Genomic DNA, 72,089 nt, shown 5'->3' with positions numbered 1-72,089 from the left:
ATCTTTAATTATATCAAGATAATAGTCATATTTATCAAAAAATCGGATTTACATTGATCTAATATGATTAAGGTAAGTTTCCATAAGATAATTATGAAAAAATCCCGAATCTGGCCATTCCTGACGCCTGGACTCGCCGAGTGCACAAGGGGACTCGCCGAGTCAGGCCTACTCGACGAGTCCACCTTGGAACCCGCCGAGTCAGTGACTCTAAACCCAAAAAAACGAATTTTGCAGGTTTGTTTCAGTTATTCAAGCAACAATTTAAAGAAAACCAATCTAGGCTCTGATACCACTGATGGGTTTTAGCCATAAGAACTTTCCTATGTGCGCATGCAAAACCCTAATGCTTGGATCTAGGCTTTCTAATAAACATGCTTTTGAATCCAAGACTTATAATGGCTAATTAGGTTAAATAACAATATTGAAACAGATCTAGAATCATACCTTTGAATTCCTTGTTGATCTTGTTTGTCTTGGAGCTTCTAGAGTCACAATTGTCACTCCTCTAATGGCTTACAAACACCAATAGCAAGCAAGATGATTTAGGAGAGAGGAGAGGGGAGGAATTCGACGAGAGGTTCCTTGCTTAAGGTTGTGTGTCGAATTCCGTCATCCATAGGGTCTATTTATACTATTAGACTCCTTAAGGGTTTCACCCTAAACCCTAATTGGATAATCTTTTCTTAAGGATATCCAAATCCATTCCATAGATAACCCTATGGACGATTTGAGCTATCCTAAAGCTCTTAGAATCCGTCCAAGGTATATCCTAATGGATTTATAGTCTAAAGTCTAACTATCAAACAATTGACAGTTTATACCCTCTTATTTAATTAATCTCTTTAAGTCACCAAATTAATACCAATTAATTTATGACTTATATTAATCAAATAGCCAAATATTATTCCTTATAATATTTGCTCTCTCTTAACAAATCATCCTTCAAGTTGCTATGGTGAAGGCAACCCAAAAGGACCATGCACCACCGAATATAGTTATAGCCTTAGACACTATTCCAACAGGTTTAACCCTATGATTTTGAATATAGCTATAAACGAACCAAACGTTCAATGAATCATTCGTGAACTATTCGGCTGAAAGTTCGCCTATGTTCGTTTATTTAATAAATGAATGAACATGAACACAAATATCGTTCATTTAGTTAAACGAACGAACATGAACAATAGTCTCGTTCATTTATTTATATTCGTGAACATTCGTTTAGGATGTTTGTTTACGTTCATTCTTTTATGTTCATATAAGTTCAACTATTTTGTATTACATTACTATTTGTATGTTGTTATTACTAAAGTGTCTCGAAGCAGGTCTTGTCTCTTCTAACCCGTTAAAATCCAACCTCTTTCTTAAAGGATCATTAGCATCTAGGAATCGATGATGACCGATATATACGACTTTATTTGTTGCATAGTACGAAGGAGTGTCTTCATTGCAAGTAGCACATGCTCTATACCTTTGCTAAAAAATTAAGGTTTCCCAATCTGGCAAGTACGCTCACTATATAATGAGTACGCCTTGCGTACTAGGGTGCGCCCTAGTATGCTCACCGTACACCACGTACGCATTGCATACTCCATATCCCAAAAAATTACAATAATACCATTAGGGTTCCATCGCATACTTTTTTGAACTAAGGGACCAAAGTGCAACCTAAATAAATTAAAGGACTAAAATAAGAAGCCCCTTAACATCGAGATGTTACACACATGGTTTTTCTTTATCATGAGATAAAGAACTTGTTTCGTTTATCTTTTTGAAAAACCTTAACATTATAATTGGATTAAAAAATAATCGTCACAAAGTCATACAATTTCATAAATTCTAAATCTAATTATAATCTAGATAATTAATACAAGTTTACTACTTATCTATTAATTTTAGAGCATCACTGTTAATATCATAAAAGTCAAAATTAAACTATTAATTAAACATATAATACAACTATAATCCATTTAATGATTGTCTAATAAAACAAATTTAATGCCAAAATGATGAACTATTGTATAAAGTAATTTGGTAAAATGGTAAATTTGATTTAGTACATGTAATTTGATAAAAGGTAATGGTAAATAAAATTTCTGCTATTTCAGAATATGTTGTTGTCTATGTCATGCTATTGACAATACTATAAACCACACCAATATATATATATATATATATATATATATATATATATATATATATATATATATATATAGAGAGAGAGAGAGAGAGAGAGAGAGAGAGAGAGCAAGTCTATTAAACAATTAATAGTGTACCAAGTCCATTAAATAACTTCCATTATGTACAACCTTCTTGAGATTTCTAGTTCCAAAGTTTATAAAGTAGAAAAGAAAAAGGGTTGAACATAGACTCATAAAAAATGGAGAGTTTGAGACAGTATGTGGTGATAGGAAGATGAAGTTCAAGCTTTTCATTCAACTGAGAGTGGTAGATGATTGTGTCGCTGCACACCAAACAACGTCGATGGACTTAAGAGCGGTTACGGACGGTGACAATGAGTAAAGATTATGTAACTTTTGTTCTTTTAGGGTTTATGTATTTTCCGTCTTTTTATCTTTTATTCCTCAAAGTTCGTTGTTAATTTCTTGTATTTAACGGGTTTATAAGAATATTTTTTTATTGTATTTAACAAGTTTGAAAAATCAAATATAAATTAAGATATTTATAAATCAAATTGTTTTCCTGGATAAGTATCTTCTAAGATCCAAAACTATTTTTTAACAAGTTTGAAAAATCAAATTTAAATTAAGATATTTTTTAAATCAGATTGTTTTCCTAGATAAATCTGTATATATATATTAGCCATTAAACTAATTTTTAACAAGTGCCATCCAAATTTATTATATAACATACAAAAAAATCCAAAAATAAGGGGTGTCCATGGACACCCTCTGCCTATAGGTGGGATCACCCTTGTTTCTACCTTTATACTTTATGTATTATGAATAAGAAACTAAAACAATCTAATTACCTAAAATACCCATGCCCTAAGAAGATACTATTTATTTTTCTAAATCATCTATAATTTCCATGTTTATGAGTTAGCAGAAAAAATACATTTTTTTTTGCATATAAAGTGTGGTATAAGTAATTGTGTTAAGTAGCATTGTACTAAAGTAAGATGATAAAAAAATGACCATTTTACCCCTAAATACCATTTATTTTGTTTCCCTCTTGTTGTATATTGTGGAATATAGAACAATAGCGTTAGCGGTGGAGTATATATTATCGACGATAAGTTTAGGTTTTCTTTGGCATTACTCATGGAGCAATACCATGTAAGAGATGCTTGACACAATTATCACGTTACCGACATAGACCATTTTTACAAATGTGTCTTGATAAATGTTCTATACTATGTTATTCTGGAAATTAATGATGGGCCATCAATGGATATTTACCAGCAAACTTGATCCTCGAGAATAAATCGTCCATAGGAAGTTTGTGCATGTGTTATGTTTCTTGCATGCTTATCAAAATTCATTCAACTGTCGTTCACATGTTCTAGAAGTCACATTGCGTTGAAACAAAAAAGGAATCCAAAGATACTTTAAATGTAAAGTCGCAATAAATATAACACAATATGCAAACATAAAAACATCGGGTGTGAGTAATCCAATTATCATCCAAATAAACTTTTCGGTGTAACATTCACAAAATCAAATCTTTTTCGTTGAGATTTCTTAAACTTATAGATTATAACTCGAGAGAATGTAAAACGATAACTATGTGTACAATTTTACCTTATGTACATTATTAACATCAGTTTCATCACGTCATTTAATTTTAAAATTAATATAATTGTTAGTATATATGATTGTTTTGATTTCATTAAACACAATTATAATTTTAACTTTTAGTGAAACCAGTAATTATATAGCCACACATTATATTAAGTTTGTGCTAATTACACACTTTGATGTTGAAAGGCTAAACAATCAATATGGTATACTCAACCTGGAATAATCACAATGTTAAATGATAGAAGATATTCTCACTTAAAAAAGAAAGAAAAATGTAACAAGTATTTTTGCTAAGAATATAAATAAAGATACTATGGCCATTTATAAATAGGAGCTGTTAAAAAAATATTTATGTATAGTAAGGACTACTATGGTCATTTACAAATAAGAGCTCTTAAAAAAAACTACAAATAAAAAAGCAAGTGCCACTTTACTCATCAAGCAACAAAACTGTCATTTTGCGTAATGGTTGGGCTGTATGTGAAGAAATGTAAAATTTTAGGGGAGGTGGATGCAAATCACCATCGCTAGAGATCAGGATTAGGGTTGACGCCCACACTTTTCTTACTATATATATATATATATATATATATATATATATATATATATATATATATATATATATATATATATATATATATATATATATATATATATATATATATATATTAGATGTTCAGTTTCAGTTTATACAATTTCACAGCCGCTGTCATAATCGGCCCTGTGAATCTAATAGCATTCACACGATATATTTTTTCTGAAAATCATCCTTTGTTTTGATAAAGTTATCGATCTGCGTCTTTTTCGGTCATCATAATCACCAAGACTTTTATGTGTCGATTACGTAAAAAAATAAAAAAATAAATCTCTATCATGCTTATAGATCCAAAAACTAGCGAAGATCCGCAATATTTTAAAACAAAAAACATGTAAGTTAACTGATACGTTAATTTATACCATTCTGAATCGTGTGTTTCGAAACTGTTTTGTCCTTTTTTTGGTGTTTCGAAGTTTATGTTGTTGGCCTGTCACTCATACTATTTCTTGATCTGTTGTCAGTCTAGTAGAATCAGATCGGTACCAGTTAGGTGTTCATAGCATTTCAAGAGTCCTGTTTGTGGGTTTGTCCAGAGGCCACTGTACATTAGCCTTTCCAAGGTAAGTTTATAAAACGTCTTTTTTGATGCCAATAAATTTTTAATTCTCAACTTTCCAATTTATGCTATATCTTGTAACGCTTCAGCAGTCTAAATCTGACATTTTGTTCCATTCTTACTGAATGATGTTCGGAGATGATGGCGATGTTGACAGAAGTTGTAGATCTGATCACTAGATCTTGACATGCGTATTCCGTAAATATATATCAATAAATTTGGTCCCTGTAGTATAGTGCTTGTTTTAGTTTTGGTCCAAGGTTAAAATGGTCATTCAAAAAAAATCCATTTATGCTGCGTTTTCATTTCTGATTGTTAGATTTATCCTCCTTGCAGTGTGAAAGGGAATATCATATAGGGTGTTTGAGGGCACGTAAGAAGATGGATCTGAAGGTTTGTTAATTTGAATCTCAATTTGCTCAAATTTCCAACGTTTTTCACATGATTTAATATGAGATTGTTGATCTGAAGGTGTGCTTTCATTTCGGAAGAATCAGAATCGGAATCACCAATTCCGATGTGAAGTGGATTGTGTTCCTTGGGAAAGATGTTTCCGACGACGACAAAGTGTCGCTTTCATGTGAGTATAAACTATAAACTATAAAATAGTGTTTTTATTATTATTATGCTACAGATTAATCAATAGATTGCCATTTATTTTATTTCTGCAGGTTTTCACTGATTGTAACAGAAACGCTTCACATCTATTGTTGATTCCATTATTGGAAGTGATTTTATTCCATCAATGGTGACATTCAAAGGAACATCTTTGTTAGAAATGTAGGTGGTGGGTCCTCAAGGTGGAATTACTTTTCAAGATGGTTTTGGTTTTTATCTTTGCATGGAGAAGTAAAGTAAACAATGAATGAATGAGTAATATGGTTTTGGTTTTTGTCTTTGCATTGAGAAGTAAAGTAAACAATGAATGAATGAGTAATGAATACCCATTTGGTGAATTTATATTTGTTGGCTTTAAAATAGAGATTTGATGTATGTTTCAAGATTTTTCATTTGTTGAATATGTAATTATTGTTAATTTCTTCATGAATTTATATATTTTTTTATAATGTAAAAATGCGCTGCCAACCTGTCACATAAAATCTATCGGTAATCTATTAGTGAGTTTTTCCTAAATTTCATCGTTAGTCCGTTAGTCAGTTATTCTGTCAGTAAGTTTTTTGCAAAAAAGTATGTTCGTCGGTGATCGGTTACTAATTACCGATGGAAAAATCTGTTGCTAAAATTTGTCGTAGCTGTTGTGAATCCGTTACATATATGATATGCCTTTTTGGGAATCAGATGTATGATCAAACACCTCTATAACCTTCTTTCCACATCTAATACAAGCATCATAAAACCAAGGATAGAATGTCTAATTCCTTATATTGTTCCGAGTAAAATAAACTTATTTTTCTATAACCATACCAAAAGTAGATTAATTTTTTTTTATGTTAAAAAAATAATAAATAAATTTAAAGGTGAGAATATACCTTCAATGCCTCGATGATATCATATACATTCTTTATTTCATAATCACCTTTAAACTCATCATTATAAGAAAAAGTATGAATCGGAATTACAGTTATACTACTTTTTAGCTCCATGAAAATATGAAGGGGAACAAGATCAAGAGTAATGCATCAAACTAAAAGATTGTAATAATCAAACTAACTTTTTCTTGTATTCGTTAATCCCAAAAAGGTATGAATTAATAAACAAATTAGATGTGTCCACATAAAATGAAACTCCACCATGACTAGGATAGTCATAGGGCCCCATCCAGTATACATATGAACAACTAAACATATATTCATATAAACACATGCAATAATCACAAAGATTAACATACATGATCCTAACATATCAAACCATGGGCCGATATTTGTGTCCGCCCGGTAAACATATAAACACATAACACATGCAAGAGTCACGCAGCCAACTAGCATCCTCACATATCAAACCATGAACCGACATTGGTGCCTTCGGCCCGCAAAACACACTGAGGAAGCTCACAAACAAATCTCGGTGTGCTGGATCTGAAGCTACTGAATCTCTCAAACAAATCTCGATCTGCTGGATCTGAAGATCCCCGCGTTAACATCATCAAATAATATCCAATTAAATTTAGATTTAGAGCCATATTCAAGAATCTAAGCTACTTGACCAATTTCAGTGCTAAAAGACCATTTTACCTTTATCCTTACTTGGCCCAAAACCAAGGCCCAACTTAACTACTGAAAAGGCCCAAATTCTTTAAACGACATTACAAGGCCTTTTAAGGATCAACGTCCAAATTGGGCCCAAAAAGCATTATGGACCTAATCCTAAAAAAGTCCATAGCCTGTCCACGACCCAAAGTCAGAAAACCAAGGGACCTCAATGGAGCTAAGATCTAACATACATGGCTTCTTGAGTACATCAAAAGCTCAACTTTAGCTCAAAAGACCCAAAAATGCATAAACCATGTCCCAAAACTAGATCTAGCATAAGGAACCATCAAGTAGAGAACTTTATACCTCAAATGGCGTGCAAGGATGATGATTAATCTAGATATACAAGCCCCTGCTATTCCTAAGCAACCACTAAGAGTTCTTTTTCTCCTTTAACCAAAACACATCAAAAATCTCTGTATCAAGCTCAAAACTCACAAGAGGCATTTAAGGTATCGTTTTTAAGGGTATAGGGTGATGGATGTTGATAAATAAAATGATTAAAGGTGGTTTAAGTTATTTAAATAGGGTGAAAACCCTAAAAATTAGGTTTTTCCCCATCCTTGTGCAGCATAATCCCACGTACACCCAGCGTAGTGGGTGAAACCGCGATCATTCGGAGAGCTAGTACGCTAATTGTACTCTTATAGTACGCCCTGCGTACTAGCTAGGAACCAACGTGAAATTAATTAAGCATCAAGGGGCTAAAAGGAAACATACGAAATTACGAATCTTACATAAAGAATTCACACTATTTTTCTTAAGGTCAACTTCATGCTGTGGCTTGATGGATTGGGTTTACATGTGTGTAGAGTACGTTGTTATATGATATGTCTGATAACATCCACAAATGTACATAACAATACTATGAATTATATGGATAATTTAAAAAATGAAAAAAAAAGAATTAAAACATAAGTCATAAATCATAAAATCCTAAACATCATATCAATGTATATCAAGATATCATAGTAAAACCATCCTAGGCTAAACATAAATGGTGTGTGCACTATAGTTATCCCATGCTCTTCCCCTTGCTACCAGAAATACTTCAAAGCGAAATTGAAAGTTGTAAGCACAAATCTTAGTGAGCTCCCTAAACTACCACATACCACATAACATGCAACAAGGAGATATGGGTCCCGCCCACACTCTACTATCTCTGAGATACGGGCCTTGCCCACACTTAGCTGCTATGAGATACGGGCCTCGCCCACACTCATGTAATCATAAAACACCTCCAAGTATCAAACAGATAACAAGTATAACTAAGCATATCAAATCTATATCATATCCACTATCTATGAGATACGGGCCTCGCCCACTCTCGACTATCTAGGAGATACGTGCCTCGCCCACACCCAACTACTAATCATAATATCAATCTATACAATATCAGCTTTCTATGACATATGGGCCTCCCCCACACTCAAGTACTAATCAGATTACATACACGGGGGGACCTTGGTGTCGTAGACCCGTTCCTACTATAGGAAACTCACCCCAAGCTCGTGTGGATAGCTGAATTGTCCCTGCTCCACAACAAACTCTACTTACAACCTATATAGAACAACCTCTTAGATACCTTCCACACTCAAAACCCCTTCACAGGTGAACCTTGGTCAAAGTCAAGGTCAAGGTCAAAGTCAACATCCAGTCAAAGTCAAAGTGAACCCCGAGTTGACTCAAGTCGTCGAGTCACCCCTAACCCGCCGAGTTTCCATGCTATTCTTAGTCATGATACAACGATCAACTCGTCGAGTCACTCCTCAGACTCATTGCGTTTTACCCTTTACAAAATCGGGATAAATCAACACAAACTCGTCGAGTTCCTCTATGAACTTGTCGAGTTCTTCAGTCTATTTCTTCATCTTAATGGATTATGCCCCTATTCTTTAGATCTAAGCTCCATGCCTCACATATACACTAAAATTGTGCTTTTAAGGGTAATGTTTCCAACTTTGCCCGTTAATACCCTTAATTAATGGCTTTAGCTCAAAGCCTAACTCTTTAGTACCTAGATCTTGGTCCACAGGCCATCAATACTCCAAACTGAGGCATATACACTAAGATTTGGACCCTACATACATTGCAAATACGTAAAGCTTCTAACTTTCCTTCCGTTCATGGCCTTTTGGAGCTTAAAAGGCCAAAATGTCATCCTAAAGCTTGTATAGGGCTTCAATGGCCATAAAGTTTCCACCTTTATATCATGAAATCCCTTCAAGGCCCTAGATCCGAAGGTATCCTCACTTGGGACATGCATCTCTTGATGATCATGCATCTTGGATCAAAAACCCATTAAAAGATGTAATAAGGAGATCTAAGTAGTTATTGAGCAAGGTTGAAACTTGCTTGCAAGTAAATAATGATGATGGAAAGATGTTTCTATATCTAATTGCTTCTTCTTGAATCCCTATTTTCTCCTTCCACAAGCTTCAATACACACAATATTAACTCAAAAATGACTCACCAGCTCACTCAATGCATTAGGTCTTCGTGATTTAGGGTTTGCGATTTTGAGGCTGGAAATGAGGCTAGCATGTAGGGATTAAGATGCTTAAATAAGGTGCAAAAACCCTAAAATTAGGGTTTCATCCCTCCCAGCCTACTCGTCGAGTTGAGGGCTCTCAACTCGTCGAGTAGGTTACTTAAAACCTGTGTCCCTTCTGATATCTACTCGGTGAGTTTGGGGCTTCCAACTCGTCGAGTTGCCCTATTAAAATGAAAAATTTATAATTTAAATATATACAAGTAACTCAGTGTTACAATTATCCCCCACTTGTCTCAAACTTCATCCTCGAAGTCTACTGCCTCAAACAACTCTGGGTAGTGCTCTCTCATCTCCTCCTCTGGCTCCCAAGTCTACTTTGAGCCCTTGCAGTGCTGCCATTGCACCTTCACTAACTGCACACCCATGTTCCTCAAGGTTTTCGTCTTTCGGTCTAGAATTTCAACGGGTTTCTTAATATAATTTGGACGGTTCTCCAACTGAATATCCTCCAAAGGCACAGCAGCGAAATCCTGCACTAAACACTTCCACAGCTGAGAGACATGAAACGTGTTGTGGATTTGACTAAGCTCAGCTTGAAGATCCAGTCTGTATGCAAACCGTCCCACTAAAGCCAAAACCTTAAACAAATCGATGTACCTAGGGCCCAGTACGCCTCGCTTTCTGAACCAGAGTAATAAAGTCTCCATAAGTAGAAATATATTGCAAAAATGAGTAATAACTTTAACTAAACAATGTCCGTTGTCATCATGAGAGATAAAGTATGTTTCCCAAATGAGATGCAATTTTCATATTCTCATGGGAAATAAAGTTCATTGTTATAATATTAGAAAGTAGAAGAAAAATAGCATACTGAATAGAAAAACCATCCAAATTTTTATTTACAGTTCTAATATATTATAGAAAATTTTTCTGTTTTTAGTCCATTATAAATACAAAAATCCGGGAAAAATAGGAATGCATTATGAAAAACTTTGAAAATATTTGTCGGAGCCTTACAGATAGTGTAGGAGCTGTGAAAATTATTATCTACTATAGTGGTCATCCAAGAATTTACCTAGGATCTATTGACCTCAGAAAGTATTTATATGATTTATTGCCCTATTTTATTGCAATAACTATAATAATTCGAGAAAAATGAGTTATTTTCTAAAACTTTATAGATCATCTTATTTTATTAGTGGGATTCTTGAAAAACTTGGGCTTGATCAAAAAGGAGTTTTAGGTATTTATCTGAGAATAAATCCTTTATGAACATATTTGAAAGCTTTTAACAAGAAACTTTGAGCATCAATCATCTAAGCTTGAAGATCATCACATGCATGTTGTTTTGAAGACCATTCACGAGGTTGAAATGTTTCAAAATCATTTTTGACATACAACTTAGGGTGCATGTGGTGATTTTTACCCATAACTTGTAGAAAAGTGTGTTATGTTGATTTTGACTTAGGTTTTGGTCCTTGGACTTCACCATTTACAACATGCATGTTGTTTTTGGGTGAAATCCTACCACCATCATCATCATAACTGCGAGTTTGTGTGTATGTGTGTATGTTTACGTGTTCACGATCTTTCACTAGAATGGAGTAGAAGATGGAGAAATTGCAAGAAATCATGTAAAACATTGAAAGAAAGTGAAGTGGAATGAAAGAAAATTCAGGATTACCTTCACAGATACTTTAAGATGATGAAGATTTCCTGATTATAGGTTTTATTTGATCTTATTTTTCCAAAAATTTTGTGGGGTTGTGAGAGGTAAAAAGGAGAAATGGAGTGGTGGTGATGAAGAGTGTAAAAGAGAATGCGAGGTAGAGTGAATGTTTGCGTGTTTTGGCTGGATACTGATGGCTACAATTTAAATAACTATCTATGATTATAGTACAACCAATAGTCACACTCAACAATGTTCGCGTGTCTAAATGATAAAATAGGTTATACTAATAACCAATTTTTTGGTAATAAATTGAATATTGGTCACAATTACAAACACTATTGTGTCTATAAATCAACTACGTTTATTTTTTAATTGATTTTCTTTGTTTAAATGATGTAAAATAGTCATAGTTACAAATTTTTATATACCTAAATGATAGCATCGGTCATGATAATTAATACAAATATGGTCGTAAGCCAATATTAAATCCAGAATTTTAATAAAATGTGTGTCTTTATAATACTTATCATTATGTTGCACTTAATTGTGTGTCTCTCTAAGCGAGACTAATTATTAACAGATCGTCATTTATGTAATTAATTACATGTGTTCATTTAGTGAACATGGTCATGTTCACCATAATCGTATGTCTACAAATGATACCCAATAGTTTTAGTAAAATATGAATTGTATGAAAATTTCTTTACATAATGCCACACTGAAGCAACATGTGTGTTGTCTGTTGGTGATACACAATCACTATAATTAATAAAAAACTGTGTCTATTGACGGTTTAACGCCACAATATTGTATAAAATGATTGATTATAGTAACAAAATTTCCTACCCAATAGCCACACTTGTATGATACGACCATATTTTTTTTTTCATACTATACAGACACTAAATTTTAAAGGGACTATAGGACTCATACAATGGCATCACCTTCTTTCACACTTTCAGTGAAAAAAAGAAAATCTTACTATAAGCAGATGGTTAAACTTTTATGGTGTGTTCGTTGATCATTTTTGATATAGTGCTTGCTGACTTGCGATTGTAGGAGTTGAATGGTTGTTGTGTAGCTTAATTTTTGTAATATACATGTCCACTGCCTAGAAAACATGCATATTGCTATTGTCTTGGATGTTGACTTCGTTCACAATGGTTCTTAGTAGATGACTAGTTACCCCCTTACAACACCCTTACCATTCTTTGAATTTTTTGACCAGTTGTTATGTTTCCCCTTTGTTGTTTTTTGAGGAATATAGAGCTTTATCGGAGGAGTATACAGTATCAGACTAGTAGTCTAGGGTTTCTCGGTGTTACTCATGGAGTAATACCATGTAAGAGATGCTTGATAGAATTATCACATTAACCATAGTTAGTTTTGGTAAGTTCATTAAATACAACATTAGTTTTGAAACATAGACCAATTTTATAAATATATGTGGATAAATATTCAATACTATATCAGTCTAGAAATTAATGATTGACCGACAATAGATGTTTACCGACGAACTTGATCTGCAAAAATCAATCTTCCGTTGAAAGTTTGTGCATGTCTTATGTTTTTGGCATGCTTATCAAAACTCATTCAATTGTCCCTCACATGTTGTAAAACTCACACTTTTGCGAAACAAAGAAGGAATCCAAATACACTTTAAATGCAAAGCTGCAATAAATAAAGCACAATGTGCCAATATCAAAACATCGGGTGCGAGTAATCCATTTATCATCCAAATAAACTTTCTAATAGAATTTTTATAAATTCGAATCTTTTTTCGTCGAGCTTTCTTATACTTACGGATTTAACTTGAGGAGATGTAAAATGATAAATATATGCACGACTTTACTTCGTGTACCTTATTAATATATGTTTGTTTAGGAAATTTAAGTTTAAAATAAATATAATTACCAATATACTTGTTTATTACAATTTCATTTAACACATTATTAATTTCATTGTTAGTCAAACCATTAATTTCATAATCAAATGTTATAAGAAGTTTATGCTAATTATACGCTTTGATGTTGAAAGGCTAAACAATGAATATGTAAACTCAACCTAGAATAATCACAATATCAAATGATGGTAAATATTCTCACTTAAACAAGAAAAAAATATATAATGTGTTTTGGCAAAGTAAATAAATGAAAATACTGTTGATAATTAGAAATAAGAGCTGTTAAAGAAAATATTTATGCATATATATGGCCATTTACACATAAGAGCCGTTAAAAGAGACTATATTGATCCGAAAAGTAGCAAAGATCCGCATGATTTTAAATCAAAAAACATGTAAGTTAACTGATACGTTAATTTATACCATTATGAATCATGTCTTTTCAAGCTGTTTTGTCTCGGTTTTTTGGTGTTTCGAAGTTTATGTTGTTCGCCTGTCACTCACATGATTTTATCTGTTGTCAGTCTATTAGAATCAGATCGGTACCAGTTAGGTGTTCATAGCATTTCAAGAGTCGGTTTTGTGGCTTTGTCCAGAGGCCACTCCACCTTTCCCTTTCAGAGGTAAGTTTATAAAACGTTTTCTTATGTAATTGTTTTGATGTCAATAACTTTTTAATGCTCAACTTTCCAATTTATGCTATTTCGAGTAACCCTTAAGTAGGGCCTAAATCTGACATCTTTTTCCATTCTTACTGAATGATGTTTGGAGATGATGACGATGTTGACGGAAGTTGCAGATCTGATCACTAGATCTTCTCATGCTTATTCCTTAAACATATATCAATAAATTTGGTCCCTGTAGTATAGTGCTTGTTTTAGTTTTGGTCCAAGGTTGAAATGGTCATTCAAAAAAGATCCATTTATGAGGTGTTTTCATTTCTGATTGCTAGATTTATCCTCCTTGCAGTGTGAAAGAGAATATCATACAGGGTGTTTGAGGGAACACAAGAAGATTCATCTGAAGGTGTGTTAATTTGAATCTGTATTTGCTAAAGTTTCCATCCTTTTTCACTTGATTTAATATAAGATTGTTGATCTGAAGGTGTGTTTTCATTTCGGAGGGATCGGAATCGGAATCACATATTCCGATGTGAAGTGGATTGTTTTCCTTGCGAAAGATGTTTCTGATGACAATAATAGAATTCCAAAGAATCTTTGTTAGAACATCTTTGTTAGAAAAATAGGAAGTGGTGCTTCAAGGTGGAGTTACTTTTCAAGATCGTTTTTTTTCAAGGTGAAGTTACTTTCGAAGATGGTTTTGTTTTAATCTTTTGATTGAGTTGTAAAGTATTCAATGAATGAATAATAAATGCCAAAAATTAATATTAATGGTGGCATTTTAAAGAACATCTTTGTTAGAAAAGGAGGTGGTGGGCCTCAAGGTGGAGATACTTTTCAAGATGTTTTTGTTTTAGTCTTTTGATTATGTATTAAAGTAAGCGACGAATGAATGTAATGAATACCATTTTTGTGGATTTATATTTGTTGGTTTTAGAACTTAGATTTGATGTACTATGTTTTAAGATTTTTTTTTTCAATGTGTAATTGTATTTAATTTTTTCATGAGTTTGTTATTTTTTATAATGCCAAAATCATCTCTATTATTTCATATAAAATCTATTAGTATTTTTAGTGAGTTATTTCTAGATTATGGTGGTAATCTGTTAGTTATATCTAGTCGGTATTTCAGTTCAAACTCATTTCATTTGTAATCTGTTGCAAAAAATATTTCGTCGGTGATTGGTTACTAATTACTTTGACAACTGTCAAATTTAAGTTATTCTCAGAGTCATGCATTTTTTCATAGTCCATATATATTTGACTCTTACGATTCTAGTAAGTTGTCTAGCTATTGTAGGAAATGCTGATATCCGAATTATAACAAACTCCAAACGTTTGTTACAATTGAAAAAGTGTATAAAACCCTAAAAATAAAATAAAATTCTCTAATTTCACTACTATACGTTGTTAAATATCAAACAAAATCACAAAACCCTAAAAAGCCCAAAAACCTAAAGTTATAAACTCTCACCAAAAAAATTCTATAAAAATAATTATGAATCTTACAATATCAGTTTAAAGCATTTAAAATTAGGAAAGTATAACCAATTAAATAAATTTTGAGTCATTAACAATTACCCTTAACTCACAATCAAGGTTTTATTAATAAAAACTATAGAGAAAAGTGCACAAATGGTCCTTGTGGTTTGTTGAAAATTTCCTCACTGTTCCAAAAAGGTTTGGATTTGTACCACAGGTCCAAACCTTTTTCATTTTGTTGCGAGTTTTGTCCAATTTGCTATGAATATTTTTATAATGATGATTTTGCCCTTACTTTTTTCTTTTTCTATTTTATATTTATAATTTTTATAACAACAAAAATAGAAAATGAAAATGAAACTCGCTCTCTGTCTCACTCCCCCCCTCTCTCACTATCTCATCCCCAAAAAAATTTCACATCGATCTTATCTTCTTCCTCCCATTCTTACTTTCGATACGATTCCATACTACCAAACGCCCACCGTTGGTACACGTTTGACATAAAGCTCCGACCAATAATCTTGATTCTTGTTTTAGCCAACCCATCGCCTTCTCTTTCATTGTTGTTAACCACCATTGACGAAACCATAGTCGTCATTCATTCGTTCAGAACAGAGAGGAATGAGGAGGGAGGCTAAGAGGAGATGAAATTGATTTTTGAAATCACTTTGAATGGTGCACCACATCTAGAATGTTACCGTAGGCATCATCTCCAATGCATCTGAGCTTAAAGGATTCAACTTTGATGATCTTCTTCCTCAACCTAAACCTAAGTGTGTGTGTGTGTGTGTGTCCGTTTCTATATCTAACTTTGTCACTGTTAACTTACAGAAGATCTGAAGTCGTCGATCATCCGATCAACTTCATTAATTTTGTTTGTGTCTCTTTCCTCAAACTCGATTGTAGGTCCGACCTTTATTCTTTTTTTTTTGTTTGCTCACAGGTGACACTTCTCCATTCAATCACAGTTCCCCGTTCTTCAACCTTCTTTCTTAATATTTTGTTGAGATGCAATTTGTGCTTCAGTTAACAACTGGAGAGTACAGCCTAACCATATGGCGATTTTTGCTGTCGGAAATTGATATGCGTATACAATCATACGAGTCTTTATTTGGAGATAGCGCCCACTTTAAAGGTAGATATCATTCTTATGCAGCTATTTTTTTATGTAGAGCAGATAGTAACTAAACTGATAATGTTTTGATGATAAATAACTCATATTTTGATTTTCTGCAATCAATTTCAAAACTTTAATCTATTTTTTTCATTAGATGAGCAACGATACTTCAGAGCTCTCTCTCAAAGGAAGTCTGACGTACTGGAGGATGGCTAATATACCAAAAACCAATAGTGACAAGCTTATTTCTGGTATGTTTTCACATAAATAAATATCCTTCTAGGTGGTAGTTTCTAAGTTTTATCACTCAATGGACTTACACTTGTAGCTCAGCCAACCTTTGCTCATCTCTATTGCTTTGCCATTCTAATCAAGTCCTTTTTTTGTAATGTTTTCTAATGGAAATGAAGGTGCTTATTTTGGTGTTTTGTTTTCCCAAATTAAGAATTGTATCTTCCAAAGGTTCATGTCCAAAAATTTATCAATAGTGGGTTGGATGTCTTTTTTTTATATGTGTTTATCTCCTCTGCCAGAAAACACAACATATTACACAACAAAGTTGATCATATAACATAGTTTTTTTTTATTGGGAAAATAAACTGATGCTATGCTCAAGATTTTACTAATGTATATTTGTTTCCTTGGAAGGAAAGAACAAGTTACATATACACCTCTTGTATAAGTTATCATCAAACACCACATATGCCTCTTATATTTTGCTCTATCCTACTATAACTTAATTGTAAAAAAAAAAAAACTCTATCAACCCCTTGTAGGTTGGATGTCTGCAAATGATCCTTTTAAGCTTCCCTGTGTCTCGATATGCTCGTCATGCTTTAACTACTAACTAAAACTTTAAAAGTGAGAAGGAAAAAAGGGGATTTGAGAGCTAATTAGAGTAACTCGACAGTTGGATGCTACCTTTTATGAGTTAATTTATCAAACATAAACAAAAACTATCAAAGTACATTGCTATTTTTAAATCAACACAAAAAGCCAAAGTACATTGTTATTTCATGCACTTGGGACGAAAACCCAATTACCAAAGTTTTTAGAAAATAATCAACATCAAACGAATATTACGAAATCAACATGCATATTATGATGCCAAAGTAGATTGCTATTTTAAAACTAAGACAAAAACCCAAAGTAAATTGCTATTTCTTACACATGGGACAAAAACCCAATTACCAAATTTTTTAGAAAATAATCACCATAAAACGAAAATTACCAAATCACATGCATTTTACGATGCCAATGTAGATTGTTATTTTTAAACTAAGACAACAATCCAAAGTAAATTAATATTTCTTGTACTTGGGATAAAAACCCAATTACCAAAGTTTTTAACAAATAATCACCACAAAACAAAAAAATATAAAATCAACATGCATTTTATAATTCCAAAGTAGATTGCTATTTTTAAACTAAGATAAAAAGCCAAAGTACATTGCTATTTTCTTGCACTTGGGACAAAAATCCAATTAACAATGCTTTTAGAAAATAATCACCACAAAACCAAAATTACCAAATCAACATGAATTTTATGATACCAAAGTAGATTGCTATTTTTAAACTAAGGCAAAAAAAAAAAGAGTAGATTGCACTTGGGACAAAAAATCCAATTATCAATGCTTTTAGCTAATAATCACCACAAAAAACCAAAGTAGATTGTTTTACGTATGATGGTTGTGATGATTATGGTGATGGTTGCGATGGCTGTGAAATCGGTGGGAGAGCAGAAGGTTTACGACCGATGCCTCTAATATAGCCACATCGCTCCCCTAATACTTTCCCAAAAGCAGCTCTTTCTTGAGCGGGTGTTAAGCCACTTTCACCTTGGGTTTATTTTAAGAGCTCTTTGACTAACTGATTCTGTAATTCCCAAAAGTGAGTAACAACTAAGTATAAATAAACACTTAATTATTATAAAATTATAATTAAATACTTCGATATTGTTGTTCCGCCTCGGTAGTAACAAATACACCGTCCCTATTGGTATGCGCCTAGACATTTCCACCCTCTTAAGGTTTTGCTTAACATTAAAAATTAGATTATATTTTAAATAAATAATTACACGTATCGTACGTTACCTTCTAATAGCAAGTGCTTCTATACGAGCTCGAACCCCCACGATTCACGTTCGTTTGCATTTGACGAACTTCTTTGTTCTTGTCTGGACCAATTCTGTGTTCGTTCGTTTGGAAATACTCAACTACGTTCTTCCAGTTATCACCATCCATACCCTCTGGAGGGTTTCTAATGCTCCCGGGATATCATCATACCCTCCGACTGCCAAAAATATTCTTTTGCGTCAGGTTTACGGTCTCGATATAACCTTTAACAAAGTTTCTTGAAAACTCTTTGTCAACATATTAGCTTGTACATCCTGGTAAATCTGATCCAAATCAAACTTTGTCTACAAAAAAAAAAAAAAAAAAAAGTTAACCAAGTAAAAACCAGTCATAATTAACCATATAAAATATTTTTAAATAAATAACTACCCCTAAATGTTGTATTTTAGTGTCCTTTATTGCAGGGGAAACTCTTTTCCATGTCCATTTATAGAAAGGGACCATATGCCACACTGTTTTTCCAACTTCTCGTGAAAACATGTCTTTTGTCTCTCCTACGGGATCATATGTTATCTCCCTATCATAATCCATGGTAATTGGTTTGCCCTTCTTCTATAAGATCGCTCTTTTAAACTTTATATTTTTGGCTTTGCCTTAGACTTTCCTACGTGCATGTTGCTCAACTACAAATATAATTAAAAATTATTAGAAATGGTATTTAATTTATAATAATTGAATAAAAATAGTAAATAAAAATCCATAAAAAACTTATGGTCATGCTCATGATGACCGACACCTCTACCACTTGGGAAAGGTGGGTCCTCAACCTTATCACCCCCATGTCCACGACCCATAACAGCAGCCATGGTATACACAAACAAAATCCATATTAACAACATTTCCTGAAAAATTATAAGATGTACAAATACAATTTTTATTACAAATAAACATTACATAAAATAAACATTTACATAGGAATAAACATTTCTATTTAAACCCGGAATCCAAATAAAGTTCATATTACAAACACGTATTTCCTTAAAGATCTTCTAATCAAAATCTGCCTTATAGAGTAATATGTATTATGTATTCTTTAGATCAATGAAACATATTTATATATTAATTTATGTTACCTTTTTAGGAAACCAATTACAAAATTCTCTCATGAAAGAGTATTTTTCATGGGATCTATGAAAATTCTCACCATTTTTTTTTGCAACCATTCATTTCTCCGAATGCTTAGAATTCTTAAGTCCTCTCATGCATTTGATGTGTCTTTACTTTTACCATTCATTAGAAGACTACCTACCAAACTCTTGTTCAAATTTTTTCTGGATAGCATGAGATCTATGTTGTTCTTCAACTGTAGAGAAGACCAATACTCGAGTTCGAAGAAAAGGCTTCGTTTCGACCAGTTCAACTCATCATCTTGCCTCTTTGGCTCCCTACCTCCATGCTCACGATGTTTACCTGGTTTACAATTTCATAGACAACCTAGTTACTCTAGTATGTCCTCATTACTAAGGTGTCTCGAAGCAGGTCTTGTCTCTTCCAACCTGTTAAACTCCAACCTCTTTCTTAACGGATCTTAGTATCTAGGAAATGATATGACCGATATATACGACTTTATTTGTTGCATAGTACGAAGGAGTGTCTTCATTGCAAGTAGCACATGCTCTATACCCTTTCCAAACCCAAAAATTTAAGGTTTTCCAAACTGGCAAGTACGCTCACTATACAATGAGTATGCCCTGCGTACTAGCGTGCGCCCTAGCATGTTCAACGTACACCACGTACGCATTGAGTATTCCAAATCCGCAAAAATTACAATAATACCATTAGGGTTCCATCGCATACTTTCTTGAACTAAGGGACCAAAATGCAACCTAAATAAATCAAAGGACTAAAATAAGAAGCCCCTTAACATCGGGATGTTACACACATGGTTTTTCTTTATCATGAGATAAAGAACTTGTTTCGTTTATCTTTTTGAAAAACCTTAACATTATAATTGGATTAAAAAAAATAATCGTCACAAAGTCATACAATTTTAGAAATTCTAAATCTAATTATAATCTAAACAATTAATATAAGTTTACTACTCATCTATTAATTTTAGAGCATCACTATTAATATCATAAAAGTGAAAATCAAGTTATTAATTAAACATATAATACAACTATACTCCATTTATTGATTGTCTAATAAATCAAATTTAAAGCCATAAATGATGAAACATTGTATAGCGTAATTTGGTAAAATGGTAAATTTCATTTAGTACATGTAATTTGATAAAAACTCATGGTAAATATGATTTATGCTATTTCGAAATATGTGGTTGTCTATGTCATGCTATTGACAGTACTATAAACCACACCATATATATATATATATATATATATATATATATATATATATATATATATATATATATATATAGAGAGAGAGAGAGAGAGAGAGAGAGCAAGTCTATTAAACAATTAATAATGTACCAAGTCCATTAAACAACTTCCAATATGTACAACCTTCTTTAGATTTCTTGTTCCAAAGTTTATAATGTAGAAAAGAAAGAGTGTTGAACATAGACTCATAAAAAATGGAGAGTTTAAGACAGTATGTGGTGATAAGAAGATGAAGTTCAAGCTTTTCATTCAACTGAGAGTGGTAGATGATTGTGTCGCTGCACACCAAACAACGTCGATGGGCTTAAGAGCGGTTACGGGCGGCAACAAAGAGTAAAGATTATGTAACTTTTGTTTTTTTAGGGTGTGTGTATTTTCCGTCTTTTTATCTTTTATTCCTCAAAGTTCGTTGTTAATTTCTTGTATTTAACGGGTTTATAAAAATAATTTTTTTTTCTTATATTTAACAAGTTTGAAAAATCAAATATAAATTAAGATATGTATAAATCAGACTGGTTTCCGGATAAGTATCTTCTAAGATCCAAAACTATTTTTTAACGAGTTTGAAAAATCAAATGTAAATTAAGATATTTATAAATCAGATTGTTTTCCTGGATAAATCTATATATATATATATATATATATATATATATATAGATATATATATATATATATATATATATATATATATATATATATATATATATATATTAGCCATTAAACTAATTTTTAACAGGTGCCAGATGATTGTGTCGCTGCACACAAAACAACGTCGATGGGCTTAAGAGCAGTTACGGACGACAACAATGAGTAAAGATTATGCAACTTTTGTTTTTTTAGGGTTTATGTATTTTCCGTCTTTTTATATTTTATTCCTCAAGGTTTGTTGTTAATTTCTTGTATTTAACGGGTTTATAAGAATATTTTTTTTCTTGTATTTAACAAGTTTGAAAAATCAAATGTAAATTATGATATTTATAAATAAGACTGGTTTCTGGATAAGTATCTTCTAAGATCCAAAAATATTTTTTAACGAGTTTGAAAAATCAAATGTAAATTAAGATATTTATAAATCAGATTGTTTTCCTGGATAAATCTATATATATATATATATATATATATATATATATATATATATATATATATATATATATATATTAGCCATTAAACTAATTTTTAACAGGTGCCAGATGATTGTGTCTCTTCACACCAAACAACGTCGATGGGCTTAAGAGCGGTTACGGACGACAACAATGAGTAAAGATTATGTAACTTTTGTTTTTTTCGGGTTTATGTAATTTCCGTCTTTTTATCTTTTATTCCTCAAAGTTCGTTGTTAATTTCTTGTATTTAACGGGTTTATAAGAATATTTTTTTTTCTTGTATTTAACAAATTTGAAAAATCAAATGTATATTAAGATATTTATAAATCAGACTCGTTTCTGGATAAGTATCTTCTAAGATCCAAAACTATTTTTTAACGAGTTTGAAAAATCAAATGTAAATTAAGATATTTATAAATCAGATTGTTTTCCTATATATATATATATATATATATATATATATATATATATATATATATATATATATTAGCCATTAAACTAATTTTTAACAGGTGCCATCTAAATTTATTATATAACATACAGAAAAATCCAAAAATAAGGGGTGCCCATGGACACCCTCTGCGTATAGGCAGGATCACCCTTGTTTCTACATTTATACTTTATTTACTATGAATAAGAAACTAAAACAATCTAATTACCTAAAATACACATGCCCTAAGAAGATATTGTTTATTTTTCTAAATCATCCATAATTTCCATGTTTATGAGATAGCAGAAAAAATACATTGCTTTTTTTTTTTGCATATAAAGTGTGGTATAAGTAATTGGGTTAAGTAGCATTGTACTAAATTAAGATGATAAAAAATGACCATTTTACCCCTAAATACCACTTATTTTGTTTCCCTCTTGTTGTATATTGTGGAATATAGAACGTTAGCGTTAGCGGTGGAGTATTTAGTATCGACGATGAGTCTAGGTTTTCTTTGTTGTTACTCATGGAGCAATACCATGTAAGAGATGCTTGACCCAATTATCACGTTACCGATTGTTAATTCTGGTAAGTTCCTTAAATCGAGAATTAGTTTTCAAACATAGACCATTTTTACAAATGTGTTTTGATAAATGTTCTATACTATGTTATTCTGGAAATTAATGATGGACCATCAATAGATATTTACCAACAAACTTGATCCTCGAGAATAAATCGTCCATAGGAAGTTTGTGCATGTGTTATGTTTCTTGCATGCTTATCAAAATTCATTCAACTGTCGTTCACATATTCTAGAAGTCAAATTGCATTGAAAAAAAAAGGAATCCAAAGATACTTTAAATGTAAAGTCGCAATAAATATAACACAATATGCAAACATAAAAACACCGGGTGTGAGTAATCCAATTATCATCCAAATAAAATTTTCAATGTAACATTCACAAAATCAAATCTTTTTCGTTGAGTTTTTTTCAACTTATAGATTACAACTGAGGGAATGTAAAACGATAAATATGTGTACAATTTTACCTTATGTACATTATTAACATCAACTTATTCACGTCATTTAATTTTAAACTTAATATAATTGTTAGTATATATGATTATTATGATTTCATTAAGCACAATTATAATTTTAACTTTTAGTGAAACCATTAATTTTATAGCCACACATTATATTAATTTTGTGCTAATTACACACTTTGATGTTGAAAGGCTAAACAATCAATATGGTATACTCAACCTGGAATATCACAATGTCAAATGATAGAAGATATTCTCACTTAAAAAAGAAAGAAAAATGTAACAAGTATTTTTGCTAAAAATATAAATAAAAATACTATGGACATTTGCAAATAAGAGCTGTTAAAAAAATATTTATGTATAGTAAGGACTACTATGGTCTTTTACAAATAAGAGCTCTTAATGAAAAACTACAAATGAAAAAGCAAGTGCCACTTTATTCATCAAGCAACAAAACTGTCATCTTGCGTAATGGTTGGGCTGTATGTGAAGAAATGTAAAATTTTAGGGGAGGTAAATGAAAATCACCATCGCCAGAGATCAGGATTAGGGTTGACGCCCACACTTTTGTTACTATATATTAGATGTGTAGGATCCACAGCCGCTGTAATAATCAACTAAATCTAGATCCAGCATCCACACATCAAAATATTCAACTACTGGCTTAGGAGGATAATGAATATCTGAAAATTATGCATTGTTTTGCTAAAGGTATTGATCTGCGTCTTTTTGGGTCATGCAAATCAGCAAGACTTTTATGCACACTTTTCTCTATCATGCACACAGATCCAAAAACTAGCAAAGATCCGCAATATTTTGTAAGAAAAAACATGTAAGTTATCATTCTGAATCATGTGTTTTGAAGCTGTTTTGTCCTTTTTTTTTGTTGTTTCGAAGTTTATATATGTTGTTCTCCTGTGACTCAAACTTTCTTGATCTGTTGTCAGTTTAGTAGAATCAGATCGGTACCAGTTAGGTGTTCATAGCATTTCAAGGGTTGGTTTTGTGGGTTTCTCCAGGCCACTGTACCTTACCCTTTCCCATGTCAAGTGGATTGTGTTCCTTGGCAAAGATGTTTCTGATGATAACAAAATGTTCATAAGCTTTTGATATTTTTCATGTGAATGTTTCATGTGAGTGTAAACTATAAACTATAAAGTAGTGTTTTTATTATTATTTTACACAGCTGCTACAGATTAATCAATAGATTACCATTTATATTATTTCTGCAGGTTTTCATTGATTGTACCAGAAATGCTTCACATCTGTTGTTGATTCCATTACTGGAAGTGATTTTATTGCATCAATGGTGACATTCTAAGGAACATCTTTGTTAGAAATGTAGGTGGTGGGTCCTCAAGGTGGAATTACTTTTCAAGATGGTTTTCGTTTTTGTCTTTGCATGGAGAAGTAAAGTAAACAATGAATGAATGAGTAATATGGTTTTGGTTTTTGTCTTTGCATTGAGAAGTAAAGTAAACAATGAATGAATGAGTAATGAATACCCATTTGGTGAATTTATATTTGTTGGCTTTAAAATATAGATTTGACGTATGTTTCAAGATTTTTCCTTTGTTGAATATGTAATTTTTGTTAATTTTTTCATGAATTTATATTTTTTTTATAATGTAAAAATGCGCCGCCAACCTGTCACATAAAATCTATCGGTAATCTATTAGTGAGTTTTTCCTAAATTTCATCGTTAGTCCGTTAGTCAGTTATTCTGTCGGTAAGTTTTTTGCAAAAAAGTATGTTCGTCGGTGATCGGTTACTAATTACCGATGGAAAAATCCGTTGCTAAAATTTGTCGTAGCTGTCGTGAATCCGTTACATATATGATATGCCGTTTTGGGAATCAGATGTATGATCAAACACCTCTATAACCTTCTTTCCACGTCTAATACAAGCATCATAAAACCAAGGATAGAATGTCTAATTCCTTAGATTGTTCCGAGTAAAATAAACTTATTTCTCTATAACCTTACCAAAAGTAGATTAAAATTTTTTTTTTATGTAAAAAAAATAAGAAATAAATTTAAAGGTGAGAATACACCTTCAATGGGTCGATGATATCATAAACATTCTTTATTTCATAATCACCTTTAAACTCATCATTATAAGAAAAAGTATGAATCGGAATTACAGTTATACTATTTTTTAGCTCCATGAAAATATGAAGGGGAACAAGATCAAGAGTAATGCATCAAACTAAAAGATTGTAATAATCAAACTAACTTTTTCTTGTATTCGTTAATCCCAAAAAGGTATGAATTAATAACCAGATTAGATGTGTCCACATAAAATGTAACTCCACCATGACCAGGATAGTCATGGGGCCCCATCCGGTATACATTTAAACAACTAAACATATATTCATATAAACACATACAATAATCACAAAGATTAACATACATGATCCTAACATATGAAACCATGGGCCGATATTAGTGTCCACCCGGTAAACATATAAACACATAACAAATGCAGGAGTCACGCAGCCAACTAGCATCCTCACATATCAAATCATGCACCGACATTGGTGCCTTCGGCCCACAAAACACACCGAGGAAACTCACATGTAGCTACTGAATCTCTCAAACAAATCTCGTTCTGTTGGATCTGAAGATCCCCGCGCTAACATCAACAAATAATATCCAATTAAAATTTGGATCTAGACCCATATTCAAGAATCTAAGCTACTTGACCAATTTCCAGGCTAAAAGACCATTTTAACTTTATCCTTACTTGGCCCAAAACCAAGGCCCAACTTAACTACTCAAAATGCCCAAATTTTTTAAACGGCATTACAAGGCCTTCTAAGGATCAACGTCCAAATTGGGCCCAAAAAGCATTATGGACCTAATCCTAAGAAAGTCCATAGCCTGTCCACGACCCAAAGTCAGAAAACCAAAGGACCTCAATGGAGCTAAGATCTAACATCCATGGCTTCTTGAGTACATCAAAAGCTCAACTTTAGCTCAAAAGACCCAAAAATGCATAAACGAGGTCCCAAAACCAGATCTAGCATAAGGAACCATCAAGTATAGAACTTTATACCTCAAATGGCGTGCAAGATGATGATGAATCTAGATATACAAGCCCCTGTTACTCTTAAGCAACCACCAAGAGTTGTTTTTCTCCTTTAACCAAAACACAGCAAAAATCTCAGTATCAAGCTCAAAACTCACAAGAGGCATTTAGGGTATCGTTTTAAGGGTATAGGGTGATGGAGGTTGATAAATAAAATGCTTAAAGGTGGTTTAAGTTGTTTAAATAGGGTGAAAACCCTAAAAAATAGGTTTTTCCCCATCCTTGTGTATGCCCAACATACTCCCATGTATGCCCAGCGCAGTGGGTGAAACCGTGATCATTTGGAGAGCTAGTACGCTAATTGTACTCTTATTGTACGCCCTGCATACTAGGTAGGAACCAACGTGAAATTAATTAAGTATTAAGGGGCTAAAAGGAAACATACCAAATTATGAATCTTACATAAAGAATTCAAACTATGCTTCTTAAGGTCAACTTCATGTTGTGGCTTGATGGATTGGGTTTACATGTGTGTAGAGTACGTTGTGATATGATATGTCTGATAACATCCACAAATGTACGTAACAATACTATGAATTATGTGGATAATTTAAAGAATGAAAAAAAAAAAGAATTAAAACATAAGTCATAAATCATAAAATCCTAAACATCATATCAATGTATATCAAGATATTAGAGTAAAACCATCCCAGACTAAACATAAATGGTGTGTGCACTATAGTTATCCCAAGCTCTTGCCCTTGCTACCAGAATTACATCAAAGAAGAATTGAAAGCTGTAAGCACAAAGCTTAGTGAGCTCCCCAAACTACCATATACCACATAACATGGAACAAGGAGATATGAGCCCCGCCCACACTGTGCTATCTCTGAGATATGAGCCTTGCCGACACTCATGTAATCATAAAACACATCCAAGTATCACAGGGACAACAAGTATAACTAAGCATATCAAATCTATATCATATCCACTATTTATGAGATACGGGCCTCGCCCACACTCGACTATCTAGGATATACGAGCCTCGCCCACACCTGGCTACTAATCATAATATCAATCTATACAATATCAGCTTTCTATGACATATGGGCCTCCCCCAAACTCAAGTACTAATAAAATTACATACACGGGGGGACCTTGGTGTCGTAGACCCGTTCCTACTAGAGGAAAGTCACCCCAATCTCGTGTGAATGTTTGAATTGTCCCTGCTCCACAAGAAACTCTACTTACACCCTATATAGAACAACCTCTTACATACCATTCCACACTCAAAACCCCTTCACAGGTGTACCTTGGTCAAAGTCAAGGTCAAGGTCAAAGTTAACGTCCAGTGAAAGACAAAGTGAACCCCGAGTTGACTCAAGTCGGCGAGTCACCCCTTGACCCGCCGAGTTTCCATGCTACTCTTAGTTGTGATACAATGATCAACTTGTCGAGTCCCTCCTCAGACTCTTTGAGTTTTACCCTTTACAAAATCGGGACAAATCAAGACAAACTCGTTGAGTTCCTCTATGAACTTGCCGAGTTCTTCAGTCTATTGCTTCATCTTAATGGATTATGCCCCTATTCTTTAGATCTAAGCTCCATGCTTCACATATACACTAAAATTGTGCTTTTAAGGGTAATATTTCAAACTTTACCCGTTAATACTCTTAATTAATGGCTTTAGCTCAAACCCTAACTCTTTAGTACCTAGATCTTGGTCCATAGGCCATCAATACTCCAAACTGAGGCATATACACTAAGATTTGGACCCTACATACATTACAAATACGTGAAGCTTCTAACTTTCTTTTTGTTCATTGCCTTTTGGAGCTTAAAAGGCCAAAATGTCATCCTAAAGCTTGTATAGGGATTCAATGGCCATAAAGTTTGCACCTTTATATCATGAAATCCCTTCAAGGACCTAGATCTGAAGGTATACTCACTTAAGACGTGCATTTCTCGATGATCATGCATCTTGGATCAAAAACCCATTAAAAGATGTAATAAGGAGATCTAAGTAGTTATTGAGCGTGGTTGAAACTTGCTTGTAAGTAAATGATGATGATGGAAAGATGTTTCTAGATCTAATTGCTTCTTCTTGAATCCCTAATCTTCTCCTTCCACAAGCTTCAATACACACAATATTCACTCAAAAATTACTCACAAGCTCACTCAATGCATTAGGTCTTCGTAATTTAGGGTTTGCGATTTTGAGGCTGAAAATGAGGCTAGCATGTAGGGATTAAGATGCTTAAATAAGGTGCAAAAACCCTAAAATTAGGGTTTCACCCCTCCCAGCCTACTCGTTGAGTTGAGGGCTCTCAACTCGTCGAGTAGGTTACTTAAAACCCGTGTCCCTTCTGATATATACTCGATGAGTTTGGGGCTTCCAACTCATTGAGTTGCCCTATTAAAATGAAAATTTTATAATTTAAATATATATACAAGGAACTCAGTGTTACAATTCTCCCCCACTTGTCTCAAACTTCGTCCTCGAAGTATACTACCTCAAACAACTCTGGATAGTTCTCCCTCATCTCCTCCTTTGGCTCCTAAGTCCACTTTGAGCTCTTGCAGTGCTGCCACTGCACCTTCACTAACTGCACAACCATGTTCCTCAAGGTTTTCTCCTTTCGGTCTAGAATTTCAACGGGTTTCTTAATATAATTTGGACGGTTGTCCACCTGAATATCCTCCAAAGGCACAATGGCAAAATCATGCGCTAAACACTTTCACAGCTGAGAGACATGAAAAGTGTTGTAGATTTGACTAAGCTCAGCTTGAAGATCCAGTCTGTATGCAAATCGTCCCACTAAAGCCAAAACCTTAAACAGCCCGATGTACCTAAGGCCCAACATGCCTCGCTTCCTGAACCAGAGTAAAAAGTCTCCATACGTAGAAATATATTGCAAAATGAGTAATAAGTTTAACTAAACAATGTCCATTGTCATCATGAGAGACAAAGTATGTATCCCAAATGAGATGCAATGTTCATATTCTCATGGGAAATAAAGTTCATTGCTATAATTAATAAACAAGTGTGTTGCTATAACAAGTAACAAGTTTGTATGTATATGAGCAAACAATGAGTTCACAACCAAGCCTATGATTGATGACCTATCAAGATCTATGCTTATCATTCCATAGATTATATGGTATCATGCACTCCAACAATCGGGCGATTGAGGAGTTGTCAATTCCTAATAGCTTTATCCATAATGACCATTGGCCCAAAGAGTTAATGGTTGGATTAAAGTGTAAGAGAAGGGACTTAAGACGATAAAACCTCATGTTTCGTGTTGCATAGATATACATAGATAAATATAGCAAAATATAGCAATCAAGTTTGAAAAAAATCAATTTAAATACACGAAGAAATAATAGTTTTTCGGACATGCTTTTCCACCCCAAAACATAAAAACCGAAAATAGGGGAGTCATGAATACTCACAACACATTGAGATGAGACAAATGGTGCCTTGAACTATGTTACACTTGTATAACTACCGATTCCTACAATAATGGTATTCGCTAGTGAGTCTCTAATCGAAATCTAACACTAGTATACTTACTACTACATTAGAATTATGCAAATATTGTGTCAAAATTTAATATTGATAAGTTACAAACATTTTTCTAAAACGATGAAATTTTAAAACTCATGTGATTAAGACAATATTGGATATTAATTTCAAGATTTTTGTAATATTAATTGAGGGTATTTCAACACATTTAAAGGTGTTTTAATCTCCTAAAATCCAAAATATTATCAAACAGTTTCTAAAAATTCTGAAACTTTGCATTTTCATTTTAAACACAATAGAGGTCTTCTAGAAATTTTGCCTTGAATTTTTGTTATTAACTATTTTTCTAAATTTTTATGCCTTCATAAAAATATAAATTTGTGAAAAATAGAATCCAAAAGATAAAAATTCCCAAACTTTTTATAATACTAGCACTAGACATACGTAAGCTGGGAAAAATATAAAAATGAATTTCGAATCTGTTTAACCTATTTTTATGATTCTTGTGCATTTATTCTAATAAAAATTAAAATAAATAGAAAACAGTTTCCAAAATTGCCCAAACTTTTTTTTATTATTGTTATTAAACATTCTTAAGCTTGGAAAAATATTAAAATAGATTTCTAAACTATTTAACCCAATCTCAGAAAATTACCAAAGGTGGTTTTTACATTCTGGAATCCGATTTTGTGGATTTAAGTGTATTTAATATTAGAAAATAGAAGTAAAATAGCATACTGAATAGAAAAACCATCCAAATTTTTCTTTAGAGTTCTAATATATTATAGAATATTTTCTGTTTTTAGTCCATTATAAATACAAAAATCCGGGAAAAATAGGAATGCATTATGACAAACTTTGAAAATATTTGTCGGAGTCTTACAGATAGTGTAGGAGCTGTAAAAATTATTATATACTATAGTGGTCATCCAAGAATTTACCTAGGATTTATAGACCACAGAAAGTATTTTATATGATTTATTGCCCTATTTTATTACAATAACTATAATAATTCAAGAAAAATGAGTTATTTTCTAAAACTTTAGAGATCATCTTATTTTATTAGTGGGATTCTTGAAAAAGTTGGGTTTGATCAAAAAGGAGTTTTAGGTATTTATCTAAGAATAAATACGTTATGAACATATTTGAAAGCTTTTAACAAGAAACTTTGATCATCAATCATCTAAGCTTGAAGATCATCACATGCATGTTGTTTTGAAGACCATTCACGAGTTTGAAATGTTCGAAAATCATTTTTGACAGAAAACATAGGGTGCATGTGGTGATTTTTACCCATAACTTGAAGAAAAGTGTGTTATGTTGATTTTGACTTAGGTTTTGGTCCTTGGATTTCACCATTTACAACAACCATGTTGATTTTGGGTGAAATCCTACCATCATCATTATCATAACTGCGAGTTTGTGTGTGTATGTTTATGTGTTCACGATCTTTCACTAGAATGGAGTAGAAGATGGAGAAATCGCAAGAAAGCATGTAAAACTCTGAAAGAAAGTGAAGGGGAATGAAAGAAAATTCAGGATTACCTTCATGAATACTTTAAGATGATGAAGATTTCTTGATTATAGGTTTTATTTGATCTTATTTTTCCAGAAATTTTGTGGGTTTGTGAGAGGTAAAAAGGAGAAATGGAGTGGTGGTGATGAAGAGTGTGAAAGAGAATGAGAGGTAGAGTGAATGTTTGCGTGTTTTGAATGGATACTGATGGCTACAATTTAAATAACTATCTATGATTATAGTACAACCAATAGTCAACTGAACAATGTTTGTGTGTTTAAATGATAAAGTAGGTTATACTAATAACCAATTTTTTGGTAATAAATTGAATATTGGTCACAATTACAAACACTATTGTGTCTATAAATCAACTACATTTATTTTTCTAATTGATTTTCTTTGTTTAAATGATGTAAAATAATCATAGTTACAAATTTTTATATACCTAAATAATAGCATCGGTCATGATAATTAATACAAATATGGTCGTAAGCTAATATTGAATCTAGAATTTTAATAAAATGTGTGTCTTTATAATAATTATGATTATGTTGCACTTAAATGTGTGTCTCTTTAAGCTAGACAATAGTCACAGTAAAAGATTGTTTTGTGACTAATTATTAACAAATCGTCATTTATGAAATTAATTACATGTGTTCATTTAGTGAACATGGTCATGTTCACCATAATTGTATGTCTACAAATGATACCCAATAGTTTTAGTAAACTATGAATTGTATGAAAATTTCTTTACATAATGCCACACTGAAACAACATGTGTGTTGCATGTTGGTGATACACAATCACTATAATTAATAAAAAACTATGTCTATTGACGGTTTAACGCCACAATATTGGATAAAATGATTGATTATAGTAACAAAATTTCCTACCCAATAGCCACACTTTTATGATACGGCCATGTTTTTTCATACTATACAGACACTAAATTTTAAAGGGACCATAAGACTCATACAATGGCATCACCTTCTTTCACACTTTCAGTGAAAAAAAAGAAAATCTCACTATAAGCAGATGGTCACACTTTTATGGTGTATTCGTTGATCATTTTTGAAATAGTTCTTGCTGACTTGCGATTGTAGGAGTTGAATGGTTGTTGTGTTGCTTAATTTTTGTAATATACATGTCCAATGCCTATAAAACATGCATATTGCTATTGTCTTGCATGTTGACTTCGCTCACAATGGTTCTTAGTAGATGACTAGTTACCCCTTTACAACACCCTTACCATTCTTTGAAATTTTTGACTAGTTGTTATGTTTCCCCTTTGTTGTTTTTTGAGGAATATAGAGCTTTATTGTAGGAGTATACAGTATCAGACTAGTAGTCTAGGGTTTCTTCGTGTTACTCATGGAGTAATACCATGTCAGAGATGCTTGATAGAATTATCACATTAACCATAGTTAATTTTGGTAAGTTCATTAAATACAACATTAGTTTTGAAACATAGACAAATTTTATAAATATATCTGGATAAATATTCAATACTATATCAATCTAGAAATTAATGATTAACCGACAATAGATGTTTACCGACGAACTTGATCTGCAAAAATCAATCTTCCGTTGAAAGTTTGTGCATGTGTTATGTTTTTGGCATGCTTATCAAAACTCATTCAATTGTCCCTCACATGTTGTAAAACTCACCCTTTTGCGAAACAAAGAAGGAATCCAAATACACTTTAAATGCAAAGTTGCAATAAATAAAGCACAATGTGCCAATATCAAAACATCGGGTGTGAGTAATCCAATAATCATCCAAATAAACTTTCTAATAGAATTTTTATAAATTCAAATCTTTTTTCATCGAGCTTTCTTATACTTACGGATTTAACTTGAGGAGATGTAAAATGATAATTATATGCACGACTTTACTTCATGTACATTATTAACATATGTTTGTTTAGAAAATTTAACTTTAAAATAAATATAATTACCAATATACTTGTTTATTACAATTTCATTTAACACATTATTAATTTCACTGTTAGTCAAACCATTAATTTCATAATCAAATGTTATAAGAAGTTTATGCTAATTATACGCTTTCATGTTGAAAGGCTAAACAATGAATATGGTAAACTCAACCTAGAATAATCACAATATCAAATGATGGTAAATATTCTCACTTAAACAAAAAAATATATATATAATATGTTTTTGCAAAGTAAATAAATGAAGATACTGTTGATAATTAGAGATAAGAGCTGTTAAATAAAATAGTTATGCGTATATATGGCCATTTACACATAAGAGCCGTTAAAGGAAACTACAAATAAAAAATCATGTACCACTTTATTCATCAAGTAACAAAAGTGTCATTTTCCGTAAGAGTTAGGTTGTATGTGAAGATTGTAGTAGTAATTTAAAATTATTAGCACGTTTAATTTTCTGCATTTGAATAAGTGAGACTTGGTCACTGTTAGTCCGAGTCTTAAGAGTAGTGGAATTAGTTTCCTGTTTTCCCGTTAAGTTTTCCTTTATAATCTCAGGCATTGTATCGTTATTTTGAAATCTCCTTTTCACTTTCAATTCAGTGAATAAAAGTCTTCCAGCTTTGAAGCATTGTGGAGTGTTTCTTTTTCTTCTTTGCCCCTGTTACTGTTCTATACCCAATCACAGATTATAGGCTTGTAAGAAGCCAACATTTGGTATCAGAGCTAACCTGGTACATGCCCAAATATCAGCCTAGAAAAGAAGAAATGGCAGGCAGTGGCAGCAATGGGAATGGTGACAAGGATGGGCAAATCACTCTACACTATCCGATGTTGACAAGAAACAATTACAGTGCATGGGCAATTAAGATGAGGGTCTTCATGTTGGCTCAAGGAGTTTGGGATGCTGTAGAACCCGGAACAGCCAACACTCTCGTTGAAACAAAGAAAGATAACATGGCATTGGTTGCCATTTATCAGGGAATACCGGAGGACCTGCTCATGACATTGGCGGAGAAGAAGACTGCCAAGGATGCATGGGATGCTCTCAAAGTTATGTTTGTAGGAGCCGATAGAGTGAAAGTGGCCAGAATTCAGACGTTGAAGGCTGAATTTGAAGCGTTAAGCATGAAAGAGACGAAATGCGTTGATGATTTCACTGGGAAAGTGATCAACACTGTGAGTACTCTACGCACCCTGGGAGATAAGATTGAAGAAGCTCAGGTAGTGAAGAAATTACTTAGAGCTGTATCATCCAAATTCGTCCAGATTGCCTCAACACTTGAGCAACTTGGAGATTTGGAATCTATGTCCGTCGAGGAAGTAGTTGGTAGGCTTAAGGCATATGAAGAAAGAATGAAAGGTCGCGGGGATGGTGACGATCGAAAGTTGTTGTTAACCCACAAAGAGTGGACTGAAAAATACAAGAAAAATGCCGAGGGAGACTCAAAACAACAAAAGTGGAATCGAGGTGGCTCGAATGGGTCGCGTGGAGGTCGCGGTAGAGGCAGAGGAAGAAACGGCGGTGGCCGGGGTAGTCGAGGCAAAAGTGGCTCAGATCAACAGAAGGAAGGTAATTCAAATGCCTCAAGCAGTCGCGACAAGAGTAACATACAATGTTACAATTGTCAGGAGTACGGCCATTACGCAGCAGAGTGCAAGAATCCTCGAAAGGAACGGAATCATGAAATCAACCTGATTCAAGAACAACACGATGATGAACCAGCCCTGTTATTAATGGAGTTCGGAGAAGAAAAAAGGGTATTTCTGAATGAAGAAAATCTGAGCCCGCAACTGCAATCAAATGGTAACACTCGAAGACCCTCTCGTATCTGGTATTTAGATACAGGTGCTAGCAATCACATGACAGGCGATAAGTCAAAATTTAAGAATTTAGATGAATCAATTCGTGGTTATGTGAAGTTTGGTAATGAATCACGAGTCAAAATTGAGGGTAAAGGCTCAATTGTGTTCAAATGTAAGGATGGAAGTCAAGGTAAACTTGATGAGGTCTACTACATTCCAGATTTATGTAGTAACATCATCAGTTTAGGGCAATTAACAGAAGGTGGAGATGAAATCAAAATGAAGGGCTCGTTTTTATGGGTCTATGATTCATTTGAGAAACTGTTAATGAAGGTTCAACGATCAGCAAATAGACTCTATAAAATCAAGCTTGAAGAGCTTGCTGGTGTGTGTCTCTCTGTAGAAGTTGATGACTTGTTATGGCTATGGCACAAGCGGTTGGGCCACATCAACTTCAATTCAATGAAGCAAATGGCAGAGAAGAATCTGATCGTTGGGCTCCCAAAAATCAATATTCCCTCCCAACCATGCGAAGGTTGTTTGCTGGGAAAGCAGACAAGGAACCCGTTTCCACTGCATGCGTCATTTAGAGCAAAGAAAAGGCTTGAACTCATTCATGGAGATCTATGTGGGCCAGTGTCTCCACCCACACCATCAGGAAATAGATATTTCATGCTAATTGTAGATGATTTCAGCAGGGTGATGTGGGTCTATCTCATGAAGACGAAGGACGAGGCCCTAGAGACGTTCAAGGTGTTTAGAAACATGGTGGAAACGGAAACAGGGGATAAAATAAAAGTTTTCAGAACAGATCGGGGTGGTGAGTTCCTATCAAATGAATTTACTAGGTATTGCAAAGCAACTGGTTTAACAAGGCACTACACGTCTCCGTACTCACCACAGCAAAACGGGGTGGTAGAAAGAAGAAATCGAACTGTTCTTGAAATGGTTAGATGCAACTTGAAGACATTGAAGATGCCAGATGAGCTATGGGGTGAAGCAGTTTCACACTCTGTTTACGTATTAAACAGAGCACACACCAAGGCATTAAAGGATTCAACTCCATTCGAAATGTGGACAGGAAGAAAACCAAACATTGATCATCTCAGAGTGTTTGGTTGTTTAGCTCATATGAAGATTGCAAAGAGCCATTTAAAGAAGTTGGAAGACAGAAGTATGCGACTTGTCCATCTTGGAGTTGAGAAAGGATCAAAGGCGTACAGATTATTGAACCCGGAAACTGGGAAAATCTATATAAGTCGTGATGTGGTGTTCGAAGAGGATCGTGGATGGAATTGGAATGAAGATGGAAGAGAAAGATCACATTCTGGTATCAGCTTCACAGTTGATGGATTTGATCTCACTGAAGAATTTCAAGAGGATGAAGAAGAGTGGGATCCGAATTTGGATGAATTTGAATACGGGTCACCACAAAACGGGCCCAATAGTGAAGAAACAAGTTCAGTGGGTCACCCAACCTTAAGCCCGATAAATTTGACAAACACTTCACAAAATTCACCGATCGGGAGTACAACCTCAACTTCTACCGGTGGTGGCGCTCCTAAAAGATATAGATTGTTGTCCGATCTATATGAGAACACAGAAGAAATACACATCCCATTCGAAGAACTCCTCATGACGCAAAGTAATGAGGAACCCACTTCCTACAATGAAGCTAGCAAGAAATTGGAGTGGCGAGAAGCTATGAACGCTGAGCTAAGCTCGATTGAGAAAAACAATACGTGGAAGTTAGTTGATTTACCGAAAAATCAAAAGGAGATTGACCTAAAGTGGGTGTTCAAGCTCAAACGGGATCCAGAAGGAAATGTAGTCAAACACAAAGCTAGAATTGTAGCGAAAGGATATGTTCAACAACATGGAATCGATTTCAGCGAAGTCTACGCACCCGTGGCGAGAATCGATACAATTCGATTAATCCTAGCACTTGCCGGCTCCAATGGTTGGAAGGTACACCATCTAGATGTAAAATCGGCATTTCCGAATGGAGAGTTAAAAGAGGAAGTATACGTTTCTCAACCTGAGGGCTATCAGAAAAAGGGTGAACCTCAAAAGGTTTACAGACTCTCCAAAGCCCTTTACGGACTCAAGCAAGCTCCTAGGGCATGGAACTCGTGCTTGGATCATCACTTGAAGAAACTAGGTTTTACCAGGTGTGCCCATGAATACTCTGTCTACACAAAAAGGATGAATGGTGACACTCTGATTATAGGAGTGTATGTAGATGATCTGCTAGTAACAGGGAGCAATCATGAAGATATTCAGAGATTCAAAAAGGATATGAGCGACAAATTTGAGATGAGTGATTTGGGACTTTTGACCTACTATCTGGGAATAGAGGTGAACCAGAAGGGTGAAGGGATCACATTGAAGCAAGAGTCTTATGCCAAGTCTTTGTTAGCCAATACAGGTATGCAAGACTGCAATCCTGCAAAAACACCAATGGAGCACAAGCTAAAATTGCTCAAAGAAGAAGATGGAATTGAACTGGTAAATCCCACAGAGTACAAAAGTCTTGTTGGTGGTCTAAGGTACTTAACCCACACTCGTCCTGACATTACATATGCTGTGGGTATTGTAAGTAGATTCATGGAAAAGCCGAATATCAAACATCTCCAAGCTGTAAAGAGTATACTGAGGTATGTGAAGGGTACTCTAAGCCATGGTCTGAAGTACACAAGAGGAGACAAAAGGGTCAGTTTAACTGGTTACACAGATAGTGATTTGGCAAAAGATGTTAATGATAGGAAGAGTACAGGTGGTATGGCATACTACATCAATGGGAATTTGATAACTTGGGCGTCTCAAAAGCAAAGGTGCGTGGCACTCTCTTCCTGTGAAGCAGAGTTTATGGCAGCTACCATGGCAGCTTGCCAAGGGATTTGGCTAAGAAGACTGGTGAGTGAAATCACGGGACAACAAGTACCTCCAGTAGAGATGAAGGTTGATAACAGGTCTTCACTCGAATTGATGAAGAACCCTGTTTTTCATGGGAGAAGCAAGCATATAGACATCCGTTTTCATTTCATTCGTGAGTGCATTGAAAATGGAGAGATCACGGTCACACATGTATGCAGCAGGGCACAGAAAGCTGACATTTTGACAAAAGCATTAGGAAGACTGATGTTTGAAGAGATGAGAAGTTCAATTGGCGTGGAGAAGGTATGAAAATTCTAAATTACAGGGGAGAATGTAGTAGTAATTTAGAATTATTAGCACGTTTAATTTTCTGCATTTGAATAAGTGAGACTTGGTCACTGTTAGTCCGAGTCTTAAGAGTAGTGGAATTAGTTTCCTGTTTTCCCGTTAAGTTTTCCTTTATAATCTCAGGCATTGTATCGTTATTTTGAAATCTCCTTTTCACTTTCAATTCAGTGAATAAAAGTCTTCCAGCTTTGAAGCATTGTGGAGTGTTTCTTTTCCTTCTTTGCCCCTGTTACTGTTCTATACCCAATCACAGATTATAGGCTTGTAAGAAGCCAACAAAGATATGAACAATTTTAGGGGAGGTTGATGCAAATCACCATGGCTAGAGATTAGGGTTAGGTTTGACGCCCACACTTTTCTTACTATATATATTAGATGTTCAGTTCATTTGCATTCGATTTCACAGCCGCTGCCCGCTGTCATAATCAACCCTGTGAATCTATATCTTCAAACTATTCAACTACTGTCATAATCAGCCCATTGAATTTTAATCCAGCTTTGACACATGATGCTGTTTTGATAAAGTTATCGATGTGCATCTTTTTCGGTCACGATAATCACCAGGACTTCTATGTGTCGATTTGAAAATAAAAAATTCTCTATCATGCACATAGATCCGAAAAGTAGCAAAGATCCGCATGGTTTTAAATCAAAAAACATGTAAGTTAACTGATACGTTAATTTATACCATTATGAATCATGTGTTTTCAAGCTGTCTTGTCTCGGTTTTTTTGGTGTTTCGAAGTTTATTTTGTTCGCCTGTCACTCACATTATTTCTTGATCTGTTGTCAGTCTAGTAGAATCAGATCGGTACCAGTTAGGTGTTCATAGCATTTCAAGAGTCAGTTTTGTGGGTTTGTCCAGAGGCCACTCCTCCTTTCCCTTTCAGAGGTAAGTTTATAAAACGTTTTCTTATGTAATTGTTTTGATGCCAATATCTTTTTAATGCTCAACTTTCCAATTTATGCTATTTCGAGTAACCCTTAAGTAGGGTCTAAATCTGACATCTTGTTCCATTCTTACTGAATGATGTTTGGAGATGATGACGATGTTGACGGAAGTTGCAGATCTGATCACTAGATCTTCTCATGCTTATTCCTTAAATATATATATATCAATAAATTTGGTCCCTGTAGTATAGTGCTTGTTTTAGTTTTGGTCCAAGGTTAAAATGGTCATTAAAAAAAAATCCATTTATGCGGTGTTTTCATTTCTGATTGTTAGATTTATCCTCCTTGCACTGTGAAAGGGAATATCATACAGGGTGTTTGAGGGAACACAAGAAGATTCATCTGAAGGTGTGTTAATTTTAATCTGTATTTGCTAAAATTTCCATCCTTTTTCACTCGATTTAATATGAGATTGTTGATCTGAAGGTGTGTTTTCATTTCGGAGGGATCTGAATCGGAATCACATATTCCGATGTGAAGTGGATTGTTTTCCTTGGGAAAGATGTTTCTGATCACAATAGTAGAATTCCAAAGAACATCTTTGTTAGAAAAAGAGGAAGTGGTACTCCAAGGTGGAGTTACTTTTCAAGATGGTTTTTTTTTTCAAGGTGGAGTTACTTTTCAAGATGGTTTTTTTTTAATCTTTTGATTGAGTTGTAAAGTAAGTAATGAATGAATAATAAATGCCAAAAATTGATATCAATGTTGGCATTTTAAAGAACATCTTTGTTAGAAAAGGAGGTCTGTCAATTCGTGCAGTCGTTTCGTGTATTTGCGTAACACGACACGACACGAATTGTTTTTGCATAACCCGAAAACGACACGACAGGACGTCGTGTTTTTTTTTTCTAACACGAACACGAATTTATTAAAAACCCGACAAACACGACTTACACGACAACACGACAAAAGTAGCATAAAATTTTCTTTTTTTAATTAATTCATGTTTAAAAAACGACAAACACGACAACACGATAAAATAACAAAAAAAATACCAATATCCTCAAATTAATACATGCTTAAATGAGAAACACGCCAAAAAAAACATAAAATGGTACTAAACGTCCTCAACTTTTGTATCCTTGTTATCCATTTGCATGACATCATCGATAAGTTCTTCTAAAGATAACTCTTCATCACCTACAAAATAAAAAACATAACATAAAATTAATAAAAAAAAAGTTAATTATTACAAGAAATTCAAATTTTCAGAAAGTAACAAAAAGAAATACCTTTAGTTGCAAGCAACCAATCTTTGGTACAAATTATAGCCTCAACAATGTCATGCTTCAAAGAACTTCGATATTGATTAAGAACACGACCACCATTACTAAATGCAGAGTCGGATGCTACAGTGGAGACCGAGATGCTTAAAATATCCCGATGGAGACCGGGATGCTTAAAATATCCCGAGCCATACAAGTAAGCTCTGGATAACGATATTGATGTGCTTTCCAAAAAGATAGAATATCTAAATCCTCATCTATGTCACTTCTTGGCTCATCTAAGTACATCTCCAACTGTGACTTCTGAGACAAAAACAAATTCTGTACTCTCATAAGTTGTGAACTCCTGTGAAAAAAAAATTATTAAAAGGAATAAAATTATACATTAAGTTAAGATCACAAAATATTTAATAAGTAGTTTTTTTTTTACCTTTAACATCTCTCTCGTGCTTTTACTAAACACCGTGTCACTTTTCTTCACATGCACAACCTTTGTTGAATCACCCCTTGATATTGTTGAACTTTTACAAGATACGTGTGAATCAAGAACGTACTCTTTAAAGAGATCAAATAATCTCTCCCTTACACGATCAATGTGTTCAAAAGATTTGCCTCCGTATAGTTTTTTTATAAATAAACTCAACGTACTGTATTTTATAACGCGGATCCAAAACTGCAGCCATTGCCAAAATCACACTATACTCGGACCAATACTTTGAAAACTTCTCATACATTTTCGAAGCCATTTCCTTCATAAACTTATCTGAACTTACCATTTCTTCTTTTAAAGTTTTTTCAACCATAGAAACAGAAGGAAAATATAAGTTTGCTGTGGAGTATTTGTTTCCAGAAAAGATGCACGTAACTTCATAAAAAACCTCCAAGAATCTAAAAATCTTTTCTAATTTACCCCAAACATCATGAGTTGGGCAATCCAAATAATTAGAATCGCCAAGTGCTAAATGAAAGAAAGCACGTCGATAAAATAAAGCACTTTCAATCATAAGATAAGTGGCATTCCATCGGGTTGGAACATCTTGACGCAAACTTGTTTTTGGATTCAAATTGACATATTTAACACAATCAATAAATTTCTTTCTCCTTGCTTGAGAACCCTTCACATACTTGATAGACTATCGTATTTTAACGATCCCTTCATCAATAGCTTTCAAATCATCTTGCACAACCAAATTTAGCACATGAGCACAACACCGAATATGAAAATAATCACCATTACTACGAAGAGCACCTTCATTGCACAATTGACCTTTTAGTAGATTGACAAAAGTATCATTACTTGATGCATTGTCTAATGTGATAGTAAACAATTTTTTATCAATCCCCCAATCGATCAATAACGTGGAAATCGTTTCTGTTAAGCATACACCACTATGTGGGGGTGGCATATATTGAAAGCTTAAAATTCTTTTTTGCAATTTCCACTCCTCATCAATGAAGTGACAAGTCACACACAAAAAAACCATCCGTATTAATTGAAGACCACATATCAAAAGTTAAAGAAATTCTACCCTGGTTTAACTCCAGTAATTTCTTAAGTCTGATTTTTTCCCTGTTAAACAGGCTCACAACATCTGAATTAGCTGTGTTTCTAGTATAAGTGACAACATTTTCATTTAAGTACCGAAATACTTCTCTAATCCCCTCATACTCCACAAATTTAAAAGGTAAATCATGCTTGACAATAGCTTCACTCACAAGCTCACGGAATTTTTCGGGTTTAAAAACTGTGGAATTCATAGACATTGAACCACCAGATTTTGAAATAAGTAGTTGTGCTATGTCACCGTTATCTCTCCTGGTACACTTTCTTATGTGACCTCGCAAGCTTCCTGTTCCAGTTTTTTGTTTCACAGATGTATCTTTTTGAGCATCTCTTACATTTTGCCCTTTCCCTTCCATCATTACCAATTGGAAGTCTTTCAAAAAACTTCCATACCTTCGACCATCGTTCTCTTTCTGATTTGACATGAACTTCTTCACCTTCTATTTTAACATCTACATCAACCACATCGATGTCATCTTCTTCAAGGTCAACATCCTTCAAAAAAAAGTATAATATTTAGGTATGTAATGAATTGAAAGAGTAGTAAACTTGATGAAATTCAATAAGTTAAATTGGTAGTAAAAATACCCGTGGAGCCACAACTACAGCTGGTTCTATTGTTGAATCAAGCTTTGCCTTCTTCATAACTACAACAGGTTCTGCTGGTTCTATATTATCTGGACAGAAACAAATAACAGGTTCTATATTATCTGGACAAAAAGAAATAACAGAAAGAAATAACAGATTCAAAGCTTAAATAACAGTTAATGAAATAACTGGTTCTGCTGCACAATGCACATATACATATAATTATCTATACGAAAAACATAATCATTACTGAAATATCAGAAAGAAGTAACATATTCAAAGCTTAAATAACAGATGCAAAGCATGAATAACAGTTAATAAAATAACATGTTCTGTTGCATCCATGTTCTTGAGAAAAAAACACAACCACATGTTCTTGAGAAAAAAACACAACCACATAATTTGTAGATAGAAGGTAATATGTTAAGCTTGAGTTTGGAAAGAAGGTTTAAGGTATTTTGGGGATAATCAGTGTAAAAGCAATAATGGCGGTAAAAGTCAAGCTTGGTTATGTTCCTTCCCGTGTGTTGTGAGTTATTGCAAATCACACAACAAGAAATTTTGACCGATAATTAGGGTTTGATCGATAACAAGGAATCACAAAATGGTTTGATCGATAATAATGGCAGTAAAAATCAAACAGAAAATCAGAAAATATAGCTATATGATCGATAACCTAAACTAAAAAAGAACACAAAGTAAGGAATTTTGATGGATGAAAAACATTACCATGATGATTGTCGATTGATGAAGAAAAAAAGAAATCGGCCGGTCACTATGATCGATACCGTGAACTTGTGATGAAGGAATCGGCCAATCGCTATGTTATGACTTCTGATTTCTGAAGAGCTAAGTCGGTCGATGTGCTCTACAGTGTTTGTGCTCGAATTAGGGTTTGATCAATAACAAGGAACAACAATCTGCGCTTGAAATTTATAATCGTAGATGGAGATTGAAGAGTCGATGGAATATGAATCGGAAGTCGGAAGAGTGAAGATGAACCGAGGGAACTTTTATTGGAACTTTATAAAGTCATTAAACCAAAAGACGCTTCACTTAAACGTATGTGTGTGTGTCTATATATATATATATATATATATATATATATATATATATATATATATATATATATATATATATATATATTCAAATATATTATTTAATAAAAGCGTAAGTCGGTTGTATCTCGTGTCAAACTCGTTTTTATTGTCGTGTTATATGTGGGCTTTTAATCGTGTTTGAGTCGTGTTACTTTCGTGCCAATTTCGTGCTAATTTCGTGCCGTTTTTTTAACACGAACACGACATGACACGACGTCGTGATTTTTTTTCCTAACACGAACACGACACGAACACGAATTCGAATTTCAATTTCGTCCCAATTTCGTTTCGTGTTGTTTTTTCTTGTCGTGTCGTGGCATGTTTTGACAGGCCTAAGGAGGTGGTGGGCCTCAAGGTGGAGATACTTTTCAAGATGTTTTTGTTTTAGTCTTTTGATTATGTATTAAAGTAAGAGAAGAAAGAATGAATAATGAATACCATTTTCGTGCATTTATATTTGTTGGTTTTACAACTTAGATTTGATGTACTATGTTTTAAGATTTTTTTTTTCAATGTGTAATTGTATTTAATTTTTTCATGAGTTTGTTATTTTTTATAATGCCAAAATCATCTGTTTTCTTTCATATAAAACCTATTAGTAATTTTTTAGTGAGTTATTCCTAGATTATGGCGGTAATCTGTTAGTTATATCTAGTCGGTATTTCAGTTCAAACTCATTTCAATTGTAATTTGTTGCAAAAAATATTTCATCAGTGATTGGTTACTAATTACTTTGACAACTGTCAAATTTAGGTCATTCTCAGACTCATGCATCTTTTCATAATCCATATATATTTGACTCTTACGATACTAGTAAGTTGTCTAGCTATTGTAGGAAATGCCGATATCCGAATTAGAACAAACTCCAAACATTTGTTACAATTGAAAAAGTGTATAAAACCCTAAAAATAAAATAAAATTCTCTAATTTCACTACTATATGTTGTTAAATATGAAAGAAAATCACAAAACCCTAAAAAGCCCAAAAACATAAAGTTATAAACTTTCACCAAAAAAATTCTATAAAAATAATTATGAACCTTACAATATCAATTTAAAACATTTAAAATTAGGAAAGTATAACCAAAGAAATAAATTTTGAGTCATTCACAATTACCCTTAATTTATAAGTCAAAAATCAAGGTTTTATTAATAAAAACTATAGAGAAAAGTGCACAAATGGTCCTTGTGGTTTGTTGAAAATTTCCTCACTGTTCCAAAAAGGTTTGGATTAGCACCAGAGGTCCAAACTTTTATTTTGTTGCGACTTTTGTCCAATTTGCTATGAATATTTTCATAATGACGATTTTGCCCTTGCTTTTTTCTTTTTCTATTTTATATTTATAATTTTTATAACAAAAAAAATAGAAAATGAAAATGCAAAGTCTCTCTCTCTCTCTCTCTCTCTCTCACTCTCCCTCTCTCATTATCTCATCCCTGAAATTTTTTCCCATCGATCTTATCTTCTTCCTCCCAATCTTACTTTCGATACGATTCCATACTACCAAACAACCACCGTTGCCACACGTTTGACGTAAAACTCCGACCAATAATCTTCATTGTCGTTTTAGCCAACCCATCGCCTTCTCTTTCATTGTTGTGAACCACCATTGACGAAACCATAGTTATCGTTTATTCGTTTCGAACAGAGATGAGTGAGGAGGGAGGCTGAGAGGAGATGAAATTGATTGTTGAGATCACTTTGAATGGTGCACCAGATCTAGAATGTTACCGTAGGCATTGTCTCCAATGCATCTGAGCTTAAAGGATTCAACTTTGATGATCTTCTTCCTCAACCTAAACCTAAGTGTGTGTGTGTGTATCCGTTTCTATATCTAACTTTGTCACTATTAACTTACATAAGATCTGAAGTCGTCGATCATCCGATCAACTCCATTAATTTCGTTTGTGTCTCCTTCTTCAAACTTGATTGTAGGTCTGACCCTTATTCTTTTTATTTATTTTGTTTGCTCACTGGTGACACTTCTCCATTCAATCACAGTTCCTCGTTCTTCAGCCTTCTTACTTAATATTTTGTTGAGATGCAATTCGGCAAAAGATGAATGGAAGAACAAGGTAGATGGGGATGATGGGTGCTTAATGGTGGTGATTTTTCATGGTGGATTAAAGATGAATATGATGATGTTCATCAGAAGGCTCGATTTTTCTTGGGAAAATTAGTGATTGTTGGTGGTTTAGCAGTGTTTATTATGGTGACCGAAAGATCTGCTTCACTAGAAAAGGGTAGGGAGTACTGAACTTTCTTCATGTTCTTAAAGGTGGAACTGTATTTATGCGTTTGCGATAGAGAGAGAGAGAGAGAGTGAGAAAGACAAAAAGAGGGACAAAGGGAGAGAAAGAGAGAGAGAGAGAGAGAGAGAGAGAGAGAGAGATTTTTCATTTTTATTTTTTTATTTTTTTATAAAAAGTTGTAAAAATAAAATAGAAAATGCAAATTTTCTTTTGTATATTTTCTATATACATACATACATACATACATACATACATACATATATATATATATATATATATATATATATATATATATAATAAAAAACTTGAAAAGAAAAAAAAATAAGGGCAACATCGTCATTTTGAAAAAGTTCGTAGTAAATTAGACCAAACTCGCAACAAAATGAAAAGTTTGTATCTCTGGTGTTAGTTTAAACCTTTTTGAAGCAAAGCGACAATCTTCAGCAAACCACAAGGTCTATTTGTGCAGTTTTATTGTCAAAAGTAGATTGACGTGCACATTTAATAAAAATTTGATATTTTTATAAGGAATTTCAATTTTATAAAAATGGAAGAGAGGGAAACCCTCTCTACTCCTTCATATTTTTGGCCTCCACCTCCCAAGAAAGCCTCTTCCTCGAAAATGTCAATCAGTTTCTGATTCTCTCTTCTCCTACATTCCATCTTCCTATTTTGCTTTGTCTGACACTCCAACACCTCTACCACACCTTTTCTCTCAAATCTCTCTCTAAACTCTTGAAATTCTTCAGCTATGAACACTTCTCAAGCATAAAATCTTCTTCCTTAAGTGTCGTTCTTAGAGGTAATCACGAAAATCCTTCATTCTCCTAGACTTTTGTTTCAAGTTTTACAAGTTTTCTTACACTTTCTTCTTCTCCTACACAATTCCTTATAAATTTTCTTGTGCATAACCATGAAAGTCGATTTTAATGATGATGGTGGTAGGATTCCACCATGAACAACACGCATGTTGTTTGATGGTGAAATCCAATGACCAAAATCTATGTCAAACCCTAAAATAAAGATTTTTACTAGTTTTAAATGTTCATCGACCACATGCATCCAAGTTTTTCCTTTGAAAACATCATAATGAACAAAATATGTCCATGCATGTTCTTTAAACCGTGATGTATGAGAGATAAAATATGTTTCCCAAATGAGATGCAATGTTCATATTCTCATGGGAAATAAAGTTCATTGGTATAATTAATAAACAAGTGTGTTGCTATAATAAGTAGAAGTTTGTATGTATATGAGCAAACAATGAGTTCACAACCAAGCTTATGATTGATGCCCTATCAAGATCTATGCTTATCATTCCATAGATTATATGTTATCATGCACTCTAACAATCGGGCGAGTGAGGAGTTGTCAATTCCTAATAGCTTTATCCATAATGACCATTGGCCCAAAGAGTTAATGGTTGGATTAAAGTGTAAGAGAAGGGACTTAAGACGATAAAACCTCATGTTTCGTGTTGCATAGATATACATAGATAAATATAGCAAAGTATAGCAATCAAGTTTGAAAAAAATCAATTTAAATACACAAAGAAATAATAGTTTTTCGGACATGCTTTTCCACCCCAAAACATAAAAACCGAAAATAGGGGAGTCATGAATACTCACAACACATTGAGATGAGACAAATGGTGCCTTGGACTATGTTACACTTGTATAACTTCCGATTCCTACAATAATGGTATTCGCTAGTGAGTCTCTAATCGAAATCTAACACTAGTATACTTACTACTACATTAGAATTATGCCAATATTGTGTCAAAATTTAATATTGATAAGTTACAACCATTTTTCTAAAACGATGAAATTTTAAAACTCATGTCATTAAGACAATATTGGATATTAATTTCAAGATTTTTGTAATATTAATTGAGGGTATTTCAACACATTTAAAGGTGTTTTAATCTCCTAAAAATCCAAAATATTATCAAACAGTTTCTAACAATTCTCAAACTTTTCATTTTCATTTTAAACACAATAGAGGTCTTCTAGAAATTTTGCCTTGAATTTTTTTTATTAACTATTTTTCTAAATTTTTATGCCTTCATAAAAATATAAATTTGTGAAAAATAGAATCCAAAAGATAAAAATTCCCAAACTTTTTATAATACTAGCACTAGACATACGTAAGCTGGGAAAAATATAAAAATGAATTTCGAATCTGTTTAACCTAGTTTTATGATTCTTGTGCATTTATTCTAACAAAAATTGAAATAAATAGAAAACAGTTTCCAAAATTGCCAAAACTTTTTTATTATTATTGCTATTAAACATTCCTATGCTGGGAAAAATATTAAAATGGATTTCTAAACTGTTTAACCCAACCTGGAAAAATTACCAAAGGTAGTTTTTATCTTCTAGAATCCGATTTTGTGGATTTAAGTGTATTTAATAATAGAAAATAGAAGAAAAATAGCATATTGAATAGAAAAACCATCCAAATTTTTATTTAGAGTTCTAATATATTATAGAAATTTTTCCTGTTTTTAGTCCATTATAAATACAAAACTCTGGGAAAAAATAGGAATGCATTATGAAAAACATTGAAAATATTTGTCGGAGTCTTACAGATAGTGTAGGAGCTGTGAAAATTATTATCTACTATAGTGATCATCCAAGAATATACCTAGGATTTATAGACCCTAGAAAGTATTTTATATGATTTATTGCCCTATTTTATTGCAATAATTATAGTAATTCGAGAAAAATGAGTTATTTTATGAAACTTTAGAGATCATCTTATTTTATTAGTGGGATTCTTGAAAACGTTGGGTTTGATCAAAAAGGAGTTTTAGGTATTTATCTGAGAATAAATCCTTTATGAACATATTTGAAAGCTTTTAACAAGAAACGTTGATCATCAATCATCTAAGCTCGAAGATCATCACATGCATGTTGTTTTGAAGACCATTCATGAGTTTGAAATGTTCCAAAATTATTTTTGATAGAAAACTTAGGGTGCATGTGGTGATTTTTACCCGTAACTTGTAAAAAAGTGTGTTATGTTGATTTTGACTTAGGCTTTGGTCCTTGGATTTCACTATTTACAACATGCATGTTGTTTTTGGGTGAAATCGTACCACCATCATCATCAAAACTGCAAGTTTGTGTGTGTGTGTATGTTTATGTGTTCACGATCTTTCACTAGAATGGAGTAGAAGATGGAGAAATTGCAAGAAATCATGTAAAACTTTGAAAGAAAGTGAAGGGGAATGAAAGAAAATTTAGGATTACCTTCACGGATACTTTAAGATGATGAAGATTTCCTGATTATAGGTTTTATTTGATCTTACTTTTCCAGAAATTTTGTGGGTTTGTGAGAGGTAAAAAGGAGAAATGGAGTGGTGGTGATGAAGAGTGTGAAAGAGAACGAAAGGTAGAGTGAATGTTTGCATGTTTTGACTGGATACTGATGGCTACAATTTAAATAACTATCTATGATTATAGTACAACCAATAGTCACACTAAACAATGTTTGCGTGTCTAAATGATAAAATAGGTTATACTAATAACCAATTTTAGTAATAAATTAAATATTGATCACAATTACAAATTCTATTGTGTCTATAAATCAACTATGTTTATTTTTTTAATTGATTTTCTTTGTTTAAATGATGTAAAATAGTCATAGTTACAAATTTTTATATACCTAAATGATAGCATCGATCATGATAATTAATACAAATATGGTCGTAAGCTAATATTAAATCCAAAATTTTAATAAAATGTGTGTCTTTATAATACTTATCATTATGTTGCACTTAATTGTGTGTCTCTCTAAGCCAGACAATAGTCACAGTAAAATATTGTTTTGTGAATAATTGTGAACAAATCGTCATTTATGAAATTAATTACATGTGTTCATTTAGTGAACATGGTCATGTTCACCATAATTGTATGTCTACAAATGATACCCAATAGTTTTAGTAAACTATGAATTGTATGAAGATTTCTTTACATAATGCCACACTGAAACAACATGTGTGTTGCCCGTTGGTGATACACAATCACTATAATTAATAAAATAATTGTGTCTATTGATGGTTTAACGCCACAATATTGTATAAAATGATTGATTATAGTAACAAAATTTCTTACCCAATAGCCAAACTTTTATGATAGGACCATATTTTTTCATACTATATAGACACCAAATTTTAAAGGGACTATAAGACTCAAACAATGGCATCACCTTCTTTCACACTTTCAGTGAAAAACAGAAAATCTTACTATAAGCAGATGGTCACTTTTATGGTGTGTTCGTTGATCATTTTTGAAATAGTGCTTGCTGACTTGCGATTGTAGGAGTTGAATGGTTGTTGTGTTGCTTAATTTTTTTAATATACATGTCCAATGCCTAGAAAACATGCATATTGCTATTGTCTTGGATGTTGATTTCGTTCACAACAGTTCTTAGTAGATGACTAGTTACCCCCTTACAACACCCTTACCATTCTTTGAATTTTTTGACTAGTTGTTATGTTTCCCCTTTGTTGTTTTTTGATGAATATAGAGCTTTATCGGAGGAGTATACAGTATCAGACTCCTAGTCTAGCGTTTATTGGCGTTACTCATGGAGTAATACCATGTAAGAGATACTTGATAGAATTATCACATTAACCATAGTTAATTTTGGTAAGTTCATTAAATACAACATTAGTTTTGAAACATAGACCAATTTTATAAATATATCTGGATAAATATTCAATACTATATCAATCTGGAAATTAATGATCGACCGACAATAGACGTTTATTGACGAACTTGATCTGCAAAAATCAATCTTCCGTTGGAAGTTTGTGCATATGTTATGTTTTTGGCATGCTTATCAAAACTCATTCAATTGTCCCTCACATGTTGTAAAAATCACACTTTTGTGAAACAAAGAAGGAATCCAAATACACTTTAAATACAAAGTTGCAATAAATAAAACACAATGTGCCAATATCAAAACATTGGGTGCGAGTAATCCAATAATCATCGAAATAAACTTTCTATTAGAATTTTTATAAATTCGAATCTTTTTTCGTCAAGCTTTCTTATACTTACGGATTTAACTTGAGGAGATGTAAAATGATAAATATATGCACGACTTTACTTCATGTACATTATTAACATATGTTTGTTTAGGAAATTTAAGTTTAAAATAAATACAATTACCAATATACTTGTTTATTACAATTTCATTTAACACATTATTAATTTCACTGTTAGTCAAACCATTAATTTCATAATCAAATGTGATAAGAAGTTTATGCTAATTATAAGCTTTCATGTTGAAAGGCTAAACAATGAATATGTAAACTCAACCTAGAATAATCACAATATCAAATGATGGTAAATATTCTCACTTAAACAAGAAAAACATATATAATGTGTTTTTGCAAAGTAAATAAATGAAAATACTGTTGATAAATAGAGATAAGAGCTGTTAAAGAAAATAGTTATGCATATATATGGCCATTTACACATAAGAGCCGTTAAAGGAAACTACATGATCAAGTAACAAAAGTGTCATTTTCCGTAAGAGTTGGGTTGTAGGTGAAGATATGAACAATTTTAGGGAGGTTGATGCAAATCACCATGGCTGGAGATTAGGGTTAGGGTTGACGCCCACACTTTTCTTACTATATATTAGAGATGTTCAGTTCATTTGCATTCGATTTCACAGCCGCTGCCCGCTGTCATAATCAACCCTGTGAATCTATATCTTCAAACTATTCAACTACTGTCATAATCAGCCCTGTGAATCTTAATCCAGCATTAACACATGATGCTGTTTTGATAAAGTTATCGATGTGCGTCTTTTTCGGTCACGATAATCACCAGGACTTCTATGTGTCGATTTCAAAAAAAAAATTCACTATCATGCACATAGATCCGAAAAGTAGCAAAGATCTGCATGATTTCAAATCAAAAAACATGTAAGTTAACTGATACGTTAATTTATACCATTATGAATCATGTGTTTTCAAGATGTTTTGTCTCGGTTTTTTGGTGTTTCGAAGTTTATGTTGTTCGCCTGTCACTCACATTATTTTATCTGTTGTCAGTCTAGTAGAATCAGATCGGTACCAGTTAGGTGTTCATAGCATTTCAAGAGTCGGTTTTGTGGGTTTGTCCAGAGGCCACTCCACCTTTCCCTTTCAGAGGTAAGGTTATAAAACGTTTTGTTATGTAATTGTTTTGATGCCAATAAATTTTTAATGCTCAACTTTCCAATTTATGCTATTTCGAGTAACCCTTAAGTAGGGTCTAAATCTGACATCTTGTTCCATTCTTACTGAATGATGTTTGGAGATGATGACGATGTTGACGGAAGTAGCAGATCTGATCACTAGATCTTCTCATGCTTATTCCTTAAATATATATATCAATAAATTTGGTCCCTGTAGTATAGTGCTTGTTTTAGTTTTGGTCCAAGGTTAAAATGGTCATTAAAAAAAATCCATTGGTCCAAGGTTAAAATGGTGATTCAAAAAAAATCCATTTATGCGGTGTTTTCATTTCTGATTGTTAGATTTATCCTCCTTGCAGTGTGAAAGGGAATATCATACAGGGTGTTTGAGGGAATACAAGAAGATTTATCTGAAGGTGTGGTAATTTGAATCTGAATTTGCTAAAATTTCCATCCTTTTTCACTCGATTTAATATGAGATTGTTGATCTGAAGGTCTGTTTTCATTTTGGAGGGATTGGAATCGGAATCACATATTCCGATGTGAAGTGGATTGTTTTCCTTGGGAAAGATGTTTCTGATGACAATAATAGAATTCCAAAGAATATCTTTGTTAGAAAAAGAGGAAGTGGTGCTCCAAGGTGGAGTTACTTTTCAAGATGGTTTTGTTTCAAGGTGGAGTTACTTTTCAAGATGGTTTTGTTTTCGTCTTTTGATTGAGTTGTAAAGTAAGCAATGAATGAATAATAAATGCCAAAAATTGATATCAATTGTGGCATTTTAAAGAACATCTTTGTTAGAAAAGGAGGTGGTGGGCCTCAAAGTGAAGATACTTTTCAAGATGTTTTTGTTTTAGTCTTTTGATTATGTATTAAAGTAAGCGAAGAAAGAATGAATAATGAATACCATTTTCGTTCATTTATATTTGATGGTTTTAAAACTTAGATTTGATGTACTATGTTTTAAGATTTTTTTTTTCAATGTGTAATTGTATTTAATTTTTTCATGAGTTTGTTATTTTTTATAATGCCAAAATCATCTGTATTATTTCATATAAAACCTATTAGTAATTTTTTAGTGAGCTATTCCTAGATTATGGCGGTAATCTGTTAGTTATATCTAGTCGGTATTTCAGTTCAAACTCATTTCATTGGTAATCTGTTGCAAAAAATATTTCATCGGTGATTGGTTACTAATTACTTTGACAACTGTCAAATTTAGGTCATTCTCAGACTCATGCATCTTTTCATAATCCATATATATTTGACTCTTACGATACTAGTAAGTTGTCTAGCTATTGTAGGAAATGCCGATATCTGAATTAGAACAAACTCCAAACATTTTTTACAATTGAAAAAGTGTATAAACCCTAAAAATAAAATAAAGATCTCTAATTTCACTACTATATGTTGTTAAATATGAAAGAAAATCACAAAACCCTAAAAAGCCCAAAAACATAAAGTTATAAACTTTCACCAAAAAAATTTTATAAAAATAATTATGAACCTTACAATATCAATTTAAAACATTTAAAATTAGGAAAGTATAACCAATGAAATAAATTTTGAGTCATTCACAATTACCCTTAATTTATAAGTCAAAAATCAAGATTTTATTAATAAAAACTATAGAGAAAAGTGCACAAATGGTCCTTGTGGTTTGTTGAAAATTTCCTCACTGTTCCAAAAAGGTTTGGATTAGCATTAGAGGTCCAAACTTTTCATTTTGTTGCGAGTTTTGTCTAATTTTCTATGAATATTTTCATAATGATGATTTTGCCCTTACTTTTTTCTGTTTCTATTTTCTATTTATAATTTTTATAACAAAAAAAATAGAAAATGAAAATGCAAAGTCTCTCTCTCTCTCTCTCTCTCTCTCTCTCTCTCTCTCACTCTCCCTCTCTCATTATCTCATCCCTGAAATTTTTTCCCATCGATCTTATCTTCTTCCTCCCAATCATACTTTCGATACGATTCCATACTACCAAACGCCCACCGTTGCTACACGTTTGACGTAAAACTACGACCAATAATCTTCATTCTCATTTTAGCCAACCCATCGCCTTCTCTTTCATTGTTGTGAACCACCATTGACGAAACCATAGTCATTGTTTATTCGTTTCGAACAGAGATGAGTGAGGAGGGAGGCTGAGAGGAGATGAAATTGATTTTTGAAATCACTCCTTCTCTTTCATTGTTGTGAACCACCATTGACGAAACCATAGTCATCGTTTATTCGTTTCGAACAGAGATGAGTGAGGAGGGAGGCTGAGAGGAGATGAAATTGATTTTTGAAATCACTCTGAATGGTGCACCAGATCTAGAATGTTACCGTAGGCATTGTCTCCAATGCATCTGAGCTTAAAGGATTCAACTTTGATGATCTTCTTCCTCAACCTAAACCTAAGTGTGTGTGTGTGGGTGTCCGTTTCTATATCTAACTTTGTCACTGTTAACTTACATAAGATCTGAAGTCGTCGATCATCCGATCAACTCCATTAATTTCTTTTGTGTTTCCTTCTTCAAACTTGATTGTAGGTCCGACCCTTATTCTTTTTATTTATTTTGTTTGCTCACTAGTGACAATTCTCCATTCAATCACAGTTCCTCGTTCTTCAACCTTATTTCTTAATATTTTGTTGAGATGCAATTGGGCAAAAGATGAATGGAAGAACAAGGTAGATGGGGATAATGGGTGCTCAATGGTGGTGATTTTTCATGGTGGATTAAAGATGAATATGATGATGATTGTCTGAAGGCTCGATTTTTCTTTGCAAAATTAGTGATTGTTGGTGGTTTAGCAGTGTTTATGGTGGTGACCGAAAGATCTACTTCACTAGAAAAGGGTTGGGAGTACTGAACTTTCTTCATGTTCTTAAAGGTGGAACTATGTTTATGCGTTTGCGAGAGAGAGAGAGAGAGAGAGAGAGAGAGAGAGAGAGAGAGAGAGAGAGAGAGAGAGAGAGAGAGAGAGAGAGAGAGAGAAAGAAGGACAAAGAGAGAGAGAGAGAGATGTTTCATTTTTATTTTTTTATTTTTTTATAAAAACTTGTAAAAATAAAATAGAAAATGCAAATTTTCTTTTTTATATTTTCTATATACATACATATATATATATATATATATATATATATATATATATATATATATAACTTGAAAAGAAAAAAATAAGGGCAAAATCATCATTTTGAAAAAGTTCGTAGCAAATAACACCAAACTCGCAACAAAATGAAAAGTTTGGACCTGTGGTGTTAGTCTAAACATTTTTGAAGCAAAGCGGCAATTTTCAGCAAACCACAAGGTCCATTTTGCAGTTTTGTCAAAACTAGATTAACGTGCACATTTTATAAAAAATTTATATTTTTATAAAGAATTTGAATTTTATAAAAATGGAAGAGATGGAAACCCTCTCTACTCCTTCATATTTTTGGCCTCCACCTCCCAAGAAAGTCTCCTCCCTGAAAATCTCAATCAGTTTCTGATTCTGTGTTCTCCTACATTCTATCTTCCTATTTTGCTTTCTCTCACACTCCAACACCTCTACCACACCTTTTCTCTCAAATCTCTCTCTAAACTCTTGAAATTCTTCAGCTATGAACACTTCTCAAGCATAAAATCTTCTTCCTTAAGTGTCGTTCTTAGAGGTAATCACGAAAATCCTTCGTTCTCCTAGACTTTTGTTTCAAGTTTTACAAGTTTTCTTACACTTTCTTCTTCTCCTACACAATTCCTTATGAACATTCATGTGCATAACCATGAAAGTCGATTTTAATGATGATGGTGGTAGGATTCTACCCATGAACAACACGCATGTTGTTTGATGGTGAAATCCAATGACCAAAATCTATGTCAAACCCTAAAATAAAGATTTTTACTAGTTTTAAATGTTCATCCACCACATGCATCCAAGTTTTTCCTTTGAAAACATCATAATGAACAAAATATGTCCATGCATGTTCTTTAAACCGTGATGTATGTGATGAACATTAAACTTAAAGGCTTGATGATCAAAGTACATTGTTAATAGTGCATGTACAAGATTTTATTCAAAAACAAAAATCTAAACTCCTTTTCTATTCAAAGAAATTTTATTTTAGAATCCCAGTAAAAGTATAAGATGATCTGGAAAATCCTAAGAATTGTTTTCATTTCTTCAATTTATTGTAATTGTTACAAGGAAACAAGGCCATGAATCATATAAAATACTTTATGAGGTCCATAAATCCTAGATAAATTTGTGGATGCCCCTAAAGTAAATAAAGGACTCTCATTAAGTTTCATCGATTTTTGTTACTGTTTGGTATGACTTTTAATTTTCTTTTTATTTAGCTCCAATAAATCATAAACCCGTGTTAGGGAATACAAAATGATTAGCTATGATTTTTTCCAGCTCCTACACCATGTGGAGTAGTTGAAAAAATAATTTTGAAATTTTTCATAATGTATATATATATATATATATTTCCACAATTTGTGTGCATATAGTGGACTAAAATCGAGAAAACTAGTTTTACTCACCCATAATTCATGAAAATTTTCCATGACTTCTTATATTACATTAGGCTGCCACATAAAAAGTGGGATGATTTATCTGTTCTGTATGCTATATTTTTCTATTTTCCTAATATTAAATAAACATAAATCTAAACATCAACTCCTTTTTTTGAAAATCACCTTTGTTATTTTTCCAAGACTTTGTACACTATATATGAATATAAGAAAAAGTTTGGTAATTTCCTGAACTATTTAACAATTATTCACAAATTAATGCTTATTTAAGTGAATAAAACAAAGAAAAATATCTAAACCTTTTGGAAACCACCTTTTATATTTTTACCATATTTTATATGTTTAATAACACTCGTACAAAACGTTTGGGGAATTTTTGAAACTGTTTTCTATTTATCTCCATTTTGTTAGTATAAGTGCACTAAAACCAGAACAATCAGGTTAATTGTTTGAAAATCAGCTTTTATATTTTTTCCAACTTATATTTGTTTCATAAAAGTGGTGCAAAAAGTTTGGGAAATTTTCTTAACGGATTGATATTTTTCATGAATTTGTAATGATTTAGAGAATTAAATATAAGAAAAATAGCTAAACGTATAAAAAATTCAAGGAAAATTTTATGGAAGCCCTTAACTGTAATTGGAATGAAATTGTAAAGTTTGAAATTTTGTGGAAACTGTTTGGTAATATTTTTTTTTATTTGAAGAGTTTAACACACATTTAAATGTGTTGAAATATCCTCAATTAGTATCACAAAAGTCTAGAAAACAACACCTAAAATTGGCTTAACCACATGAGTTATGAATTTCACCATATCAAAAAACTTGTTACCAAATAATTGAAAACCAATACTTACAACAAAATTTGGCATTTCTCTATATGTACAATTTGGTATATTAACATTACATTTCTACATAGAAACTCACAAGCGCGTGTTTGATGTCATAGGATCCATTTAGTAAGGTGTTGGTGTATTCCAAGGCACTACTTGTACCAATTTGAAACTTTGTGAGTATTCATGCATCCCCTTATTTTCGGTTTTTAAATGTTTTGGGGAGGAAAAACATGTCCTAACTATTTATGTTCGGAGTATCTATATTGAATTGTATCAAACTTGATTGCTGTATTTTTCGATATTTTGCTATGTATTTGTATGCAACTTGAAACATGAGGCATTATAGTCTTAAGTCTCATACACTTTACTCCAACCATTAACTTTTTAAGCCAATAGTCATTATAAATAGCGCTATTAGGAATTGACAAATCCTCACTCAACAGATTGCTTTAGTGCATTTTACCATGCTCAACTATGGAATGATAAGCATAGATGTTAATAGGGCATCAATCATAGGCTTGGTTGTGAACTCGTTGTTGATTATTATGCGCATACAAAGATTATTACATATATGGAAACTTATTTACGTGTTTTAGTAATGAACTTCAATTTTTGGAAACTTTTATACAAAACCTTGATTTAGTAAAGCTGTGAACTCACCAACTATTTTCATAGTTGACCCTCGTTTTACATGTTGTTTCAAGAATTAATTAGTAAGTGGATGTAGAGATTCATCATCTTAGAGCATGTTGTATTGTGTGGAAGTTATTTTATGAAATTAACTTTTGAGTAATGTTATTTTGGGAAACTTGTATTTTATTTTGTTTAAATTGTGGGTTGTAAACTTTAAATTATTACTAATGTTATGCATCTTTATCTTTTGTAGAAAAACCTTAGCGCTGTCATATCTTGCATTTCCGCTTTAGCGGGGTGTGACAGAAATGATATCAGAGCTAAAGTTGTAGATAAAATCGTTTTTCTTTTAAGAAAACCCAACCTATAACCAAAACCTATATATTTTTTTTACATCGAACATGCTACTAATATAATTAGGGCGGGAATTGTATTATTGGACCTCAATTAAACATAGCCTAATCACCTATGTCAAAATAAGGAAAGATTTATACAAGACATGAGTTAATTACAATGGGAATATGTTCAACCTAATCTTCGCGTAAAATTTATTTTAAAAAATAAATTCAGAATGTGAATTTGGTGTGTGTAAGCATTGCATCATATATGCATTCATTGTTATTTATTTCATAACTCATTAAAACTATGTCTCAGTCCACTATGTCGACATTGTCATCCTCTCACGCTACCACCTCGGCTGATGACTCCGAATATGCCACGGTGATTCTAAAATGTGATCCCCCAGCCTCTGTGGATCTTGTTTCCTTTGTGAAGAAATTGGACAATGGAAGAGGATCTGCTACTCTTATCTATCAAGATAGTTTGGAAGAGACAAGAAATTTAGGTATACACTAAATAGAACTCATACTTTTCATATAACAATTAGGTACTTCGTACTTAAATGTTAATCAAATATTTGTAAATGGCTTGCAGATATTTACAGAAGAGTAAAAAGTTGAGCACAATCAAGTTGGAACTACACTCTTCGAGTTTAGTTTATTAATTATGCTAGGAACATAATATACTTGTAATATAAAACAATGTTTGTTTTGGAACGTAATGTACTTGTAATATGAAACATTTTTTTTTTACTTTTAGATGCTTTAATGCATCTTAATGTATCAAAAATATGTGATTGTATATCAAGTGTTTTCTTAATCAAGCCAATACCCCCTGACTTTTTAAGAGCGATTAAGTTTAGAAGTATCATTTATAGTTTTTACACTTTAGAGCCAGAACTTGCTTGTATTTTGTAACAGCCGGATTTTTCAAGTATCTTGTATATTTATGTTTTTGGTGATTTGAGAGGGGACTCGGCGAGTTGGAGCTCATACTCGCCGAGTATGGACGCGGATCTGGTTGCGGGATCGCGCCTGGACTCGGCGAGTCCAGGATATGGACTCGGCGAGTCAGCACTGTGTAATGAAACCCTAATTTCTCGGGTTTTAGACCTATTTAAAGGGCCTTATGGTCGTCATTTGTGATCACCAGTCCCTTGAGTGAAACCCTAATCGAGTGTGAGCATTTGGAGCAAAGTAGAAGGCCATTATTGATCTTGGAGGTGTCATTGTTGCAAGGAAGGAGAAGAACTAGCCAAAGGAAAGCAAGTGGAGCCACTTCTGAGAGTTTGGAGTCCAGAGCATCACTATTGTGGTAATAATTTCGAGTTATCTTCTTCCTTGTTGATGTTTATTTAGATTTAGGGTTTGTTGAACCCTTTTGTGGCAAGATCTAGTGCCCCTTGGTCCCTTATGTGGTTTAAACCATAGATCTGGACCCTTAGAGGTCCAGAGTGTCCCTTTGCCCAAGCTTTTTGGGAATCAATGGAGGTTTTGGATTGGAATCCTTATGCCTTAGGTCAAAAATCCATTTATGAGCCATGGGGTGTGTTATGGGCACCAAGATAGAAGCTTTACGTGATGAATCAGTCTAGGGAGGCCAGATCTATAGATTGTGGAAGCAGATCTGACCTTAGAAGCAAGTTGGAGTGGTTGCATGGCATGGACTCACCGAGTCTGTTCATCAGACTCGACGAGTAGTTTGAAGATTGCCTTGGGATTGCTCAGTGAGTGGTCCAATCGAGTCATGGGTAGACTCAGTGAGTCAGGGTGAGTTGGAGAGGGACGACAAGTGGACTGAGTCGAACTGGGACTCACCGAGTTGTTCTTGAGACTCGGCGAGTTGAGTCGGGGTGGCCCCGCGATTCTTCCAGGTGAAACTCGTCGAGTGAGGGGGGAATACTCGACGTGTAGGATGGGAATTTCAGAGCGTTGGTGAAAACGTCTAGACTCGCCGAGTCGCCATAGCGCACTCGCCGAGTCCGGTCAAAGTTTACCATTGACCGTTGACCAAAGTTGACGTGTGTTGACTTCTTGGGGATAGTCAACCTTAGAAGATATAAAGTGTTAACTAGAGGCATATGTTGTAATAGGAGGATTAGAGCTCGGAGGATCAAGCACGAGGGATATACAAGATTCGTGAGATACCAAGATACGCGAGGTGAGTCTTCTCACTATACTTTACATTGAGTAGGTAACCAGAGTTATGTGATAGAGTATTTGTATGCTATGTATGTTATGTGTTGTAATGCATTATTTCTATGTGATTTATGTGGTGCATGTTTATCAGAGTTAGAACCTGAGGGTTCACAGAGTTTGGGTGCAGGGACCCACAGAGTTATAGCCTCGAGTGGCTATTATGTGTTATATGTGGTATTTTGGGGAACTCACTAAGCTTTGTGCTTACAGTGTTTGATGTTATTGTTTTAGGTACTAGTGACGACCGCGGGAAGGCGCCAGCTTGATCCGTACACACACACTCGGAGTTTTTACATTGTGATCTTGGGATTTTGTATTGACCTGAATTGGATATAGTTGTTTTATGAATATTAATTGAATTATGTTTTATGAAAATTTGAAAAATTTGTTTTGAAATTTACGGTGTTACAATTTGGTCAAATAAATAGATTTTATATGTGTTTGTTTAACTAAATATGCATTATTTTTAAATACAAGTTTTCATGATTCTTTTATAAAACATATTTGTACTCTTTCTGGTAGACCGTATGCTACACTCTTTGGTCATAAATCTACTTTAGCTGAGGTCATTGGTAACTTAAAAAAATTAAGTATTTTCTCTCTCTTTATATATTATTTTAGTTTTAGCCAAAATTTATTGGTTATTATATAATTATAGGTGTAATATAAATTTGATTATGTTTATGGAAACACTAAAATAATTGATACAAAAATAATAGACAACTTATTTTTTCTGGATTGTCTAAGCAATTAATATTCTTGTTGGATTAGTGTCTAAGTCCATAACTATATTTGGTATGTACTTGACCCGGTTGTGCATGGTCCTTTTGGGTTGTCTTCACCAAAGCAACTTGATAAGGTAATATAAGAGAGAAAGAGGATATTATGATTTATCAATATATTATTGGAATAATATATTAAAGGAGAAATCATATTATGTAATTAATATTAGTCATAAATTAATTAGGAATTAATTTGGTGACTAAAAGAGATTAATTGAATAAAGGGGTATAAACTGTCAAAAGTATGATAGTTGAGTTTTAGGCTAGGGAAACTTAATGGACTAAAGGGAGAACGAAAATATGATGGGGATCTATCATAGTTCCATCCAAGAACCCTGTTCCAGAAGGTTCCTTGGATTGCTTGGTCATTAAGCTGTCTATTAGGGTTTTACCCGAAACCCTAGTTGCCTATAGTATAAATAGAGACCCTATGGTGCAATTGGTGGCCACTTGATCCTAAGGAAACCTAAGGGACGAAGTTAGCACTCTTTCCCCTCTCTCATAGTTTCCTTCTTGCTTGTTGGTGTTTGTAAGCCATTAGAGGAGTTACACTTGTAAGTCTAGGCTTAAGAACCAAAGAATGATTGCAAGCTACAAGAAAAGGTAATCATCTAGATCTGTTGTAGATGTGTTAATTTCGAATTATACCTGTTGGATCTAGGGTTAGAAGTATTGGATTCAAAGCATGTACAATAGAGAAACCTAGATCCAAGGTTTAGGGTTTGTATGAGCACATATGATTTTTCTTATGCATAAAACCTATTAGTGGTATTAGAGCCTTGATTGGTTTCAATTGTATGTGATGCTTTAACTGTTTGCTTGCTGAAAATCGTTTTCTAGCCCTCTGTTCGAACTGACTCGGTGAGTCACTACATGGACTCGGCCAGTCGACCCTACTCGGCGAGTTCCAATGTGTGACTCGGTGAGTCCGAGCATCAGACAGAGGGAATTTCAGATTTTCTTGCTGTTTTGCTTAAGGATAATTACCATATTCATTTTAAATTAATAAAATACGATTTTTATTGTTTCTAAAAGATTATCCTTTTCTGAATACAAGATAATTGCCAATTGATTAGATAATGACTTCCTTATATGATTAAAGATTGATTATTTGTATTAATTGGATAACTTATCTTGCAAGAAATTAAAATTCGGTCAAATATAGATAACGACCAAATTAATTGTTTAATTTCTATTATTTTTTATTTGATCCTTGTGTTGTGAAAAAGTTTCAATTGTCACCCTTTAGGTTTTATGGTTTAAATTTGAACTTAAAATTTGTTTTTGAAATTTAAATAGTTAAACCCTAATGTTTTGAAAAGTTTCAAAATTTTCCCTCAAGTTTTGAAATTTATATTTTTGATTAAAAGTTTAATTTTGAAACATTTAAATTCTAAACCCTAATGTTTTGAAATGTTTCAAAACCTGCCATCAAGTTTTGGAATTTAAAAGTTAATTAAAAATTTAATTTTGAAATGTTAAATTCTAAAACACTATTATTTTGAAAAGTTTAAATACACCCTCATGATTTTGTTAACTAAATCAAAACGTTTAATTAAAGGTGAAAGTTAATAAAATCCACTAGTATTTTAAAAGTATAAAATGCACCCTAATATATATATATATATATATATATATATATATATATATATATATATATATATATATATATATATATATATATGAGTAAAGAGTTAGTGTTACCATTAGTAGGTCTCATTCACGAAGCAGGTCTACAAGGGTGTTTAAGGAAATTGCCTATAAAATGGCGTTTGAATGGGTATCCACTCTTACCCATCGCACTCTTGATTAGTGGAGGGTCGTTAGCCGAACGGGTAGGATAGAACAGAAACCTTCAATTATAAGTATAATGAAGTACAAAGTAACTACATGGATCAACAAATTCCCAAATCTTAGTTACTTTAGGCAAAATGTGAAATTGTATGCTAATCCATGGAATTACACTTCGTACCCTTGTCATACGTTAGTAGAGCGTGTGTGGTTAACCGGCACACTAATTTGCATTTGACATTGGTAGCGAAGCGTGGGCCGATGTTTGTCATAGATCAATGGAGCGTGTGTGGCTAACTGGCACATTGATTAGGTGATAGTAGCATTGAGTGTACAATGTTAGTTCGCATGGTTGTTCACGACTTGTTTGTGATCCTCGGCATCCCAGTCACAAATTTGAAGGGCATAATCAAGATTAAACATGCCATTGAAAAGTTCGATTAATCTCAAAAGAATCTAGGAGTTTTCAATACATTTAAAGCTTAATCAATTTTTCGTTTTTCATGGTGGAAATTGGTGAATCATCATTCACCTACCTTCAAAGATTCTGCAACTAGATTACGACATCCCTCTTCTAGGTTGTAGAGTATTGTGTTGGATCCTTGTCACACCCCAAATCCGAGAATGGAGGAATACGTTCTGGGGTGGTGGACGTCATGTACAATATCATAACAATTGCATAATAGTAAAAACAAGCGACAACAACCATTTCATTAATATAGTGACTATAATTACAAACATGTTTTGCACAGTTAATAGACACCAAAAGTACAAACAAAATAAAACATGAATCTTGTATACGCTCCATCTTCTCAAAAGTTGCACCAGCACCTGTCTATCTTTGACCTGAGGATACAAGTTATTTTGAAAACGAGTATCAGCATAAAGCTGGTGAGTTCATAAGAATTTAGTGTCGTTGTTTATATAGAAGTGTTTTCAATCATGTAATGTAAAAGCTGTAATTACTGTTTGAGAATAGAAGAAATCCCTAGAAAATCCTATATTTTCCAAAATTGAGCATTTGTAAGTTAAATCCTTCATGCGTGTAAAAATATTTCCATTGAAACCTTTAGTTATAAAAATAAGGTACTGAATTTCCTTCAAGTAAAGTAAATGAGGAAAAGTATTGCCGGTTGGCTGTAGTAGTGTTGCAAACATCAATTAATAATATATATTTATTTACTTCGGTAGGTTAGTTTAGACTTTAAGTCTTAGTTTGTTAATTTAGATATGGATGTGATCTCTCATGTAACCAAACTGAATGATAATAGAGGGTCCGATGACCTTCCCGATCATACATAGTGTAGTGATGTAGTGCCACCCCTGGGACTAGCCGGCTTGGACTGTAGTTAACAACCGGGATGTAATAGCGTCCGTGCTGTATAGATCTATACACATGGTGTTGCTTTCCTTTCGGGAAGCTCTGGTTACAAGGTGTTTGCGCAGTAGAGTGTCGTGTAGAGGGGTAGTGTGTTATACTCTGGATTAGTGTATTCTCTTGTGTTATAGTATAGTAAAATTTTAGTGTAGTACATACAATGTTCTCTTTAACCTGCCTTAATTTGTAATAGTAGTAATTATAGTGACTATCGTAGTAGTAAGGGTAACGAGCAATAGTCTTAACTATACCTATTATAGTGAAATATAGTGAGGGATTGTATGCCTTTGATTTACAAAGGTATTGAATAAGCCGAATACTTTCATATCTAACACAAATATATATGATATATAACTAAGAAATCAACGACAGTCAGATGTATAACAATACACCCTTAGACCACAATCAAACAAGAACAGGAAATAAGGCGAGCTATCGGTCCTAAGTCCTTCAAGTCTTACTTATATAAATATATTAGTGTAGATATAGTTTAAAAGAAAAGTATTTTAAACATGGTTTGAAAATAGTTTAACAACAATTTAACCTTGAAAATGCGTTTGATAATTATTTAAAACAGCTTTATTGATAAGTAGCTAAAAGTATAGAAAATCCTTTTTGGTTGCAAGTTATAAATCACATAAGATTTGATACGAAAACTTGTTGCATTTAACTTGTATTCCCATCCATAAAACACGTAAAAACATTTGAAAAGGTTCATTAAGGGGTATGAACTCACATGTAGTGAGTTTACTGGGTGAAGTTGTCGAGTAGAATGCTAGACGCCAAATGAGAATATGAACATTCACATGGATCCTATGAAACATGAGAATATGAACATTCACGGGGGCACTAAACCGTAGATGTATCGTTCGATTTTCTTACTTTTAGAAGGGATCATGTTAGGGCACATAGCTACCAGGTCGCAGAACCTGGCTGTATAAGCCACTATGTCTGTCCCCTTCATCTTGAGGTTCCAGAGTTCCTCCTCAAGCTTCTGAACCTCACCTATAGAGCAGTACTCCCTTCTCAGTAGGTCCTTTAGTGTGTCCCAGCCCATGGCATTGGCTGTTACTAAAGAGAGTGAATTGACATGGCCATTCCACCATGTCAGGACCCTCTCAGTGAAGGTGGCAACAACGAACTTTATTTTGCTTTCTTCGGGGCATGAGCACATTTCGAAAACGGCTTCGGCTCTCTTGATCCATTGGGACAGAGCAAGGATTCCTCTGGTCCCATTGAAAAATGTTGTTTTACAGTTCATGAAATCCTTATAAGTACACCCCTGTGTACGTCAGGGAATTTCACCATGTCTGGAGTTGGTGCCCATTCCGGCTCCACTAGCATCGCCAGAATTCATTTGGGACATGGCTGTCATCATAGCTGCGGTTACAACTGTTTGAAATACCATTGGATCGAATTGCGGAGGAAGAGGTGGAGGAGGTGGGGTTTGAGTCGCAGGTTTGCTTCTATTCGTGCACTTGCGAGGAGGCATCTTTTAGTGGAAGCTCATAGAGATGATGACAATAGTAAGAGTCCATTGCAAGTATGATAATAGTGTTTCATAGACTAAATCAACATAGCCCGATAATCAGAGGGAGTCATAGCAACAAAGTATTTAACTGTCAATTTTTACTGGTGTTAATGATGTAATATGAGTTCGGGAAAAGTGACCTAACGGTAGGTCTTACATCAAACCATAAGGAAAAATGTTGGCAGTCTAGAGGCCTAATTAGAGTACTTTCAAAGTTAGGAATGTTTACAGACAAGTGCTCTACCGAGCATAGAAAAGAAAAGGGTAGTCCTTAAACAAAAGAGTGAGATGTTTTGACATATTCTACTGGTGTCGGGTACCCATTGGGCGAACCCTCAGATCAGCTAGTTGGCGCATAACTTCCTGAAGATGTCGTTCATGAGACCTATGACATGCTCGGAGTTCCCTAATTTTGGCTCAGGATGCAGCTAGCTGTTTCTGCAGAGCCTCATTGGTCCTCCTCGTCCTATCCATAGTTTCTTCCAGTTGGCAAATGCGAACAGTGTTCAGATTAGAGTTGGCATCCACTTCCACAACTCAGCCAATAGCTGCTTGACCTTGCTCAATATTCCTCGAAATCCTTCTGACCATGATGGGAAAAACTCGGTTCGTTGATCCTCCTTCGCTTATGTTGTAGAAACTTCAGTTTCCATTGAAAGGTAAGGGCTGACCCTGCTCATCGCTCCATCGGTTCAAGGTTATTGCCCACATGGGAGTGGGACCTTGAAATGTCGGGCGGGGGTTGGGGTTTGGAGCTACAGCGGGTAGGTTGTTAACTTCTGGCTCTGAGCTAGAGCTATCCGAAAATCCTTCTGCATGGTGATCATCCAAAGGGATCGGGTGGTCATCTTCTGACTCTTCATCGAGCCATCCCCCATTGCCATGGTTTGGGTAGTAAGGATCATCGGGATGGTGGAAGCCAACCATGCTATCTACGCGAGAATGGGGAAAGAAAGGTTAATAGACGTACTAATCTAGGATACTTATAAGATGATCGTTATTAGTCGACCCAATACTTGCATAGTGCATACCAATTACATGTAACCGAAGCAAGACATTCCTTCGAATAAGCAACCCTAACTCCAGATCCCAAATCAAAAAAGAATAGGAAATGAAGCAAAGGTCATAGATTCTAAGTCTATAGCGCCCTAGTCACATGTAACTGTGGTGTATCCACTTAGCAACTATTGACCTACTAGTAACGACCCTTTTAGTTATCACATATGTAGTTAGTAGAATACATAATACTCCTATAGTATTCTTGTTCTAATGTTTTGGTGGTAGTGTTGGTAAGTTTTTAGACTTGTTGCAACACCACAATTACTCTTAGGCACATGCTAGTCACTCCTGAAAAAATGTAGTTGATCAGGCTACATCCACCCAGAAGTGACAATATGTCTCTAAGCTTAATTGTGTTGTTCAACAATCTTAATACTTTTGTTCTGTTCCAGTATGATATTGACCCTTTGTAGTGGTGAATGTATATATATATATATATATATATATATATATATATATATATATATACTTAATTAAATATTTTAGTATTTAAAAGTATATATTCTTGGTCGGAGTGTTTTAGTCCCGAAGTGTTAATAGTTCGTATATCTTTTATGGGTTGATATACTTGATTCACTACAAACAATGCTCTGATACCAATGTGTCCCACCCCAAAATCGAGAATGGCGGAATACATTCTGGGGTGGAGGACGTCATGTACAATATCATAACAATTGCATAATAGTAAAAACAAGCGACAACAACCATTTCGTTAATATAGTGATTATAATTACAAACGTGTTATGCACTGTTAATAGACACCAAAAGTATAAACAAAATAAAAGATAAATCTTGTATACGCTCCATCTTCTAAAAAGCTGCACCAGTACCTGTCTATCTTTGACCTGAGGATACAAGTTATTTTGAAAACGAGTATCAGCATAAAGCTGGTGAGTTCATAAGAATTTAGTGTCGTTGTTTATGTAAAAGTGTTTGCAATCATGTAATGTAAAAGCTGTAATTACTGTTTGAGAATAGAAGAAATCCCTAGCAAATCCTATATTTTCCAAAATTGAGCATTTGTAAGTTAAATCCTTCATGTGTGTAAAAACATTTCCATTGAAACCTTCAGTTATAAAAATAAGGTACTGAATTTCCTTCAAGTAACGTAAATGAGGAAAAGTATTTCCGGTTAGCTGTAGTAGTGTTGTAAACTTCAATTAATAATATATATTTATTTACTTCAGGAGGTTAGTTTAGACTTTAAGTCTTAGTGTGTTAATTTAGATATGGATGTGATCTCTCATGTAACCAAACTGAATGATAATAGAGGGTCCGATGACCTTCCCGGTCATACATACTGTAGTGATGTAGTGCCACCCGCGGGCCTAGCCGGCTCAGACTGCAGTTTACAGTCGGGATGTAATAGCATCCATCCTGTATAGATCTATACACGTAGTGTTGCTTTCCTTTCGGGAAGCTCTGGTTACATGGTGTTTGCACAGTAGAGTGTCATGTAGAGGGGTAGTGTGTTATACTCTGGATTAGTGTATTCTCTTGTGTTATAGTATAGTAAACTTTTAGTGTAGTACATAGAGTGTTCTCTTTAACATGCCTTAATTTGTAATAGTAGTAATTATAGTGAGTATCGTAGTAGTAGGGGTAACGAGCAGTAGTCTTAACTATACCTATTATAGTTAAATAGAGTGTGGGATTGTATGCCTTTGAGTTACAAAGGTATTGAACAAGTTGAAGACTTTCATATCTAACACAAATATATATGATATATAACTAAGAAATCAACGACAGTCGAACGCATAACAATATACCCTAAGACCACAATCAAACAAGAACAGGAAATAAGGCGAGCTATCGGTCCTAAGTCCTTCAAGTCTTACCTATATAAATATATTAGTGTAGATATAGTTTAAAAGAGAAGTAGTTTAAACATAGTTTGAAAATAGTTGAACAACAATTTAACCTTGAAAATGCGTTTGATAATTATTTAAAACAGTTTTATTGATAAGTAGCTAAAAGTATTGAAAATCCTTTTTGGTTGCAAGTTATAAATCACATAAGATTTGATACTAAAACTTATTGCATTTAAAATGTATCCCCCCCAAAACATGTAAAGACATTTGAAAAGGTTCCTTAAGGGGTATGAACTCACCTGCAGCGAGTTTAGTGGGTGAAGTTGTCGGGTAGAATGCTAGACGCTAAATGAGAATATGAACACTCACACGGATCCTATGAAACATGTAGTGACACATAATGGTGTCTAATTAGTTATTTAATCACTTAATACATAAGTAATTACACCCTAATGCATGAAAGCACTTAGTTTTATATGCTAGAAGGCTATTGGGTTGCAAGGAATTAGTGTAAGGCCTCACTATGGAGTTTACTTCTCAAATACTCACCTTAGGTGAGTTTACGGTTGAGGGACCCATTCCCCCATGAGTTTATGGTCGTAAATTCATGGGAGGAGTATATTTGTGCGCCTTAAGTTTTCGTGTATCACTAGGAAGGGTTATAGTGTTAAATCCAAGGCTTAAGGTGTGCTTAGGGTTCAAATGGGGCACTCCCTTGGAGTTTGCGGTCCTTGGACCACTCCTTGGGTGTTTACGGTCGTAGAAACTAAGGTTTACGACCGTAAACCCTTTGGCACATCCTTCACTACATGTTTTGTGGTCCTAAGCTCATTCATACAAGTTTCTAGCCCAATAATCATGCTAAGGAAGGAGTTAGGGGCACCAAAACACCATTTATGGTGTTTACGGTTTTTGTGTTTATGGTTCATGAATATTCATGGACTGTAAACTCATGTTTACCCTCCTAAAGGCTCGATTTTTGGTTTCTAACTTCATGCATATATGTTTCTAAGTCAAGGACAAGTATTAGAAGAGTTCTGGAGGGATTTTGGGCTTCAAAAACCCTCTTAAGTGTGTTTACGGTTTTGGGAGGTATTCCCAAACCGTAAACTCGAGTTTTCAAGGCTTTTGAGTGATTAAGTCCCGGGTTTGTATGAATGCAAAGCTAAACAACAAGATAGGGAGTATTACTTACGATTTTGGAGCTTGAATGAGGTGATTCTTGAATAAATCCAACTTCTAGAGAGAGAAAGTAGAGAGAGAGTGACTAGAGTGGTAAAAAGCTCCATCTAGTGCCCACTCACCCTTTATATAGGGGTTAGGTTTGTGGCTAGGTTGGAATCTACCCGATACTGATGCTTGACGGGGTTTAAATTTTTACCCGATTAAATGGTCGTAATTAAAAACTTTTTCCAACTAAACGGGAGGGTAATTCACTTGTTTTTATTTATTTCATTACGACCCTAATAAAATAAAATAAAATAAAACATTTATTGATTTGTCCACTCAAAATGTTAGCAGAATTTTAACAAAAATAGAATATTCTATTAACGGAAGTGGGTTATAACGATGGAATAAATTTTGGGTTACCACAATCCTAGCCTTGATGTTTCATTTGGGTGTTACATCAAGGACTCTTATCAACCAACTTGAATTAACTTGGATTTTCTCCCATTTTGTAGATGTCTGAATCTAACTGTGGTCTTCCCGAATCCCAAGGAAAAGGTGTTTCTAAAGAAAGAAATAGCCTGTTCCGCTATTCAAGTGAAGAATCAAGATGGACTAGCTTGATTTGACTTCCTCCTCCTCCTCCCGTTGTTCTCCCAAACCCACAAGACCGAAGAATTCAAAGGTTCAATATCACTAAGGCCCTGTTGGCAATGAAACGTGAAGATGGTAAGCCCATGTGTGCTCACGTCCTAGAAATGAAATCACACATTGATAGGTTGATTATGTTGGGTGCATCATTTCCGAATAAGCTTGTTGTGGACTGGGTCCTACAATCGCTACCTGAATCATACAATAAGTTCAAAAGAGAGTATTGTATGATGGATCTTGACGCAAACCTCATTGACCTAAACTATATGCTCATCGTTGTTGAGTCAGAAATGATTTGGCTGAGCAATGGAGCATATTTGTTTGGTGAATCGACCAACGATGCTTCTGAGGATGTTCTAGAAGAACCAACCTGCTTTTGCTGCCAAGAGAAAGGGCGTTGGATACAAATCTACCCTAAGAACCTGAAGGGTCCAGAAGATGGGATAATCAAAGAGTATGGATCTACTTCAGGTAAAATCCACTATCTAACTTTGATAAGTTCCTATTTATTGATTCTTACTACATGATGTGTTAAGATTACATTTTGATGTTTTTGCAGGATCAAAAGAAGAAGAGGAAGCTTGATGGAAAAGCAAGATGAGTCTGATCACGAAGAAATGGATCACAATCGCATGAATTCGAGGATCAGATTTTGAGCTTAGGAAGTTATGATAGAATTGTTAGGAATATTGATTACATAGTTTTTCAGTTGAATTTTACATTGTAAGGACATATTTTTCCGTTGCTTTTATGAATGAAATAATTTTTTTTAGTTTGAATTATTTATTTATTCATATCCTTGCAATGAAATGGTTGTGATAAATTGGTGTATGTGTATTCCTACAATGAATGGATATGATTCTTGATTTTATTATGGATGTCTTTTTGAATTCTCTAAGTAAGGAAAGTTTTCCATCACCTATGGTTAAATTGGATATAAGCTTGGAATTATATGATATGATTCATGTGATGAATGGAAATCTTATAACTTTAGA

General features: G+C 33.6%; 3 long non-coding RNA genes across 4 annotated transcripts; all 3 read left to right on the top strand.

Moving 5' to 3' along the window:
- Positions 1–4,481: 4,481 nt before the first annotated feature.
- On the top strand, positions 4,482–5,793 carry LOC145000533 (uncharacterized). Its single transcript, XR_013661254.1, has 5 exons — positions 4,482–4,696; positions 4,827–4,925; positions 5,258–5,314; positions 5,393–5,501; positions 5,593–5,793. It is a non-coding gene; the product is annotated as an uncharacterized LOC145000533 (long non-coding RNA).
- A 7,894-nt stretch (positions 5,794–13,687) lies between these two features.
- On the top strand, positions 13,688–14,699 carry LOC145000524 (uncharacterized). Its single transcript, XR_013661248.1, has 3 exons — positions 13,688–13,823; positions 14,170–14,226; positions 14,305–14,699. It is a non-coding gene; the product is annotated as an uncharacterized LOC145000524 (long non-coding RNA).
- Positions 14,700–24,105: 9,406 nt separating this feature from the next.
- Positions 24,106–53,333, top strand: LOC145000515 (uncharacterized). 2 transcript variants are annotated; one of them, XR_013661245.1, is made up of 4 exons: positions 24,106–24,304; positions 52,288–52,386; positions 52,772–52,828; positions 52,907–53,333. It is a non-coding gene; the product is annotated as an uncharacterized LOC145000515 (long non-coding RNA). The 2 variants fall into 2 exon arrangements; XR_013661244.1 differs by lacking the exon at positions 24,106–24,304 and adding an exon at positions 51,915–52,158.
- The last annotated feature ends 18,756 nt before the right edge of the window (positions 53,334–72,089 follow it).

The sequence above is a fragment of the Lactuca saligna genome, chromosome 1 (genome assembly GCF_052625555.1).
Source record: "Lactuca saligna cultivar CGN05327 chromosome 1, ASM5262555v1, whole genome shotgun sequence".
NCBI lineage: Eukaryota > Viridiplantae > Streptophyta > Magnoliopsida > Asterales > Asteraceae > Lactuca > Lactuca saligna.
The sequence above is the reverse complement of the archived record's forward strand: the minus strand, read 5'-3'. Positions and strand labels throughout refer to the sequence as shown.